Consider the following 72,089-nt stretch of genomic DNA (forward strand, 5'->3'; position numbering starts at 1 on the left):
GTTGAAAAAAGTGAAATTTTGTTTGTTATCGGGAGCAGTTATTTTTTGGGTTTCAGTTATTGGGCCATTAAGTATCTGACCTTGTTGTTGCAGGGGTTGACCTTGTTTTTAGATCTGTTAAAGTTGAAACATGTCCGCACTCTTCAAAAAAAAGTTGACATGGTGTTTATTTTTGGTGCTTCGGGGAATAATTCCCACGAAACAATGAACGATTTAAATGAAAACCATCCGAAAGACTGTTGCAGAACCTATTTAAGGCAGTTTAATAACAAAATTAAGAGATGGTAGCGTACTGAGCAAAACGTTCGGGCCCGCCCTCCTTTGGGGAAGAAGTTGATTTGAGGTTTTTGACAGTTAAAAATCCTAAAACCTCTTCGAGCAAATAGCAGAAAATATCGGGGTATCAAAACGCAAAGCAAAAATCCCCTAAGAAGCACAAATTTCATCCCTACAAAATTTGGTACATCACGCTTTAAAATGAAGATGCCCCGGGACAGAAGTTGAGTTTTGAAATATGGATAGAAATTTAGCAAATCCAACAACCGAAATAAATCTGCTTTAGTGATAAGTACATTTTACGAAAATGGTTTTTTGAATAGAACAAAACTCCCGTAGGGGATAATCTAATCCCCTGTTCAAGAGAACATCATACCCCCCCCCGAAAGTAAATGTTTGGGCGGTCTTTTTGGAAACCACGTGTTTGGACCACTGTTTATTTACAAAAATTTTTAATGGGGAAGTTATTTACTATGTCCAAAAAAAATATTCACCATTAATAGAAAATACAAATCGACTTGTTGGGGGGTTTAATCGAGAAAAAATAAGTTCCAGAGGACGGTGCTCCTCCACACTACGTGTTAATGTTCGTGGTTACCTTAATGTAATTTTCGTGGAATGGATAGGACGCGCGGGGCAATGAATGGCCCGGACGGTCCCTGACTTGAACCCACTGGATTTTTTTTGTGGGGACCTTGAAGTTGTGATTTATTTTACACCGTCGCATGTGTGGAAGATCTTCGGAACAGAATTACTGGGCCTGAGGAAGGTAACACCAGAAATCCCCAACCCCTGTAAGGAGGAATTTGTTAACAGACTATACTACTGTCAGGAAGAAAAGGCAATTTGTTTGGCATCTACTACAATAAAAAAGGGAAGTAACAACCTTAGTATCGGGAAACATACAATATTAGAACCGGAATCGCTGTTGAAATAAAAAAAAATGGGTCTAAAACCTTTGTAAGACAACAATTTTTAAATAAAATACTTACAAGGCGACACAACACAGATCGCCTTTTTTTTAAATCCTTTTGTTAAAATCCTAGATCTCGGGGCTTCCCGTGTCCCTTAAAATCATAAAAACAACAAAATAAAGTTTCTTTTAAAGAAAAAACCAATAGAAAAATTGTTTTAAATGAACTTTTAAAAAGTTTTCGCGATTTTAAAAAGCAGATAATAAACATTTTATTTTGTACATTTTAAAAACCCCGTAATTTTTCATTGGATGCCTTTTTAGGTCCCTTTGCGGCATTGTATTCTACTTCAGGCCTTTAATTTGATGTTTCTACACCCATGTTCTTTAAGAATCTCGGGTTACTCCTGTGGCCTCCCCATTGGAGGTGGAGAGTCAATGCCCTGAAAAACAAAAATTTTTAAAAAAAAAAAAAGGGCCCGGGGGTTTAAAAAAAATTTTTTTTTGGGGGGGGTTTTTCCCCCTTTTTTTTCCCCAATTTTTTTTTTTGGGAAAAAATTTTAAAGGGCCCGGGGGAAAAAGGGCCCCCCCCCCTTTTTTTTTTTGGGGGGGGGAACCCTTTGGTTTTAAAAATTTGGAAAGGGAAAAAATTTTTGGGGAAGGAACAAAAAAAAACCCTTTTTTAAAAAAATTTTTAAAAAAAGGGTTAAAAAATTTTTTTAAAAAAAAAAAAATTTTTTAAAAAAAAAAGGGGGGGTTTTTTTTTTAAAAATTTAAAATTTTGGTTTTTAAAAAAATTTAAAAAAAACCCCCCAAAAAAAAATTTTTTTAAAAAAAAAAAATTTAAAAAAAAAAGGCCCCTTTTTTTTTTAAAAAATTAAAAAACCCTTTTTCCCCTTTTAAAACCTTTAACCCCCAAAAATTTTTTTAAAAATTTAAACCTTTTTTTTTTTTAAAAAAAAATTTTTTTTAAAAAAAAAAAATTTTTTTTTTAAAAAAAAAAAACCCCTTTGGCCTTTTTTTGGGGGGGGGCCCAAAAAAAAAATTTTTTGGGGTTTTTAAATTTTTTTGGGAAAATTTTTTTTTTTTAAAAAAAGGGGGGGGAAAAAAAAAGGGGGGGGCCCGGGTTTTTTAAAAAAAATTTTTTGGGCCAATTTGCCTTTTTAACCCCCCCCAAAAATTTTTTTTTTTTTTTTTTTAAAAAAAAATTTAAAATTTTTTTTTTTTTTTTTTGGGTTTTTAAAAAAACCCCTTTCCCCGTGAAAAAAGGGGGGTTTTGGGGGGGCCCCAAATTTTTAAAAAGGTTTTTAATTTTTGGGGGGGGGGTTTTTTTGGGGGGGGTTTTTAAAAGGAAAAAGGAACCAATGAAAAATTTTTTTTTTTTTGGGAAATTTTTTGGGGGGGCTTTTTTTTTTTAAAAAAAGGGGGGGGAAAAAAAGGGGGGGTTTTTTTTTAAATTTTAAAAAAAAAATTTTTTTTTTTTAAATTTTTTATTTTTTTTAAAATTTTAAAAAAAATTTTTTTAACTTTTCCCTTTTCCAAAAAACCCCCAAAAGGGTTTTTTTCCAAGGAAAAAAAAATTTTTTTTTTTTTTTTTTAAAAACCGGGGAAAAAAATTTTTTTTTTCCCGGGTCCCCCCCCCCTTTTTAAAATTTTAAAAAAAAATTTGGGTTTTTTTTTTTTTCCCAAAAAAAAATTTTTTCCCCCAAAAAAAAAACCCGGGAAAAATTTTTAAAAAAACCCCAAAATTAAATTGGTTTTAATTTTTTTTTTTTAAAAAAAAAACCCCCCTTTTTTTAAAAAAAAAAAAAAAAAAATTTTTTTTAAAAAACCCCTTTTTTTTTAATTTTTTTTTTTTTGGCCCCAAAAAATTTTTTTTTGGGGGAATTTTAAATTTTTTTTTTTTTTTCCCCCCTTTTTTTTTAAAAAAAGGTTTTATTTTTAAAAAAAAAAAAAATTAACCCCTTTTTTTTTTTTTTTGGGGGGGCCCTTTTTAAAAGGGTTTTTTTTTTAAAAAAAAAAAATTTTTTTTTTTTGGGTTAAAAAAAAAAAAAAAAAAAAAAACCCCTTTTTTTTTTTTTAAAAAAAAATTTTTTAAATTTTTAAAAATTTTTTTTTTTTTAAAAAAAATTTAAAAAAAAAAAAATTTTTTTTTAAAATTTTTTAAAAATTTTTTAAAAATTTTTTTTAAAAATTTTTTTTTTTTTTAAATGGGAAAATTTTGGGAAAAAAAGGAAAAAAATTTTTTTTGGAAAAAAAAGGAAAAAAAAAATTTTTTTTTTTAAAAATTTTGTTTTTTTTTTTAAAAAAAGGGAAAAAAAATTTTAAAAATTTTAAAAAAAATTTAAAAAATTTTTTTTAAAAAATTTTTTTTTTAAAAAAAAAAAAAAAAAAAAAAAAAAAAACCAGGAAATTTTTAAAATTTTTAAAAAAAATTTTAAAAAAAAAAAAATTTTTTTTAAAACAAAAAAAAAAAAATTTTTCCCCCGGGAAAATTTTTTTAAAAAACCCAATTTTTTTTTTTTAAAAAAAAATTTTTAAAAAAAAAATTTAAAAAAAAATTTTTTTTTTGGTTTTTTTTTAAAAATTTTTTTAAAAATTTTTAAAAAAAATTTTTCCCTTTTTTTCATAAAAAAAAATTTTAAAAAAAAAAAATTTTTTTTTTCCCTTTTTTTTTTTAAGGGGAAATTTTTAAAAATTTTTAAAATTCCCCCCTTTTCCCCAAAAATTTTTTTTTAAAAAACCTTTTTTTTCCCCCCAAATTTTAAAATTTTTTTCCCTTTTTTTTAAAGGGTTTTTTTTTTAAAAAAAAAACCCCCCCTTTTTTTTTAAAAATGTTTTTTAAAAAACCCCGGGGTTTTAATTTAAGTTTTCCCCCTTTCCGGGGGGGGGGCCCAAAAAAAAACCCCGCCCCCAAAACTCCCGGGGGCCCGGCCCTTTTTTTGGAAAAAAAATTCCCAAAAAATAAAACCCCCTTTTTTTTTAAAAAAAAAAAACCCCCCAAAAAAACCCCCGGGGGTTTTGCCCCGGTTTTAAAAAAACAAAATAACCCCAAAAAACCCCCCCCAAACAAAAATTTGTTTGTTTTTTTAAAAATTTTCCAAACCTTTTTCCCCAGGGGGGGCCCCCCCAAACCCCCCCCCCCCCCTTTTTAAAAAATTATTGTTTTTTTTTTCCAAAAATTTTTAAAAGGGGGGGAAAAAAAAACCCCCGGGGCCCGGGGGGGAACCCGGGGTTTTTTTTTTAAAAATTTTAAAAAAAATTTCCCATAGGGGGGAATTTTTTTTTAAAATAAAAAAAAACCTTTTTTTTCCCAAAATTTTTTTTCCCCTTTTTTTTTAAAAAGGAAAAAAAACTTTTTTGGTTTTTTGGTTTTTTAACCCTTCAAAGGGGTTTTTAATTTTTTTTTAAAAAAATTGAAAATTTTTTTAAATTTTTTTAAAAAAATTTTTTTAAAAAATTTTTAAATTTAAAAACCCCTTTTTTTGGGGAAAAATTTTTTTTTTTCCCCCAAATTAAAAAATTTTTTTAAAAAAAAAATTTTTTGGGGCATAAAAATTTGGGGAACTTTTTTCCCTTTTAAAAAAATTTGGGGGAAAAAAAGGGTTTTTGGGGAAAATTTTTTTTTTTAAAAAAAAAACCCCCTTCCTAAAAAAAATTTTTTAAAAAATTTTTTTTTTTTAAAATTTTTTTTTTTCCAAAAAAAAATTTTTTTTAAATTTTTTTCAAAGGGGTTTTTTAAAAAAATTTTTTTTTTTTAAAAAAAAACCTTTTTTTTTTTTTAAAAAAAAAAAAGGAAAATTTTTTTTTTTCCCCTTCGGGGGGGGGTTTAAAAAAGGGGAAAAAAAAAAACCCCGGGGGAAAAAAGGAAACCCCAAAAAAAAATTTTAAAAAAAAAAAATTAAAAAAAATTTTAAATTTAAAAACCACCTTTTTTTTAAACCTTTTGAAAAAATTTTTTAAAAAAATTTTTAAAAAAAAAATTAGGGTAATAAAAAAACCTTTTTTTTTTTAAAAAAAAAATTTTTTTTAAAAATTAAAAAAAAAAAATTTTTTTAAAAAAAACCCAAAAAATTTTTTTTAAAATTTTTAATTTAAAAAAAAAAAAAAAAATTTTTAAAAATTTTTTTAAAGATTTTTTCCCCCCCCAAAAAAAAAAAACCCCCCCCAAAAATTTAATTTTTTTTTTTAAAAAAAAAAAAAAACCCCAAAAAAAAACCCTTTTTTTTAAAAAAAAAAAAAAAAATTTTTTTTAAATTTTTAAAAATTTTTTTAAAAAAATTTTTTTTAAAAAATTTTTTTCCCCCAAAAAACAAAAAAAAACCCAAAAAAAATTTTTTTTAAAAAAAATTTTTTCCCCTTTTTTTTTTTTTTTTTTTTTTTAAAAAAAATTTTTTAAAAAAGGGGGTTTAAAAAAATTTGAAAAAATTAAAGGAAAAATTAAAAAAAAAATTTTAAAAATTTCCCCCAAAAAAAAACCCCCCAAAAAAAAATTTAAAAAATTTTTAAATCAAAAAAATTTTTTAAACCCCCCCCAAAAAAAAAAAAACCCCCCCCCAAAAAAAAAACCCCCCCTTTTTTTCCCTAAACCCTTTTTTCCCCCAAAAACCCCCCCCCCCCCCTTTTTTTTCCCCCCCCCCCCCCCCCAAAAAAAAAAAAAAAAAACCAAATTTTCCCCCCTTTAAACCCCCCAAAACCCCCCAATTTTTTCCCTTTTTTTTCAAAAAACCCCACCCCCCCCCCCCTTTTTTCCCCCCTCCCCCCCCCCAAATTTTCCCCCCAAAAAAAAAAAAAAAATTTTAAAAAAAAAAAAAACCCCCAAAAAAAAACCCCAAAACCCCAAAAAACCCCCCCTTTTTAAAAAAAAAAAAATAAAAAAAATTTTTTTTTTTTAAAAAAACCCCCCCCCCCAAAACCCCAAAAAAAACCCCCCCCCCCAAAAAAAACAAAAAATTTTTTCCAAAAAAAAAAATTTTTTTTCCCCCTTTTTCCCAAAAAAAAAAAAAAATTTAAAAAAAAACCCTTTTAAATAAAAAAAATTTAAAAAAATTTTTTTTTCCCCCCCCTTTTTTTTTTTTTTTAAAAAATAAAAAAAAAAAAAAAAAAAAAATTCCCCAAAAAAAAATTTTTTAATTCCCCCCAACCCCCAATTTTTGGGGGTTTTCCCCCAAAAAAAATTTTTAAATCCCTTGCCAGATTCAACAATGTTACTGTTTGTTGGGTTCCTGGTCATGAGGGAATGTCTGAGAACGATAGGGCTGATGTCCTAACTGACTTTGGCTCAGCGTCTAATATGTTGGGACCTCAGCCATTTTGTGGCATTTCTAGGTGTGAACCCTTTGGGACTGTCTCGGAAAGGGTCCACACTGAACATGAGAGAAGGTGGAGGCTGCATCCGGGTCTAAGAATAATCAGAATGGTTCAACAGTCACCTTTCCCTAGGGTGGCGTCTGACCTTCTCTCACTAAGTATATCGGTGTCTTGTCAGATTGTAAAGTAAAGTAAAGTAGTCTTATTTTACAAGGCAAAGTTAGGGAGGGGTTAGGGGGGTTGTGGGTCTGATTATACGACATGGTCACCTGAGGAAGCATCTTCACACAGTCGTTATCCTTCGGGAGGATCCGCTCTGTAGAATGTGTGACGAGCAGGGGGAAACTGCTGAAAACCTGTTCTTTTACTGCCCTGCAATAACAAGGGAGCGGTACGCCATATATGGTAGTTTGGACAAGGGTGGCGAATTTCCCCAGGAAGTACTTGGTCAGTTGCTTTCGGCGTTTTGTGGAACTGCTAAAACCGTAGACTGGACGGCCACATGGTGTGCTTCCGGGGTGAGCAAAAGGCCCTTGATGTTTAAGTGCATGGCAATAGGCCGCCCCATAGAAGAAGAAGAGGGTCATCGACCTAGCTCATTATGTAGTGTGGAACCAAATTACGAAAAGCTCTTCTTTCCCAATTTTAAGCTCACTTAAAGAAAATGAAGCCTCCCATCATGGTAAGTCGTGTGTGAGACACACGAGTACCTCTCATACAGAGCGCACCCTATATGTCATGCAGAATTAAATGTCCTAAGTAAAGGCAGCAGAATAACTGTTTTCGGGTACGGCGACACGTGATCGAACATCGTCAAACAAAAAATAAAGCGAGCTGCTGAGTTTTGAAGGTTGTGGGTACGTCACATGTCCTCCATAAAAATAATAATGCCGAATACAAGATACGCAGTATTAAATACGTAAGGTATCGATTTCTGCATTAATAAAGTTTAGTGGTTACTAGTAATAGTCTTCTAATCCTATACACACCGCTCAACCTCTTCAAAGGACGCTGGAAGGCTTGTGTGACGTGTTCAATGAAGGTGAAATCACCATCAATCGCGACGCCGAGAGCTTGCCCTTGTCACTCACAGACAGATCCCCACCGTTGAGTGAGAAGTTCACCTAAAAATTTTACAGCAGCACGGAATTACGATATTTTTCTATAACTATATTCAACAGACACACACACACACACACACAATATATATATATATATATGCAAGTACGCAAGAATCCCAGAACATAGTCTCAATAGGGACCGAGGATATCCGTGTCTGTTTAAAAAAACATTGTAACCGTTTTGAAATCCAACTTTGGGAGAATATTTTATAACCTGAATGATGTTGCGTGTATATAATAAGAATTATATTGTTGCGTAAAAATGCGTTTGTATGACATATTAAGTGCCATAGTACACACTTAGTGCACTATATTGACTAACTTCTCAACGATGTAAAGTTTATTTACAGAATATAGACATTCATTAAATAAAATGGTTTTGATTAAACCTATTTTGGAAAAGATCCTATTGGTATGTAACAAGACATTAAACAACTTTGTGTCACAACATAGAAAACTATATTTCGTTAGTAATAGATCATACGTTAATATGCTATGAAATGTTTTAATTTATAAATGAACAGCTTTGTTTATTTGAATATTTTGTTGAAATTGTACAACTCTGATTGTGTTTGTTTTATGATAGTGTCTAGCTCAATTGTGTTTAATTAAACCTTAATTCAGGTAAACTCTTTGTTTTATATCTACTACAAATTCATTAAACACTATAAAATGGAACAACTCTTGAAGCCTGAAAACTAAATGTAGATTCAAATAGCCCCGCTGCTTTGAGATTGGGACCATTGGTATAAAACTTTTAAGAAGTTTTTGGAAGTATCAAAACTTGATGTAGGTAGTGAACTAAAGTTATTAACAAATCTTGTTACACCTTCAGTATATGTGCACATAAGTGAATGTTTAACTCTGAATGATGCTGTGACTAATCTACAAAAACTGTACTGTAAACCAGTTAATGAAGCGTTTGCTCGTCATAAACTGTTAACTCGGAAACAGCAGCCTGGGGAAAACATTGATAAGTTTTTGAAGAACTTAGAATACTGAGTAAAGGTTGTAATTTAAAATCTGTAACGGTTGAAACAAACAGAGACGACTGTATCCGAGACGCGTTTGTAAATGGACTCATATCGCCCCAAATAAGAAAAAGACTGGTGGAAAACTGTAATCTACCTCTAAAGGACGCTTATGAACAAGCGTGCTCCTTAGAAATAGCAAAGCATAATGCTAATATGTATCAGACGCCAGCCAGTTCAAAAAAGATATCTAATGAAAACAAGGAAAGTGGAGAAACTGATGAACTTTTCAGAACACACATATTGCTGCTGCTGCTCTCAGGTGCATGTTTTGCGGCTATGACAGACACCTGAGGAACATTTGTCCAGCCAGAAATGCCATATGCAAGGGTTGTGGTAAGAAAGGCCATTTCCTTAAGGTATGTCGAATGACTCCAAAAGTCGGATCCCTTCGTAAGTCTGCTGCTGCGTCTTGTGCTCTCAGTAATCGAACACAGAAGGGATATTTAGCTGCTATTCAAATTGCGTTGTCAAAAGAGACTGTTCGTGTAGTAATAAATCACATATGTGCTCGCGCTTTGATTGACACTGGGAGCTCGTTTAGCTGTATAAGCGATTCATTAGTAAAAAATTAAATGTAAAACTTACCCTTCTACTATTGCGTCTAACTCAATACGTAGAATACGGCTGAGTCTAACTCTCTCAGTTCTGAGACACTAGTTGACTGTTCAGTGCATTAAACTACTTGGTAATGATTATAATGATGCGTCTCCCTCTATTTTTCCAAGTTTATATACAGATGTAATTAGACTCTACATTTATATCCACAGAAATATCTAATCTATTAAAGGAGGATGTAATTGAACATAGTATGTCCCCATGGCGAGCACAAGCTCTCGTCACATCGTCCAGTAATCATAAACGTCGAATGGTGGTTGATTACTCTCTTACTCTAAATAATTGTATACCCCTTGATGTGTATCCACTTCCAAAGATTGAAGACATAGTTAACTAAGGAGTTAATTATTATATATTTTGTACAATTGCCTTGAAAAAATGCATATCATCAGATACCAATTAGAGAAGAAGATAGACATTATACGGCTTTTGAAGCATGTGTACAACTTTATCAATTCAAAAGAATCCTATTTGGTGTTACTAATGGTGTTGCTGCATTTCAGCGTGTTATAGAGGAAATAATTCAGTTTGAAAATCTTAACGATACATTGCTTATATAGATGACGTTATAATATGTGTCAATACTCATGAAGGCCACAATACAATTCTGGCACTGACTTATGCAAGATGTGACCAAATATGGTCTAACTGTTAACAAAACTAAAAGTTCTTTTTCAATTACCACAATTAATTTCCTGGGTTACACAATTAGTTGAATTATGGTTACACAGTGGAGTGATCTAACCAGACCTGGGCCGTCTTCTGTCCCTTAAGACTTCTTCTTCCTACAGATACAGCTTCTCTTAAAATAACAGTTGGCATGTTTTTTTTTAATTTCTCTAGATTCATACCCAAATTTTCAGAAAAGATCCAGCCGCTTACAAAGAATGGGTACCCCCTTGACACCAAGGCTATCGTGCTTTCAATTATCTAAGAAAGAGATTGAAAATTCATCTATATTCCCATTTGTCCTGATCAGCCATTTACTGTTGCAACTGATGCTTCTGATACTACAATAGCTGCAACCCTAACTCAAGACGGACGTCCAGTGGCTTTCTTTTCAAGACGTCTCAATTCAAGTGAATTGAAGCATAGTTATGTAGAAAAAGAAGCCTATGCTATCATAGAGGCTGTCCGGAAGTGGCGAAACTATTTACTCGCGAGGCTCTTTAAGTTGGTTACAGATCAGAAATCTGTTTCGTTTATGTTTCATTCAAAGTTGTCTGGTAAAATAAAAAATGAGAAGATCATGAGGTGGCGACTTGAACTTTCATGTTACAGCTATGACGTCGTTTATAGGCCTGGCCGAGAAGGTTTTGCTGCTGACACCTTAACACGTGCGGGAATTTATAGTTCTATAAATTAAAAACTTGATCAGCACTTATTGAAACTTGACCTTGAAGTTTCCATAATTCATACTACGCCATCCAGGCGAAACTCGAATGTATCACTTAGTCAGAAGTATGAATTTACCATACACCCTAGAATAAATCAGGAAATTAACATGATTTTGTAGAGTTTGTGCAGAAGTTAAACCTAGATTTTGCAGAAATGAAGGAAAACTAGTCAAATTGACAACTCCATTGGAACTGTTTAATGTTGACTTCAAAGGGCCCCTGGCAACACCTTCAAGAAACCGCTAGATTCTTATTATTTTAAACGATTATTTAGGATTTCCATTTGCTTTTTCCATGTCTAGATCTTTCACCAGAAACTGAAATATCAAAATTCAAGCACACCTGCATTCATTCATTCATACTGATCGAGGAACCGCATTTATGTTACGAGAAATATACGAGAGTACCTATTCGGCAACGGAATTGTCACTAGTCGCACCACTCCTTAACCCTTTCCGGGCCAGGCGGCAATATATTGCCGCCATAGATCGTGTCTGAAAAGTGCCAGGCGGCAATATATTGCAATATATTGACATACGCATATTGCCGCCTTGATATTCGTCGTTTTCTTAAATAAATACGACGTCAAATGATTAAAGTTTTATGTTTTTTTATTCCCTGGTATATTTGTAGATAGTTAATATGAATATAATTTTCATTTTGGAGGTCTATGCATTTTTATTTCGTAATTGTCACGTGACATTATCAGGTGACTCGATCTATTGTTGTTAATTCTTTATGCTTTAGTGTAATCGTACCATTGTATGCTGGATTCTTCTTCATTATTTTATTTTGTGGTTGTAAATATTAGTAGTGTTACCTGCTTAGCTATTGTGTGTAGTAGTTACAATGACTGACAATTTGCGATCTCACGGGAGTGAAATTGTAAGTAGCATATTTGTAAATAGAAAAAGTGTAAATAAATTTCAAATAAAATTGTGTAAATATTTCTTGGTAAATTGTGTTTTTAACTGTATTGAAACTGCTTATGGATCCTACAATCAACTGTTTACCGGTACATCCATAATGTGAATAGTTATTTTAAGTTTCTTGCAGTGTAAGAGTCAGTTGCTTTATCACTTGTTGCGAAGTACAATTATGCGTATTTATACAAAATGTGTCATAAAAAATTTATTTATGAGAGAAATAACACAAAATTTTGTATGGTTGTTCCTTTATAAATGTACAATATAATAACATAGCTTCCTACAGTAAAATTATTTTTACTTTTTTAGTTATTTACAAAAAAAATAAAAAAATAAATTTTTTTTTATGTAATCCATTAAAACATTATTTTTTTTAAATTTTAAATTACTTAAAACTACATCTATATATTTTTTTGTTGATAGTATATATCTATACGAGTAATTTGGTGCAACTTTTAGGTCATTCTCTAATTTTTATGAAAAGTTATAAATTTTAATCTAAGAGACTGCAAAATCGCCAATTTTAGCCTGGCACTTTTGACTAGTCACAAGGGGATATGATATGTGAAAAAATTTTGCAACATCTCATATTTGGTCCTGGCCCTGAAAGGGTTAAAACCGTGAAGGCAATGGGCAGGTGGATCGCTATAAGGAGATTGTGTGGAAAACTGTACAGTTGGCTCTCATAAATAAGAATTTAAATATTTATAAATGGGGATTAGTTTTGGATGAAGCTGTACACGCATTGAGATATTTCTTATGTACTGCCACAAGCTGCACCCCTCATGAGAGAATGTTGGACATCCTAGGCGATCTGGTGTCGGAGAGATAACACCAGCTTGGCTTATGAAATTCGGCCCAATTTTGATGAAGCGCCATATTCGTAACTCTAAATATGGACCTTTACAGGAAGATGTAACATTGATAAATGAAAATGCTGATAATGCTTACGTTCCTCTTCCTGACGGTCGAGAAACTGCAGTATTGACAAGACACTTCGCTACTGCAGATGTCAATAATTTATCAAAGGGCTCATATGCCAACTGCAGCAGTGGCGTAGCGAAGGGGGGGGGTCCGGGGGGTCCGGACCCCCCCCCCCGAAATATTGAGACTTATTGAAAAAATAAATTAAGCATGGAGCAGGGGAAAAAAAGGAGAGTTATCATTATTCTTGTCTACAAACATTAAACTGATTGATTTAATTGATTAAAGTGACCGTTGTTAAAAATATAATTGTTCTTTTGTTTAAATCATAAAGTATCAAACGATACGTTTGGGCTCGGTATTTGTATAGGGCGCGGTCACGTGACATCACAAACTAACCTGAACCGTAACACGGCGGACAGTTTACATTAGCGAACACTTCGTTCAAATTTGTCTTGAGGAGTTAAAATAAATGCTTAGAATTAGGTTACGACGTTGATTTTAGGTGTCATTAAACTGTAAACAAGTATATAATTATCGAAAAAATATAAAAAATCACTTTCGGTCGGAAAATACACCTGAAAAACTCTACTGATTAGAACTCCAACTACTCTGGACTTCAGTGATTGAGGTGAACGTGGTATTTCCGATTGAGAAAGATTGGACGACGATTTTTGTTATCATTACTGTACCATTGTATACTAGTATCTATTTAATTATCGAGAAAAAAAATATAAAAAATCACTTCCGGTAGGAAAATACCGAGGAAAAGACTGATTGAAGTTTTGACGATTTTGGATTTCACTGGTTGAGTCATTGAGATAAAAGTGGTACTTAGAATTATGTTAGGACGTTGATTTTAGGTATCAATTGAACGCCGACTAATACCTATATAATTATCGAAGAAACATTAAAAAAAATCACTGCCGGTCGGAAAATACAACGGAAAAACTCTACTGATAACAAGTTCCGACCACTATGGATTTCACTGACTGAGGTATTATTTCATTCTCCTCAGTATATTCCGATAGGAAGTGAATTTTGTTGTTTTTTTTCTCGATAATTATATAGGTACTCGTCTACAGTTCAATGATACCAAATCTCGACATTATAACTCATTCTTAAATACCTCAATCAGTGAAATCCAAAGTAGCCGAACTTCTAATCAGTAGAGTTTTCCGGTGCATTTTCTGACCGTTAGTTTCATAGTTACGGTTTAGTTCATAAAAGTACAAATTAAAATACAATGTATCCTTTTATTAATACTATTATATCTTCATGATCACTTCGGTGTAATATGGGCTGTCAACAATGTTTGTTCGCCGAGCTTAGAAAGGTAACCGCAAAAAGGTTTCAGTGACCGCGGCCTATAGCTGGCCGAGTTTCGACTGGGATTCCCATAGCAAGTTAAGTTCGCACGCCAGCCGCTAGTGGAAACACGTATTCATCGTTCCACCCTCTCAGGACTGCTTATTTTCCGCATTTGCATTACGATTACAGCTTGTATTTTGTTGAGGTAGTGACTTGTGTTGTGTCGTCAGCTTATTTGTACTTTGTAGTGACAGTGATGGGATAAGTGTTGTTCTTTGAGTTTTACGTGAAGGAGTCTAGATTTTACTGTATTTTTCACTACTGCTTCTTTTAAAATGAGTAAGAGAACCATTGACCAGTTTTTCAAACCAAAAACTTTAAAATTGGATTCTGAATAAAGTGACAAAGTTTCATTGTTGCCACGAGAGGTAGAAGACGCCACTGTTGATTCGATAGAAGAAGAAAGCAGTACGTTTATTTTAACTCCGAATTGTTCATCGTCTCGTGATCAATCCAGTACAAGTAGGCCTTCAGAATCGGAAGTAAGCATCATTGGCCTAACCTCTATAGATATTGGCGTGGTTTCAGACCAGTTATTTCACACCAAAACAGACTTTTCTAAAACTACTTGTTTGAAAAGTAAAGTGCTAAATGATACATTTTATCCAGATGAGAGTTTTATTTTTCCTGTAACCGTCATCAACAATAAAAAATTAAGGTTTCAGCTCACCTGGTTAAAAAGGTACAATTGGTTGACTTATTCTAAGGCTAAGGATGGAACTTATTGCAAGTTTTGTGTGTTATTTGCCAATGAGTTCACTGGTAAAGGCCAACACCAAAAATTGGGAGCCTTAGTAACTGTACCTTATAGAAAGTGGAAGGACGCAATAGAAAAATTCACCTCTCACAGCAACTCTGAGTACCACAAATTTTCTTGTTTAGCTGCGGAAAACTTTATGAAGGTCGATTCTGGCCGAGTAAATGACATCAAAGTGATGTTGGATTCGCAGAAGAAGAAAGAAAAAGAACAAAACAGAGCTTCACTCAAGCCTATAATTGACACAATTATATTCTGTGGAGAAAATGAAATACCCCTCCGGGGACATCGGGACAGTGGACCACTGACGGCCGAAAAACCTATAGAAAAGGAGGGCAAATTTCGAGCCTTGCTCAGGTACCGAGCCATCACCGATGAAAGTCTAAAAAATCAAATTTTTAATAGTGCACGAAACGCAACCTATATTAGTCCTGAAGTCCAGAATGAAATTATTGACATTTGTGGAAAACTTATACAGAAAAAAGTTGTTCAAACTGTAAACAGTGCAGATTGTTTTTCAATTTTAGGAGATGAAACGCTTGATGTGTCTGGAAAAGAGCAGTTTTCACTTTGTATTCGATACATTTCAAATGAAAACAAACCAATCCTGAAAGAAGACTTCATTGCTTTCACCCACATAACTGATTTGTCTGCTGAAAGCATTTATGGAACCATTTTAACCATTTGTGCAAGTGTAGGTCTAAACATGGATAAAGTCATTGGTCAAGGGTACGATGGCTGTTCAACTTTTAGTGGACATTTGTCTGGCGTTCATAAAAGATTTCGGGAATCATACCCCAAAGCTATTTACGTGCACTGTGTTGCCCATCGTCTAAATTTGGTTTTGAGTGACTCCTTAGACATCCCTTACATAAGGAATTGTTTGGGAACTATAAATGAAGTGGCCAATATGATGAGAAATAATCATAATAGCATAATAATAGCATAACAAGTGGAGATATGCTAAAAAAACATATTGAGAATCTTGTACCGGAAACTCAAAAAACACGCCTCCTTCGCCTGTGTGACACAAGATTCATCGAAAGACAAAATGCTGTCAATACATTTGTCGAAGTTTTTCCAGCCATCGTTGCTACTCTGCAAGAGTTATCCACTTCTAGTAGAGTGATATCGTCTTCAGCTGCCAATCTCCTAGCCTCTGTAGAAAAAGGAAGTTTCCTTGTTGCAATGGTGGTGTGTGAGTTCATATTCAGCACCACTCTTCCTCTTTCAAAGTACCTCCAAAAACCTGATAGTGACATATCGTCAGCCCTTAAATTTGCTGATGACACGGTTGAACGACTAAAGGATTTGCGTAGCCCGTCTGAAATTGAAGGTAGCAGTGATATCGAACAATTCACTTCTTTATTTGAAAAGGCTGAAAGAATATCTCAAGATAATTTTGGAACAGCAATTGTTGTGCCCCGGCAAGTGGGGAAGCAAACTAAAAGAGACAACCCTCCTTACTCGACTCCTGAGGAATATTATCGTCGGTCATTATTCATACCTAGCATCGATTCATTGATTATAAGTTTGGTTGACCGGTTCGGGAAAAACAGAGATGTATTGAAAACACTGAAACTGTTTTACGATAGTCAGTGGTCTGATTGTGAGGTCGAGGCAGAGTATATGCTGTGGTGTACAAAATGGAAAAATGGAAAAGAATCTGAAATTCCTAAGAAACTCATGTCAGTTCTAGACGCCTGCGACAAAAACTTCTACCCTGCTATCAACTATTTACTTCAGGTAACTATTTATTATTATAAAACTAAGTAGGCCTATTTAAAAATAATTAATAGTTGGTAGTTTTGTTTGTTTAAACGATACACATTTTTAACACGTTTTTATACACTATTGAAAAATATTTAATTCGAAACGATTTATAAATACAAGTAGTAAAAAGATACTTATCGAAAACAACACTTTCAAAAATTTAAACAATCCCTAATGATTTCTGGTCGAAACTAAAAGAAATCAAATAGAAATAACTACTACAAATTTTTTATTGCAGGTGCTTGCTACATTACCAGTTTCAACAGCAGAGGTAGAGAGATCATTCTCATCTCTCAAGAGAATTAAAAGCTACCTGAGGAATTCTATGAGTAATGAACGATTAAATGGGCTTGCTCTTTTGTCAATTCACTATCCAGCTCCAATCAACAGTGACGAAGTTATCGATGAGATGGTCAGAAGTGGAAATAGAAGATTAGTGCTGTAACTTATTATGTTGTTAATTATTCATTTACATAACGTTAAATGTTAAAAATATATTTTAAATAATGCTCTACACTGTTGATTTTCTAGCCTTACTCATCTCTTTGAAAGAGTTTGAAGCTCTGGATAAACTTCAACACTATATTTATGTTTATTTGGATAAAACACAATTACTTTGTTTCATCATAAAAGAAATGAAAATATTGAAAAATATTAATTTATAAAAGATTCCTTTGAAAGATGAAGTTTTTTTATTATTATGAAAAGTGTTAAAATTAATCTAAAACCCAATATTTAGTCCTCTGTTTTCGAAAATTTTCTCGGGGGATACCCTCAGCCGTTCAACCGTCTCATCGGCAAATTCAATTGCACACAATATGTCACCACTTTTAGGATTTTGGAGGTAATTAAAGAGGAAGAGTGATGCTAAATATGAAATCACACACCACCATTGCATTGCAACAAGGAAACTACCTTTTTTAACGGAGGCTAGGAGATTGGGAGCTTAATATGATATCACTCTACTTGAAGTAGATAACTGTTGCAGAGTAACGACGATGGCTGAAAAACTTCGACTAATGTATTAACAGAATCTTTTGTCACACAGGCGAAGGGAGCGTGTTTAGTGAGTTACTGGTACAAGATTCTCAATTTGTTTTTTTTTTAACATATCACCACTTGTAGTTTTATTTTTCATCATATTGGCCACTTCATTTATAGTTCCCAAACAATTCATTATGTAAGGGATGTCAAAGGAGTCACTCAAAACCAAATTCAGATGGTGTGCAGCACAGTGCTTGTCAATAGCTTTAGGGTGTGATTCCCGAAATCTTGAACGTTGAAGTTGAACAACCATCGTACCCTGACTTTATCCATGTTTAGACCTACACCTGCACAAATGTTTAAAATAGTATCGTAAATATATACCCACGTAAAAGTAATAATTCTTCAGGATCAGTTTGTTTTCATTTGGAATGTATCAAATGCAAAGTGAAAACTGCTCTTTTTAAGACAAGTGTTTCATTTCCTAAAAGGAAAAACAATCTGCACTGTTTACAGCTTGAAAAACCTTTTTCTGTATAAGTTTTCCTCAAATTTCAAAATTCCATTCTGGAATTCAGGACTAATAATACATTTCGTGCACTATTAAAGATATAGTTTTTAAACTTTCATCGGTGACTGATCTGTACCCAAGCAACGCTCGAAAATTGACCTCCTTTTCTAAAGGGTTTTCGGCCGTCAGTGGCTCAAGGTACTATCTCGAGGGATGTTTTTCTTTCGTTGACATCAGCGTGCTGCCGAAGCCCGCGCTGATGGCCGGAGGCACTCGCATTTTGGGTGGCGGAGTGTGATCAAGAATAAATAAGTTTTGAGTGTTTTTTTTTTCAATAAAGAGTTTAGTTTTTGTTTTGTAATGTATGTTTTTGTTGAAGTTTTGTGTTTGGAGAAATGTAGGGGTAAAACACGAAGTACAACAAAGCGACGCACCAGCTGAACGGGCGGCGAGACTCTGCAATCACGTTTCTACTAGACCGCTCGACTTTGGCCTCTGTCTGAGGATGGGGAGGGGTGTGCGATAAGACAATTCCTGTTTTATATTGATGAAATATTGTTCTACGCTAATCTAGTAATCAGTAGAAGCAAAATGTCAAATAACGATTCATGTCTGGATGTGGTCGGTATAATCACAAAGTACCAAGCTCCATATTTTTGGTATTTTCCTTTTACCAGTGAACTTATTGGCAAATAACACACAAAACGTCCTCCGAATCCCCCTGCTTTCGGACCCCCCCCCCCCCCGAACGAAATTTCTGGCTACGCTACTGAACTGCAGGGCATGTTGAAGAAGATATTACTGCAAAAAAGACCTTATTAGAGATCAACCAGGCCTACCATCAGAAGTCTCAGACCAGCCTACTCAACAACGGTATCAAAACTCTGTCAGTCATCAACTGCCTCTTCCTTGTGAGTGAAGGAGCTCTAGAGTCAGACGTCTTCCAGCCTATCTCTCGGATTATAACTTAAACTAAAAAATAGCTGTTGAGAATATAATAGATCATATGTTAAATTTATATCACGTGTTTTAATTTCTAAATGAACAGTTTTGTTTATTTGAATATTTAAGGTTGTTTTATAACAGGGCTTAGCTCAACTTATTGTGTTTATTTAAACTTAATTTCGGGCAATCCTTTTGTGTTATATCTATTACACCGTACTAGTATAAGAACACATTTTTGTGACTATATTAAACCTATTCCTAGTTTCACATGAATTAATTAATATCTATACAGTTCATCAACTTGAAATGAAATGAAATGAAATATTTCTTTATTTGAGGCGAAATTAGGGCCTCAATGGCCCTTTCTTACATTTAACCTCATATACAAACTAGAACAAAATATTTTCATTTCTAAAATAATAATAAAACTAAATATTGTATTGTAAACATTTTCAATATGAACAAAAAGTACAACTTTATTTAAGAATATAAAATAAAAAATGTATAACGATAAAAAGGTATATAAACATATTTATAATCACATACTCACACGCAAAATTAATAACATGTACTTGTATATAATGCATATAAGAAACACAACTCAAACCACTCACACATCTCCACACTCTACTCATGCCAGTGCAACCGCAGCGAAGAGACCTATGCCGACCCCGCCCCAACCATCCGCCCAGATAGTGCTCCCTCAGCGACGCCACGAACCGAGGACGACTCTCCAAGGATGGTTATACTACGAGGGAAGGGAATTCCACAGACAACATGCCGTTACTACAAAAGACTTGTCATATACAGCAGTTCTGTGCAACGGCATGCGGAGCACAGATTGAACCAGAGCGGAGTTCTATCCACACCACTTTGAGAGACAAATTGGAATCGTTTAAGAAATAATTTGGAAAGCCAGAATTTAAAATTGAATGGACCAATGTTAAGATTTTTATTGATCTGAGGTCATTCAACTTCAAAATCTTTGAATTAATATATAGGGTGTTATATGTTCATCTCTCCTGAGATCAAATGCATATCTCATACAATAATTTTGGGTTCTCTGGAGTTTTTCACCCAAAGCCACAGTCATGTCGTTCATTACACTGTTACAGTAAGAAAAGTGAGGCAGTATGAGTAATTTAACCAACAACAGTTTTATGTGAAGTGGCAAAAACCTCTGCAGCTTTTTCAGTGAATGCATTGATGCAAAAACTTTCTTACAGGTCTCTGTCACTGCATCAGTCCAGCTAAGAGTACAGTTTATTGTCAGCCCTAAGTTCCTAACTTTATCGTAATAAGGTAGTACAGTTCCATTCACAGTAACGTTACGTATAGATGTAAAATCGATCAAAGATCGAGAGCGGTATAATGAGATATCACAATTGGTTTAGTTTTGTCGCGGTTTAGTTTAAGTCCGTGTTTTACTAGTCCAGTCCAGTACATTTTTTATGTCAGAGTTGATCATGGTAATGCCATCATCGATTTGGTGTATGTTAACATGGAGATATATCTGGAGGTCATCGGCATACATGTGGGACTTTGCAGTTGTACCAGTACCGTGCTCAAGTCATTAACGTACAACACAAACAAGAGAGGGACCAAGTATGGAACCTTGAGGAACACCACACTCAACACTCAGCCAGTCAGATGTTATGTCACCTACTTGTACACACTGCCTTCTGCCAGACAGATAAGACCTCAGCCATTGCAGGACATTTTCTGAAAAAACCAATTATTCTCAATTTAGCCAATAGTAGTCTGTAGTTTACACAATCAAAAGCCTTTGAAAAATCAAAGAGTGTCAGTATTGTGCTTAGTTTTTGGTCCATTGCGAATCGTATATCGTCAGTGACTTTCAGTAAAGCAGTTTTCAGTACTATGTCCTGTTCGAAATCCGGATTGTAAATAATTTAGAACGTTATTTCGTTGTTAAATAATCAGTAATCTGGCAGTGCACAATTTTTTCAAGGCCCTTGGATAGAGCAGGCAGGATACTAATTGGTCTGAATTCTTGGCAAGATGTTGGAACTGAGGTCTTGTTCAATGGGCGGACAATAGCAGACTTCCAAAGTGAGGGAAAATACACCCTGTCTCAGTGACATGTTGAAAATGTATGTGATTATTGGAAGGGTTGCAAAAAGAATGTTTTTTATTAATTGAATTTTTATGCCGTCAGACCCTTCAGCATTACTGCCAATACGGCGAATGGCTTTCAAAACGTCTGATTGTATTACAGGTTTGAAAGTAAATTTGTCATATTCGTGCCGATTGATAGGCATATTTAGAAGTTCTTTAGCATAATCCGTAACTTGGTTTGTATTGACAGTCTGACAACAAGAAACAAAATAGTCATTAAGATCATTTAAGGGTAATTGGATCGGAGGAGAAGCGCGGTCTTTGCCCAAACCAAGTTTTCTAACATTGCGCCACAAATCGCTAGATGACTGTTTCTTTTCAAACAGTTTACGCGTGTATCTCAATCTGGAATTTCGTAGAAGTTAGAAGTTGTTTAACTCTATTTCTAATTTGTCGATATTGAACTATTAAAACGGGGTCACTAGCTCGACGAGCTCTCCTATACAGGGAATCACGTTGAGCCATCAAGCTAAGAATTTCACACGTGATCCAAGGGACTGGACGCCGCTTTGTTATGCGTTTGGTAACAACTGGTGCATGTTTATCGTATAGCCCCTGAATGGTGGTGTTAAAAGCTTCAACCATGTCATCGACAGATTGCAATGTCTGTAGATTCTGCCATGGGGTCGAATATAAACATCATACATAAAAGAGGCTTCGCCCATACTTTTAAAATCTCTGTATTTAATAAATTTTACTTTTGGCTTTGGAACTTTGACCTTGATAACACAGTACACAGATCGTGACGTGAAAACTGCTGGAATTGGAAGCTGCCTAGATGCGTCACGTCAGAGGGGTCAGTAACAACTAGAAGGTCCAGAAGGGTGTCTGACTCGGCAGTGTGATGTGTCGGGGCTAGTGGCAGTATAGTCATGTTAGTAGAGTCGTACATTGTTATCAGTTGCCTAGTATTATAATCTGTCTTTTTTAGTAAGTTTGTGTTAAAGTCACCCCATGATCAAGACTCGACTGTAGCCAGGCAGGTGGGGTAAGAGAGCATTTTCAAAGTCTATCAGATGACCTATTCTGGGAGGCCGATAGCACACACCGATCAATAGGACATCCGACACAGATAAAACCAATTTCAATGAACATGAACTCAGGCCTGGCCGAGTATTCAGAGGGAGATGCGGACAAAAGCCTACACCTCAGACCCTCTCTGAACATAAACCGCGACACCGCCACCAATCTTTAGAATTCTATCATTTCTTAGGCAGCATATAGCCAGAGAGGGCCACCTCACTTGACAAAACACTCGGTTTAAGCCATGATTCTGATACGCCAATAATGTCAAATGTTTGAGGCCGAAAAATTTCTCTGATTTCGTCTATATGTCCAGGCAGTGATTGAGCGTTAATATGAGCAGCTTTAAAAAGTTTGTGATAAGGAGACAATGTTGAGGACAGGAGTTGAGCTGTGGAGATCACGTTTTAAAAGGAAAGGGAAGAGAGTGCCGGCCCAGGACCGCAGTCGTCACCGCGCGAACCCGCTAAAATGGATCCGCTGGTAGCATCGGCGGGACACGGCCGACCAGGCAACCGCACACAAGCTGAACCGGCAGGAGCTCCTGTACACGCACACACTCACACTTACATTCATACAACATGTAATAAAAACAGATTCTAGAAATAGATATATACATAAGAAAAAACAAACAATTTTTTTATAACTAACGATCATAAACAATGATGATCTATAGCACTTTTAAGCTCTAAGCTCATTTGTGTAGAAGAAAGAAAATTATATTTAAAATTTCCAGGGGTTCAGAACATTATATAAATTTGATCAATTAGGTCAGTAAGTAATTGCAATTTAAATCAATGCAATATAAGTAAGTAGTAAAAATAAATTTAGAAATATAATGTAAGTATAATATAAACAGTAAAATTAGTACTAGCTATAACTTGTTATATAATTTAAAGAAATAAATAAATAAAAAATAATAAGAAAAATAAAAATTTTTCATCAATACCACATTACACTGACACATTACATTAAAAAAAATAAATGAAACAAACAATACAATTTAAATCAAATATATAAATATATGTGAGTTTTTTGGTATGGAGCTTCTAAGCTGAAGGAATATCATCCACAGACGTGGCAACTCTCTTTTGTCCATCCCTGTCAACCCAGAAAACCCTGCCATCAAGAGTCCAGACACTCCTAGGCCCAAATTTTTTCAGTGGCCCTCTTGAGCGTCTCCATCCTGGCAGCAGTGAGGTCCTCCCGTATTGTTATTCTTGTTCCTTTGAGTTTTTTTCTTGTTCGAGTACACCTCCTCCGCTGTCTGTAGCTGGTGAATTTTACTAAGATGGGACGCGGTTTCTTTTCTGCTTCGGCGCCTAAGTGTTGTACACGGCCAACCCTATGGGAACGGCAAATGTTCTGAAGTTCAATTTTGACCCCCAGCTTCTCACTGAAGACATCCAGAGCCAAAGCGTCCGTATCTTCCCCCGGAGACTCAGGTACACCGAAGAGCCTGAGGCTGTTACGCCGCTGGTACTGAGCAAGATCATCTAACGCTCGCTGCCTCTGTAGCGCTTCAATCTTCAATCTGCTCACCTCTGACATCAGTTGGTCGATGCGATTGTTAGCAGCGGTCAGCGCAGTTGTCAGGTTAGCGATGACGATCTCGGAGACTCTAGCCGAGATGTCAGCAACAAGTCGCTGGGATGAGATGGCTTTGTTTACTGCCAGCTCTATTGCCGCAGTAACCTGGGGCGAGATCTCATTGCCGATACCGGTATCAGATAAGGTACGCTTGAGCTCCTTATCAGTTGGCTCCTTATCTGTTGACTTGAGCGGGTCACTGCAGGTGATGCAACAGGGGATCGACTCATTGGCATAATTACACTGATAATGATAATTTCAGGTTGAAAAAATAAAAAAGGTGATAAACTGTTCTTACCCTCGTGTCCAAAAGGTACTTGAGCCACACTGTGCACGGTATTCACAAAAACATATAATAAAAAACCCACTGGAATTATGATAAAACACAGGAGCGATAGAGCCACGTGCACTCTTATCTGTCCATCAGCTACCTAGTCTCTACTTGTACAACTTGGGCATATTCTACTATACAAAACATTAAAGTCTGCAACAAATACAGGGATAAAATATTAGTTATAAGGTAATAAATAGTAGTCTATAGCGTGCTGATACAGGTAAACCGCACATTAAGCGTAACAGTTTTTCTGCAACAGGAAAGTTTATTTGGCAAATCCACAGTTACTAAAGGGTAATACCATAAGAAAGGTGACTTTGAATATAATAAATAAAATAAAGACTTTGTTATAATAAATAAAAAATAAGAGTATGAAATGTACATTTGACTTCAAGGATCGTAACATGAATAATCCCTCTAGTAGTAACATTATCCACATGAGTTAGCCCTTTCAAACTGACTATAGAAAGATTTCCAAGAACCGCAATGAGTGATACGAATAAAACTAACAAAAGTATGTTAGATCGATTAAAATAGATTTAGGAAAAGAAAAGCCTTCTTTATTTCAGTTTAAATAAATTTTAAATCGAGCTCACGACTCCGAAAATTGGTTAGCTACCGCTAATTAGCATTTCATAACTTTAAAAATTGCTAGTGTATTTTTTCAGATTTACTCAAGCAGTCTTAGTTAAAAATAAAACTGACAAGAAAACGACGGGAGGACAAATTTGGAATCTCGAGAAAGCATGTTGTACAGGTAACTTGACCATAAGAAAAATCTCCTTTGCCTAATAAAATATTATCTATCAGCAAGATTAGTGGGAAACGAGAAGAAAAATGACGGTTACTTCCCACAGGCTCCTATCAGATAGGCTACACTAGCATGTACCTTTGAAAATATGATATTGTAAATTCAGAAAATGATATGGAATTTACTGAAATCATATTTACTGCTACATCATAGAAAGTAGAATAAATACAACATATTTTTATTTAATGAATTCAAAACACCTACAATCAGTCTATCAGAATTTCAAACACGTTAATACAAGAGTTTAAAATTAATCAACTTGAAATTGAGAAGAAAGATTTAGATATAGTGTCCAATATGGTCAGGTTGATTTTCTATGTATCAATTTAATGAACCAAAATTCCGAATATATTATATATAATATGTACGTATTTATTATGTCCAGTAAATAAATTATTTACATAACTAGTTTCTTCAAAGTGTGTCCTTGTTCTATTGAAGTTAACATACCTCTGTCATGGCTAAGAAAATAGTGATCTGGTTTATGACTAGAGATATATCTAACGCTTATTTATATGAACTTGTTTAACAAAACCTAAGAATCCGGATTGTCAAATTTGTTTCTAGGGGTTAACAAAAACTAATAAAATCCTTACTCATACCGTTTTATAATAATTTATGTACATACTGTACTACGATTGGTTATGCAATCTTTTGAGACCTTCTTTTAAATGTGGCCTCCTAATGTGACCTTTATTGAAGGAAAAGCTAAGTGATATATTCTGAATATTATGCCTATTTAAGTTGAATGTATTGGCATTTCATCAGTCCTTAATTAAGCCATACCTATGTTTAACAACATGAGTGACAAAATTAAGAAACTTACATTTATCATATAGACCAACGTCATCTGCAAATTAAAAACGTCTTACACTTTGAGATTTTAAATTACTAAGCAAGTCATTCAAATACAGCATAAAAAGGATTAGGCCCAAAATAGAGCCATGTGACAAACTTTGCCGGACTAATAAAGTTTTGAACATTTTTTTTAAGTATACAGACTGATTTCTGCTATATAGATGCTAATGGAAAATTTATACAATAGCCTCATCAAAGTGACAGCTTGTCAAAACACTATTATCAACACTGTAATAGGCCTTACATATGTCATAAGACCCGAAATTTGTTACAAATATTGTATATATATATATATATATATATATATATATATATATATATATATATATATATATATATATATATATAAATATGAGATTTTATTCTTTACGTTGTCATGTGGCAACAATGATTGAACAAAGTGGGCAGACAAGCAAACCCTTGACGTCACGAACGAAGTCGACATCCTCAGAATAATGGCGGACATAGATCTAAACATTGACAGCTTGATTCAAAGACTATTGGAAGGTAATTCATAACTTTATTTGAGTTATTAGTACCATATTACGGATCATGTATTACTAGTTTCTTCGTAAAAGTTTAATTTCATAACTTACATGCATATTATAGACTTTCATTCAAACATATCTTACATGATTTTCAAGGTCTATAATTGTGATTATGTCGAGAGAATGTCTTGTTAAATGGAAAATGAAACGATTTCAACCCGAATATCAAGTAGCTATAATATAGATACCACAACATTTTGTTTTCTTGTGGCTTTAATTTTGTTATTTTATTGGATTAACATTGAAAGGGCAAGGCTATGCAAGTTGGTCTTTCAACCAATATAGATTTAAAATGTCATGGCTACCCCTAGGCCGTCTAATATGGGAATAAATAAGTTGCAAATTAAAAATGTCTTATATTTAATAAAAAAAATTTCATTTGATATTAAAATAAAAACAATATTAATTGTATTTTGACAATGTCATGTAGGCCTTATACTTTTCAGTCAATTGTATGTTATAACTTATTAAGTGTATAAGGCCATACAATTTGTGTACTTAATCTTAATGTTGTGTATTAGCTTATTTGGTTTTGAGACCTCTTCTTTGTGCTATAGTAGTCAGAACCCCTATTCTCAGATTACAAATTATAGATAGCTTACCCAGTTTTTAACATAACCACAAACTAAGCCTAGTAGAGCTAAAATGGGGTAACTTAAAATTCAGCTTGTTTATTTTGTGTTCATGCAATAAGTGAGGGGTAGACTTTAATAAGCGGCCTACACCCGTTTTTATCGAACAATTTAATATATTATCCAACTTTGATACGTAAAAATTGCACTAAATAAGGGTTATAATAAATTGCTATAACAAGAAGAATCTCGTACATTACAATTTTAGAAACATAAATTTTACAATAACATTAAAAAACAATAAAACTAACTATTGCCTAGACTTAGATATCAAAGACGCCTTATAGTATTTATAACTTGCCCAGCTTGATATCAATGAGTAACCGCTTTTGTAAAAAGAATTTCCCCATGGGTTAATAAGAAGCAAACCAACATGTTGAAACTACTTAAACAAATCTCATTACTTGTAAGAAATATCTCACATATTTTTCTCATATTAAACATTTTCAATCTCAAAATATTATTTACCTACTTCTTGCTGTTTATTGTTTACATTAAAATTACTATACAGTAAGTAATTAGTTGAAGTCAAATGGCAAGTTAAATAAATTGTATGTTGAATTATTCCTTTTGATAAAAACATGAAACCATTCGATAAAAACAACCAAATAATGATTGTAGGCTGCTTATGAAAGTCTATCCTAGGTGAGAATTTTTGTGTTCTCCCAAAAGGAGAATATCCCTCAAGGGTAGGGTGGTAAGCCCTCAGGTAGGGTGGATGGCTTAAATAATACCATAATTGATACCATGATTCAACAAATTAAATGACAATTAAATTGTGGTGTACTCGAAGGAAAATGTTTTGAAGCTATTACCACACCAATATGTGATAAGATATGTTGCTTGAAAAGTTATATAATCAAATTAAAGTTATGTAATATATTATTTTATTTTCTTGTTTGAATGTTACAGGCTATAATACAATTTTGCATTTATCAAGTTTTATGTCAAATATTATGTTATGATGATTAACGTATCCATTTAGTTTGAAACATGCCTCATCACACCACAAAATTAATTGCAAGAAATTTGGATACGCCTCTGAGCGGATAATTATTGTTTCAAAGAATTCCAATTGCCTATCAGAATAATCCTCGTGAAGCACTTGGAGTAAAGAAGGATGGTATGGCTTATATTTTAATTGGTTTAAAATTCATTGCACGCTTCTTGATATTTCTAGTTCATCAGATGCCTTACAAGTCGATTTAAAGGGACTGGCTAAAGAAACTTGAGCAACTGTCTGCAGGTTTTCTTTGTTGCAAATTAATCGTGGATGACCACACCTCAGGGCATTTAAAACACTTCCTGTGTTTTCAAATTTCTTATTTAACTTCCGCATATACTGTTGATTGGGTATCGCGACACCTGGATATTTACCACTAAATTCTTTAATTATTAAAGCAGTATTTTTATTATGCTTCCACCACAGCTGAAAGATATAAACTCGTTGTTAGGTTTTAACATTTTAAAACACACACAAAGAAATAACAGATGCAAAGAGCGTCACTTTACACTAGGTACTGGAAGAGACAACAATGAACTTACTCCATGTTGCTGCCAACTTAACATTGTTACCAACCTATTGAAACAAAATATCCCAATTTATGGGAAAACTTACCTATGCGCCACCCTGTATATAACTCTTCACATGAAATAATATTAAAAAATTGTTACTGCCGATTTTAAATTATATTTTTCTCCTGTTTCCAAATTTGATTGTATCATATGCAATAATACTTTGAAAGCATTAATAGTTCGAATGATAGATTGATTTTTAATCTACCTTCAATTGATAGATTGATTGTTGTTTTCCTTACATTGTTTCTAAAAGAATCAGATTTGCTTCAACATGTTCGTTCAATGTTCCAATCATTGTTATTGATCAGTACAGTGTTGTCACAACAAATTCACCCTTCTCCGTACAAGCAAGATTTTTAATCGTTGTCAAAGTTATGTTTAAAAAGTGTATTTCAAATGCCTAGTTACAATTTGTAATTCCACTCCATACCTTTGCTATGAATTTGCATACCTCACCTCACAAAAGTTACAGTTTAAAGAATAGGTCCTTTCCCATTAATTCATTAAGTGCTTAGCACCAATTAATCACAGTTTTAGTACTTTTGGTAATTAGATCAAGGCCATCCATAGCTTCAAAAATTGGCAATGCCTATTACATGAAACATAATAACGCATACTCCTACTATGTACATTAAGAAACAGCATATGAGATAGAATGGAGAAAGAGTTGTTCCAAGTATTGTTTATTTAATAGTAACAAAAATCCATATTTATATATAAAAGTAATTTTAAAAATTAAAATTATCATTAAAACACTGTATTTTTTTACTATTTAAACATGTGTACAAAATAGCACATAATCATATGTCAGTGTCAATGTTAAATATAAATAAACCATAATCAACTTCACAAAAAATTTTAATGTAACACAAAATAATTACAACTTTGCCAATCTCTTGGTTAAATTGGAACCTCTTACTTTTAATAAAATTCATGTTTTTTTCCAGTAAGGGGATGTCGTCCTGGCAAATCCGTACAGATGACTGAAGCAGAGGTGAGAGGCCTGTGCTTGAAGTCAAGAGAAATCTTTTTGCAACAACCAATCCTACTTGAACTGGAAGCACCATTGAAGATTTGCGGTATGTTTTTCTTATGTGTTATAGACCTAGGAGCTATTTTGGTATTTATTTACAATACCGTGACCATGGAAAATGGACTTTTTTCATGGGTTGGGCATTTATAGCCTAGTATTATTATCACAGATGCATATAAACTGGGGGGAAAGAATATTATTGTATTATATTGATGCCTTTCGGGCATTATTGCGTTAAGGAGCAGGGGCATCCCGACTTTTGCAAGCTCGAGTTAATTTTTTTTCTAAAAGAGCAAGCAGTGCGCAGCAGGCAGGCATCGTTGACAGGATTAACGTACTAGTCACTATCATTTCAGTAACTTATCACTTACCTTAATGTTCATTGTAGTACTTTCCACACCGAAAACTGAAGTCCCCAAATTCGTTTACGAGTTCGTTGCCACACTTCCTATTACCACAACGCCTAGTCCGGTTATAAGCCCCGCGGTTTACATAAAATTGCAAAACTCCATACTCGTCTTTACGAATTGCTTCCACGTCAGATAACGAACATCCAACACAAAGGTGTGCCATTACCACTATTGAACTAGGAGGTTAAGAATAGACACGGAGGAACAAAATAGTTCAAAATGGCGTCCCTTCTTTATTTGAGAGAGCCGCGGAGTTATACGAAACTGTACAATAAGGAGGTTAAGAATAGACACGGAGGAACAATATAGTTCAAAATGGCGTCCCTTCTTTAATTTAGAGAGCCGCGGAGGAATACCAAACTGTCAAATATGGATAGTGTTGCCAGAGGTACTGTCAAAAACAGAGTTTTCAGAGAATTTCAAAAAATCTTAACTCCTTTGATTTTCGTAGCCGACGAATTTTTTCTTCACTATTGTTTTCAGGAAAAATTGTAGTTTTCAGGAAAAAAAAATGAACATACCTTTCCATGGTCACGGTATTCTAAATTGATACCGCTATTTTATATTGTTTGTTAAAGATTTGGAGACTTCAGCAGTCTTGCAGTGCTTGACCATATCTAAACCCACCAACAGTCATCGTCATTTAGAATTTATGATATAGTTAATGTACTTTTATTGTTTAACCATTAAGCCATTGCAGATCACTGACGAACTGTGCTCGTCACGCAGTGGCCGTGCCTAACGGCACGATGACGAGCTCAGGTCGCAAAAGCGGTCTGCCTTTTAAGTTTCCCTCCAAATAGTTCTATTAATGTCTGATAGATCGGGCGATCGTCTTCACTTGTCAACTAAGAGTGTTTAACACGGTCTACGTTTAGAGTTTTCAAAAGTTTTATAAATATCCTACAGATCGCATGTTGACTCAACAATATGTCAAAGAAAGACACATATTACTGGTTCTGTAATTACTGTCCAAAAGTCGAACAACTGTAAGGCAAATGTAATAAATAATGTAATTAATATTATTATAGCGTCATGTAAGCTGAAACAAATATTCCACTATAAAATTCATGGTAGTATAACTATTTTTATTTGAGTTTATTTTTTAATTCTAATTGTTGGTGCAGTATCTAAATGTTATTTAATTACTAAAAAAGCAAAGAGACCTGACCACTATTATTTTTTGGAGATGTTTTATTCTGTATATTCGAAACACTTCCAATTACTTATGGGACTTGTGTTTTAAATTTATGATAACATGTATTTCATAAAAAGGAGCCTCCCAAGTGTTTATGACAACTAGCTCGTTCTTTGATTTAAAGACTTTTTGACAACTGTCATTAAAATTTTGTGCTATTCGTAACAGTTCTTATTTTATTTTTTAAATGTCAAATTTTTAATTACAGACTTAAACAAGTAGACCACAGAAAATTTCTAGGACTTAAAATAGATAAAAATTTAGCTTGGGATAAACATGTAGATCATGTTACTAATAAGATGTCTACTGGTCTATATGCATTTCGACAAATGACAAAAATTAGTAATTTAAATACACTTAAATTTATTTATTTATAATTGATCCACTCACATTTAACTTTAAAAATAAACATTTATGGAGTAACAAAAACATCTTTGAGAGTCATGATAAATTTAAGATATGGATTTTGTTAAACATATTTTTTGTGAGCTTGGAATTCTGACAGTATATGGTTTACACACATTTGAATCAATAATTTATGTAAAACAACTTTTTGATCTTATACTAAAAACTAATAAAATACATATAATACTCGTTTTAATAGACATATCGATCAACACAATCTCGAATTTTACAAAAAGAAAACCTATTGCAGAGGTAAAGTAAATGATTATTTAACTAATTTATCTCTATATTCTTTTGAGGAATATGTTAATACGAAAACGATACATTCATTTAAAAAAGAATTTAAGGTAAATTTTTAAGATGCAAGTTTTATCTAATGTGTTGTACTGATTGTACCCTTTTTTTATTTATATTTTTAAATTAATATATTTAGTTTATTGTAGTGAAGCTATTTTGTATCTTGTACATATTATACAATAAAGTGGTTTGACTATGGCTATGAGACTGACAGTTCTGGTTTCACTTTTTACAATTTCTTTGTACAAATATAAATTAATAGCCTATCTCTTGTTTCATGGAATAAGATAGAAAAAGGTGAGCAATATTATTTGAGTTTTTCAATCCTGTAATTTGTATATAGCCTGACAATTTAATATCTTCATGTGATTTTCATCCCGATTTGTTGAATTTTCAGGAGACATCCATGGACAATATACAGATCTGCTAAGATTGTTCGAGTATGGTGGATTCCCACCAGAAGCCAACTACCTATTCCTTGGCGACTATGTTGATAGAGGCAAACAATCTCTGGAAACAATCTGCTTGCTGTTGGCTTACAAGATCAAATACCCAGAGAACTTTTTTCTGCTGAGAGGGAACCACGAATGTGCCAGCATCAACAGGATTTATGGTTTCTATGATGAATGTAAGTGTGATCGGTAGTAATCACATTTACCAATCACTATACCGAAAGTGGCACCCACCACATATTTGGCGCATTTACATCATATAACATAACTTTTAAACAAATAAATATTATTTGATTGCCATAAAATTAATGTGGTTGCAAAAATAGAGAAAAAGTATAATCTTGCTTCTGAAATATCAAAAGTTTTTATTTTTACTTGTATTTACTCATTGTACAAATACTTGCTTGTATTTCAATATTAAGAAATTCTAAACATTTTGGGGTTCATAGGTGAACTCAGTCCAATGTCTGTTGCAACGTGAATATCTAAAAAACCATTATTCAGGCTCATATTTGATCAGTATAGCATCTCTGTAGATCTTGTGAAAGGGTTTTAAATAACCATCCACAAGTTACCTTCCTTTATGGTTTCACTTTCAGTATTACGATGCGTAACTGAAATCCTGCGTAATATTTATTTTCAGCCAACCAGAGACTTGTAGCATCTGCTGCTGTTTAGTTAAATATTTGTTTTGAAGTTGTTTGTTTAAGGAATAGATAAAGATTTACTATGTTTATTTAGTTGTCATCAAATAAATACGTAAAGTGAATTTTCATTTTCAACTGAAATGGCGTCAATGAGCGAAGGTTGCATTGATATAAATGTTTTGCACGATAGAAGACATTGAGAATGCATTTGATTTTGATAGTGACGATGATGATATTGCTATTTCTGAGGACGAAAGTGTAATAAGTGATCGTGATTTAGATGACAGCGAGACTGAACAACACCCTTCAGCACTAAGTAGGGTGTGCAAAAAAATGTGCAAATTAGGCCCATGCAAATCTGGGGCTCATATTTTCACAAGTATCCTACTACATAGAGGTGGCCTAAGCCTAAGCATAACGGTGAGGTGATGTGTATATTTTGAAAATAGGTTCAGACAGTAAATTTTCTTTATGTTGTTTTATTTATACAGTTGTAAATGTTGATACCATTTTTATAGAAACAACTTATTTATTTTTAGAGTTTTTTACTATTCTACTGATAAAATATTCAGTTTTGAAGTGAAAAAGAACCCAAGTAATTAATGTAGGCCTAAAACTATGTTTAAAGTAGACTACTTTATTCAAAAGAGCAAACCAACTAATCCACTTCTACAGTTTACCAATGTAATTAGTAAAACATAAACTAAAATGTAAATTTTTTCTGAATCAAATACAGTACGTTGTGTGTGTGTATATATATATATATATATATATATATATATATATATATATATATATATTATATATATATATATATATAATTCAATATACATTTTTATTTTCAAATGACATGTTTCCTAAGCCATGAACTTTATTATGTAGGTATTTAGAACATGATTAATCCTTATGATGGTTAATCATTATGACCTTCCTTACAGTTTTGACCCAGAAAGAAATAAAGTAGGTAAACAACCTGAACAAAAATTTAATTTTACTTTATTTTAAAAATTTAAAAAATGAATCAAATTAATTTGCATTACTTAAGTTTTTTCAACAATATTATGAGGTTCTTCCTTGAAAAAAAGCAAGGAAATTATTATTTATTGGTTTATAGTGAGTGACATTTACATGTAATATTGAAATATAGGCATTATTCGCATGAAATTAATTGGCCTTGGTGAGTAAACCCAGTGGGGAACAAAAGGTTATATCTCAAATTCTTATTTGTAAAAACACAAATTCATATGATGATATTTTTTTTGATTTCCCTAAATACAAAAAAATTACATTGACACATTTTTGTGGATTTGCATTTTTATATATATATATATATATATATATATATATATATATACAGGGTGTATATTATGTCTGGAAACACCCAAATATATCCTTCAATAATTTAAATATAAATTTGAAACCTCTTACAATCGTGATAGAGATTGGGCATCTACTTTTTGGAACAATGTTTTGTTATGTCACACCAACGTGGGACGTCCTGCCGAGGGTATCGTGAATATTCTTAATGGAAGCCTATACCTTGTAATACATAATTTTAAAAGGTAATAGCTTACTGAATTGAATGCCACAAACCGCATCTCAAAGGAATTATTCTATCAGAAAATAGAGCATTTTTAGTTTAGTATTGAAAATTTACTGATGTTCAACAATGTAATTTTAACATGGTTCTTGCCACAAAATGTGTTACACTAATTTTTTAGCATTTTTTAAATGTTCAATTAAAATAAAATAAACAATTTATTTTTAAGCTGGTTTCATTAGTACAAATTTACCAGTTTGGTATTACAATGAATAAAACTTATGAGTCACTTTCTCTGATTACTTATGAATCTGTACTTGGTGTTTTCCAGTCAGCAGGAAGGTTTAAAGAGACAAAGGTCACTAGCCTATGAGAAACATTATTGTGTTATTAATCATCTGGTCTACAGGTTTCAGTTTTGTTGAGCATGGAGCTTTCACTAGACAGGTCTAAGCTTGGGAATTACAAATGGACAAAGGTCATATCATTCCTGTCGAGTTAATCAGTGTCTCTGAAGCAATTGCTGTCAACAAGTTATCTAATTACAGTAGTTCAGTTTTTATTTGGCATTTTAATGGAATTGTCTGAAAGAGAACGAATTACTCTGTTGATGATGCGAGGATATGGCGATCGTCAAAGATCTTATCGGGAAGTTTGTAATTTGTTTAATGACACTTTTCCAGAAAGGAATCCCATAAGTGTTTCAACAATATCAAAAACTATTGAGCGTTTTGAAATGACAGGGAGTGTACGTAATCGGCCAAAGTCGGGTAGGATACAATCTGCAACAGATGAAGAAACATGCACTAGATGTTTTGCAAACATTTATTGAAGACCCACATACAATCGCTCAGAAAAGCTGCACAGCAACATGATATGCACCCTATGTCTGTGAGTAAGATTTTGAAAATTAATAAATACAAACCATTTAAAGTTCATTTAGTCCAACAGTTAAGTGAGGATGATTACGACAGAAGAGTTGAGTTTTGTGAACTTGTGATGCGCAAATGTGATGACAATAGAGATTTTCTGACCAACATACTATTTTTCTGATGAGGCAACTTTTTTCCTAAATGGCAATGTTAACAGGCACAATTGCCCGTTACTGGGCTAGTGAAAACCCACATTGGATTACTGAGTCCCATTCACAGCAACCACACAAAAACTGAACGTATGGTGTGGAATTTTAGGTAACAAAATTGTTGGACCCTTTTTCATCAATGGAAATTTAAATGCCGAACTTTACTACAATATGCTCCAAAATGAAATAATCCCAGCTATTCAAATTGCATCAGGAGAATACTTTGATAATGTATGGTTTCAGCAGAATGGTGCTCCACCCTATTATGGGAGACAGGTAAGAGAGTATTTGGATTTAAGGTTTCCTCATAAATGGATTTGGCCGAAGAGGAGAAATCGAATGGCCTCCAAGATCTCCGGATTTGTCACCAATCGATTATTTCCTATGGGGTCATTTAAAATCCAATGTTTATAGAAGAAAGCCTCATAATTTGGAAGACCTAAGAAACAGGATTATAGAGGAGATTGCTTTGATAACTGAAGAAATGTTAGGCAACTCTGTCGAATCATTTTACACAAGATTGGCTCATTGTCAAACCGTAGAAAGGAACACAGTTCGAACAATTGCTTTGACACCAAATGCAGGTAAAACGTTTGTTTGTAAGACTTTTTCTAACAGCATACATTATTTTTTATTTGTAATAAGAAATCAATAACATAAGTATTTCCATAATTGTACTGTAATAAAAAACTGGCAAATTTGTGCTAATAGAACCAGCTTTAAAATGAAATTTTTGTTTTATTTAATTGAACATTTAAAAAAATGCTAAAAAATTATTGTAACACATTTTGTGGCAAGAACCATGTTAAAATTACATTGTTGAACATCAGTAAATTTTCAATACTAAAAATGCTCTATTTTCTGATAGAATAATTCCTTTGAGATGCGGTTTTGTGGCATTCAATTCAGTAAGCTATTACCTTTAAAATTATGTATCACAAGGTATAGGCTTCCATTAAGAATATTCACGATACCCTCGGCAGGACGTCCCCCGTTGGTGTGACATAACAAAACATTGTTCCAAAAAGTAAGATGCCCAATCTCTATCACGATTGTAAGAGGTTTCAAATTTATATTTAAATTATTAAAAGGATAATATTTGGGTGTTTCCAGACATAATATACACCCTGTATATACAGGGTGATTCATGAAGTTCTCCCCCCACTTCTACAGCACATTGTACTAGTAAAAATAATGAAAAAATGTTATATAAACATAGGTCCGAAAACGCTTCGTTAGCGAGTTACAGCTAGCGAAAGATTTCGCCTGAATTCCTGGGTAAAGAATAAAATAAAGCCATACTGAACTTTTGGAAAGGTTAATTAAGTAAGAAATATCGTGGATTCTTATGTATTTTTACCTGATAAAGCTAATAAAATAGGTTTCAGAACTGTACCTGTAGTAGTTTTTGAGGGATTCCAGGGTTAAATGCAAAAAAAATTGGGGCACGAAACAATGTTTTTTTTAAGTTTGATGTGCAATAACTTTGTTAAAATTGGTAATAAATACATAAAATCAACAAACATTTAATTGTAGAGAATTTAAATTCTGAGGAAAATTGATATAATCAAAGTCTAAAATAAAACAGAAATAAGTACCAAAAAATCGATTTTATTCAGTATAATACATTACTAGTTTTAAGCAAAATTAATCAGGTTGGGCCAACCGTACGCACCTTTTTTATAATAGATCTGAGATGTAAAGGAACATTCTCTAACAGCTGCGGCAACTCTTCTTGAAGGAAATGCAAATAGAACTCAGCATTTAGGCGTCCAGGTAATATGAAAGGTCCAATCAGCCGATTGTGCAAAAGGCCACACCAGACATTGACGCTAAATCGGTGTTGAAAGTTCTGTTCCACTGCCTCATGTGGATTTTCTTCTACCCATGAGTGTTCATTGTGCAAGTTATTGACACCATCCCGAGTGAATTGTGCTTCATCCCGTAAACAAAATACGCTTGTAGAGTTGATTATTAATATTCAAAAAGTTTGCAAAACTCCAAGCGAAGCGGACCATCCCCTAGCTGTAGATGTTGAACCTTTTGTTTATGAAACGGATAAAATTTTTTTTCGATTAAGTGACCTCCACACCGTTGACTGCGAAACTCCTATCCGCCTAGAAATACGTTGTGTACTTACACCTGGACTGCGATGAACAGCATTAATAACAATATCATCATCAAGTTAGACAGCTCATTCATAATTGGTTCTAGTACTTGTTAGTGATCCTGTTTTCCCGAAGAGTACGAAAAGTTCCTGAAATTGTTTTGGTATCTGGAATCCTCCTATTAGGGTAACGTAGTTCATATTCTTCTACAGCAGCTCTAGCCATTACCATTACAGTAACCCAAAATAAAAACCATATCAGCGTATTCCTCTGATGTAAATAAGTAAGGCATTTTTTTCGCTGAATAAACAATCGAATTATAACTCACAGAAAAATTGCATTTAATAACACGATTCACAGAACCCGATCTCCTGCTGTAGCTTGCAAAACACCACTAATACACAGTTCTAACGTAACAGTACAGAATACCATTGTTGATCAGCTGTTATTCGTGCGTTACCAACTTAGAAATTAATAAAACAAAAAACTGCATTTCGATGATTAGTAACAAGAATGGGAAAATGTTTGCTTCATTTATTTTCGAACATTTGATTTTAAATTTTTATTAAAAAAAAATACAACGTAATAAAACATGATATTTTTATTTACAAACAAATTTATTTAACAGTTTAATCTTGTTTTCTCAATTTATCTCATCATTAAGGAACAAACATTTTGTTTTTGTTTTATTTTAACTAAATACCGTACCGTATTTCTTTACAGCTAGTAATGTATTATACTGAATAAAATCGATTTTTTGGTACTTATTTTCTGTTTTATTTTAGACTTTGATTTTATCAATTTTCTCAGAATTAAATTCTCTACAATTAATGTTTGTTGATTTTATGTATTTATTTACCAATTTAACAAAGTTATTGCACATCAAACTTAAAAAAAAACATTGTTTCGTGCCCCAATTTTTTGCATTTAACCCTGAATCCCTCAAAAACTACTACAGGTACAATTCCTGAAACCTATTTTATTAGCTTTATCAGGTAAAAATACATAAGAATCCACGATATTTCTTACTTAATTAACCTTTCCAAAAGTTCAGTATGGCTTTATTTTACTCTTTACCCAGGAATTCAGGCGAAATCTTTCGCTAGCTGTAACTCGCTAACGAAGCGTTTTCGGACCTATGTTTATATAACATTTTTTCATTATTTTTACTAGTACAATGTGCGTAGAAGTGGGGGGGAGAACTTCATGAATCACCTGTATATATATATATATATATATATATATAATTTTTTTAACTCATATAAACTTTCTAAAGTCAGTGTAAAATTAGAATGACAAATTGTTAGCAGTGTTCTTTCAGAAAATTTTTCAGAAAAAACCTTCTGAAGTTTTAATGAGTGTATCAAGATCAGAAATGTATGTAGAACACTGAAGAGGTTCCTATTCAACTGTGGTTTCTTTTTTTTTAGGAGGAAACCAAGGTTATTTTGTTAGTGGATTCAGTCTTATTAAAAACTAATGTAGAAATATATATTTAAAGCATGTTAAGAAATTGAGATTACGTATGGAATTTGTTATACAGTTATTGCTACAAAAGCAAGTTTATTACCAATTTAAAACTTACTACGGCATCTTGCATTTTGTAAATGCACGATCAATGGTAATACGTTAATATCGTTGTTGTTTTCAATTAAATTGATAACAACTACTGATAGGATGCATCCAGTTATGAGTATATTGGAAAATTCTTCTGATTTCTATAATAGTCAGCTAGGAATTTGTCACTAAAGTCACTTTGGAGACACTAATCAATAACTAAGTGACAGCTACATAGCAGTTGCCATAAAAACATAAGGTAGTTGGTTATTAATATCTACAAAAGTTGCTCACAGAATAATGTTTTCAAAATCAGTTTTATAATATAATGTATGAGACATTTAGATATCCATATACAGATATTGTATTTTATATTTTGTTAATACAGTTCAATATATTTTGAAACTAAAAATTTAAGTTGACATTTTATTTACATTCTAATTTAATAAGTTTAAAAACAAACACTTTTAAAGACACTCTAATGTTAAATGATCTTGTTGATTTTATAATAGTTCATCAGCCACAAAAACATTACTTCATTAAAAATTATATAATATTGTATGTAATAGGCAAATTGTTTTAGTATGTGTAGGACACTTTTCAGCCTTAGATAATGTTTTAATAAAACTTCCACTGTTCTGTAACAAATAAAATTTGAAAATGTTTTAGGTAAAAGGAGGTACAATATCAAGCTATGGAAAACATTCACAGACTGCTTCAACTGCTTGCCAATTGCAGCTATCATAGACGAGAAGATTTTCTGCTGCCACGGAGGGTTGAGTCCAGATCTGCAAGGGATGGAACAAATCAGACGCATCATGAGGCCCACTGACGTGCCAGATACAGGTCTTTATTGCTTTATTATTTTTAAAATTTTGTAAATTTTAGTTAGTTGTCTACATTAATTTGTAAATGTTAGTAAGGAGAACAAAAGCGAGAATTTACAAGAGATTTTTGGTTGGGTAGGAAAGACACATTCAATAATTGAAATCAAAATTTTTATTTGTCTGGCGTATTTGTAATTTAAGTCGTTAATACAGTGTGTACAATGTCATGAATTCTCATCATAATAATAGTTATAATATAATAACTATTATAGCTATTCTATCGAGGAATGAAGTAGCCTGTGTCCGGAAGCAGTCCTTAACACATTGAACCCTAAGCCTATAACAATGAATTTACTCAGCATACTGGCCGTTTTTTGTGATTAAAACAGATTTTTATTATGAAGACATTGTTTAAACCTAACATATTATATATCAAATTAAAGGGGAGAACACACAGTTTTAGAAAATGTGCCTTTTTTATGATAAAATAATTATTTGAACAAAATTATAAAAAAAAGTAAAATTTGAAAAATTGTAACTTTGCATAAACATTTTATTTTTCAACCCCCTAATGTTGTATAATCGTTTTTTTAACCACCTTGTGTTCTATAAATGTGTTTTTTATATACAATTAACATAGAAGAAAGAAAGTATTCATGTTAGTACTAATGGAAGGCCTATCATAATCACTCACGTCTTGATCATTAGGCCTAACCTCCAATTCTGGATCAGGATCATTGTCGTTGAGAAACTCACCCTACGATCCAGAATCATAAATTTGGCCCAAGATTCTTTCAAACTGAATCGCACATGATCTTTTATTTTCATTAAAAATACGATCATCCTTCTCCAAATCATGCTGAGAATCTGACATCATATCACGTATCATGCGCACCGTTATTTTGTCTATATGAATACTCATTTTACGCAATGATCAACAAAAATAAAACTTGTATCACTAAGAAACCAATCAAAATAAAATAAACCAACATTTATCAGCGAGTTGTTACTTCCATTTTCAGTAACAGTGGAACTTTGTTTATAAATAAAAGTCCTCGCATCACTGCGTCGTCAGTCGGTTACGTAACTAAGCAGTTGTGCAATAATTGAAAATGCTATTTTTACAGCTGCACAACTGTTACTTGTCATAAAAAGACGTATAAATATAAACAATATAACGTAGGAAATAGTCTGAAACAACTAAACCCGATTTTTTACCGAAAACCTAAACGTATTGAATTAAGTACTGGAGTCCGAGTATAGGTCAGGCTCTGTATAAATTCAAATTCAAATATCTTTAATGCCATAAAAACATATAAATGCATAGCAAACGTCTTGAACATATTTGATATACAATGGTATTGTGCAAACTTAGCAACTAAAATGTCTTATCTTTTATAAAATCGTCAACACAATAATAGTCTTTGTTTATTAAAATTTTCTTTAAAATATTTTTAAACTCATCTAGGCCTGCTTCTGATTTTAGGTTTGAAGTAAGTTTATTATTTATACAACGGCGTGCATGCTAGCCCGACCTATACTCGGGCTCCGTATTCAATGTGTTAAAGCTCCTGGTGATTCTAAACTGTAAATAACCTATAGTAATTGGTCTGTCACTTGCTACACTTGGGACCTCATAGCAGCTGATGTAAATCTGTTAGCTTAACTGGAGGGTATAAACAAGGTAACTGTGACTATCTGAGTAAATTACTACCAGGGAGAAATGTCCATGCTCTTGCATTCCAGGAAACTCATACAATTAATACTTTTTGTCTTTGTCTACGGTTTCAATATTTGTTTACCAGGACTGTATCATCAAAACTGGCAGAATTCAGTCTGCAATATTGGGCATGATTATCAGAGTGGGCATGATATATATTGGACATATAGTGCAGTGAAGCAATACTACAGCTGCAGTGAAAGTACAAGTAGTGATCTGGACTATGCGACCGGCAGGAGTTGATTGGCAGGCTGTGCCATGATCAGTGTGCTAAACAATCAAGTCTGCACCTTGGAACATGAAAAGATGAGTTGATAAGAGTTGTGATTATGTGTGGAGAGAAGAGTTCAAAGGCAGTGGTGTGAGGAGAACTGAGTGAAGAAGTTGTAAGAATTTTCTTTTATTGGCAGAGCATTCCTCTGAATTTTATTCTAAGTTTTCATTGCTGTTGTCTACCTATTTTGGATGTACATTATGTTCACCATGCAATGGTAATTTTAGGCACCAGATTATCTCAGTTTACATCTAACAGATAATTAATATAGATGGAAATATTTTAGCTCGTTCTATTCTTTATGGTTTTGTTTGATGGTTCTTCGGTTAATCAGATACATAAGGTTTCTCTGATAAACTTAATTGTGTAATATTTAATTTGTGGCAAAACTTCTTTTTGCCTCAATTTTTAGAATCAAGATACATTTTTAAGTAGTTACTTGTCTCACAAATTAAAACAACTAATAATGCTTATGATTTTAAAGGCCAATCTTTTATTCCAGGGTTGCTGTGTGATCTTCTGTGGTCTGACCCTGACAAAGATGTCCACGGCTGGGGAGAGAATGACCGTGGAGTCAGCTTCACCTTTGGAGCAGATGTTGTTAGCAAATTTTTAAACCGACACGACCTTGATCTCATCTGCAGAGCACATCAGGTACAAAACTGTATTCATTTCAAACGTCCGACATATAGCTAAATAAACTCAGCAAGTTGACTGAGTCCAAAAAAGATGTTATAGAAGAGTTTTATATATTTGAGAGTAATTGGCGTCACATTTTGTAATGAGAGACGTATAGACATAAAGAAGAATATACAACAGGTAACTTTTAATACCATTATGGCACAAGAACGTGAACAAAATTATTGTCATTAACCAATTAGTTGTTTTTCAATGTGCCCTGATACCTATTTTAACTTAAAGTAGACTTTTACCATATTTTGTTGATTTAAAACAACGTTTAATCCTATTTGTTCAAATGAAGTTTATTTATACAATATTTTTATGACCAAAAAGAGGAAAAAGCCAGACAGAATCTCTCCGTGGTTGACGAAGTCTGGCAAAGGTAGCCTGCTCTTCTTATTCTGTTGAAGCCCTCCATATGTACAGAGTGATAGTTATAGTTGTTTAAGGTTACTTAGGTCCCATAAGTTTATGTTTTTAAAAAGTATTTTTTACTTAAAGGAGGCATACTACCACATGTTGCACAAGGAACTAATAAATTGACTAAAATTAATTATTTGATGAGAAATTGAGAGCACTGCTTAGGGAATGTAGTAATGATAAGTAATACTTAAATTTGATCTTAAGATAATGATTAAAAAATGGACGAGAAAGCAAAACAAAGTAGCTAGCGAATAAAACAGCATTATTTTCACAAATGCATAGGGCATATGATTTTGTAAAATTTTGTGGTAATTACCTTATAAAATATAATGTTATTGATTACTTTTCTGACTCTGACATCCGTAATATACGGATGTCGTAACAATGGCGTGAACACCCAACATCCATATTGTGTGGACTGCACTTTTTATTATGGCCATGCTTTTAAATTCCACAGACATGTGTACAAAGAGGTATTTAATCAAAATATATTAGTTCCTAAAGCTTTGATTTGTATTTTGTCAGTCTGTGATTGAGAAATTGAAAGTCATCTCAGCTGACAGCTCATTGTTTGTTGTAGACAACTATGTTTTACTACGTTTTGAATATTCCACTTTGCTTCATGTTTGTAGGTTTAAGCAAAATAAATTACACAGTTAAATTTGAGTTAGTTTTAATTTGAAAATGATTAAAAGGAATCGTTCAAAGGCTCCTGCACGTGAAAATACACCAATTAGTAACTTAGTTGTGTTGCGTGGATGTGGGCAGTTACTATTTGAGTGATGGCTATCTTGAAATTTCGGAAAACAATTTCTAGTGATGTAAATATGAAATTGAAACGTTTTTAAATATATGCAGTTTTATTATCTTAACAGAAATATCTTTGGTTTTGTGTTAAGTACTAAGAATCTCAAAGCTCGTGTTACATTTACTTGCACAAAAATGGCAAAAAAAAATGACATGTGCTTACAAAAACTTGTTACCCAAGTTGTAAATAAAATAGCCCTATAATTTTTGTTTCATTAGATTAAGAATTTAATTTAACATAAAATGAGTAAATATTTGTGTGTCAAATGTTATTGTATTTGTATCAATTATTTGGTTGTCATCAACAAACTTGAAATTTAAAATTTTTTATTTTATATATATATATATATATATATATATATATATATATATATAATAAAAAAAATGTATATATATATATATTACAAATCAGAATTTTCAGGATATTTTTTCTGTAAACTTAATTTAATAAATATGAGTTTACACAACTCATACATTTTGTTTAAAATGGCTTGGAATTTTTGGTGTTATAATAGCCGGGGTTATAAGGGTTAATAAAAAACACAATATGGTGCCAACATTTCTCAAACATATTGCACATATTTTTCTTTTTACTGTCCTCTAATGATGTTATGTATTTATTATGGATTGTGTTTTAGGTTGTTGAAGATGGCTATGAATTCTTCGCTAAAAGACAGTTGGTTACCCTGTTCTCAGCACCCAACTATTGTGGTGAATTTGACAATGCAGGTGGCATGATGTCTGTTGATGAAACTCTCATGTGTTCCTTTCAGGTATAAATACTATTTCATAATACAGTAAAACATACTACACGTAATAGTACTGTTAGGTTGTTGGGTTATCAAGTTAAATGCAATTTGTATAAAGAAATATACTTGCACACATATCATATGTTATTAACATCAAAGCAACAGTAATTGCTATATTTTTATCATTGACCATCTCTGTTTGTTTTTATGATTTTTTCATCGACAATGGATGATTAACAGATAACAATTTTTTAATCCAGTGTTAGATATAAGTCTCTCAGGTCAGACTTAAACACCAGTTAGAATGAACCCTTCAGTAGTTTCTCAGCACCATTTCCACCACCACCAGCAGTGGAGGGTACAGACAGCCAGCGCTTGAGACAGCGGCTTGGCAACTGGCTAAAAGAACATCCATTCTACTCCTATTAAGTTTTTTGTTCTTGATTTATACCTTGCTATCACAATATAAAACTTTTATAAATGTTAATTTTGACGCTGATGTTAAAACTGAACTTGAAGAATGTGTTAATAAAAAAAATTCTCTGTTGTCTCATGACAGTCTCGCCGCACCACATTGCTTTATAAAACATGTTATTGTGTAAACAGTATTCATAAGCAATCTATCGGAAACAGTCAGGGCTATGTAAAGCTGTTATTTGTCTCATTAGGTAGCGGGCAAATCATCCTATCCTTTTATCATTATTAAAACGTTTTATTGATTTTATTTTATTGGGGTTTTTAATCAAGCAGTTTGTTTACATCATGTAATTGTTTGAATATTATGAAACTGTTTGCTGGCAGTATAGAATAGCATAAGTTGTTGTTTTTCATTACATTTTTAGTGTTAAAATATCACTGTTTATGGCATGTTTATCAATACAGTTTATGGCATGACTCAAAGGTAATTTTTAGTCTACAATAAGTACGAAATAATGTTTCCAAAGTTATTTCTTTAATTGTAATAAAATTTTAGGGTTTTATACAAATCTCAACATGTATTAAGTTCCAAATTTAACTTGCATACACATTATATTGACAAAAAATACTTTTTAACCGGTATAGATAAATAAAAAGATGTGACAAACTTCTATTTTGTATATCGTTCACTGGAATGTTCTTTTTTTTATTGGGATTAGAAACATTACAGTGTGTATTCTTATAAATTGCAAACCCATGTAATTGCCAGGTTCAGTGGTAGGTTAATTGGTAGTATAAGGTAATAAGACTACTCTATATCTTATTATCCAGGCATTAATTAATTGGGGGGAGTGAACATTCTGGATTTTTATGTAATTATTGTATTTGGAAATTTTCAGATTTTGAAACCATCCGAGAAGAAAGCCAAGTATCAGTATCAAGGTATCAACTCTGGTCGCCCATCGACTCCTCAACGTAACCCTATAAAGAAAAAATAAACCAGTAAGTATTTACAAAAATATTTTAGTACAAGCGATACAATTTTTTAGTATTTGTATTGGAACTTTTGCCAAAATATTATGAAATCGGAACTGGCTGTGCGATATATTGGTCATCAGTTAAGGTGAGACGGGGCTAAGATTAAGTACTACCGGCATAGCTCATGGAGGACAGATTTTCAAACTAATCAGATAATGTTAATAATGTTTTGCACTTGCTGAAAATTATCAGTAATTACAACTTAACCCTTAGTACAGTAAATTATAACTACCATTGTGCTTAATTTTATATTTTCTCCTAAAATTATTTTTAAAAGTTCACTTTTGTACTACATATATGTTGGTCAATTAATATATAAAAAAGTTGGTAAACAATATGTGCTCAACTGTTGTCTTTCATGAGTGTATTTACCCACTTCAAGCTTACATATGGAAAATTAATGTTGTGACTGGTGACAACCATTTTGATGCGTCACACTTCACCATCAACGTCACAATGGAAGACCAAACAAGCACTCTCGCGCATTCTGATAGAATTTCTTGGAACTGCAATGAATATAATGCATCGTTACGTGTTATTGTAAGGGGTGGCCTATTGCCATGTACATAAGCCTCAAGGGCCTTTTGCTCATCCCAGAAGTAGATCATGAGGCCAACCAGTTTACAGTTTTAGCATTTTTATAAACCGCCGAAAACAATTGATCAGGTCCTCCTGGGGAATTCACCACCCTTTTCCAAACTACCAAAGATGGTGTAGTGCTGCCTTGCTATTACAGAACAATCAAAGAGTAGGTGTTAAGCAGTTTCCTCATGCCTAGTATTCAATCTACAGTGCAGACTCTGTGTAGATGCTTCCTCAGGTTATTACGTTTAGCATGTTACAGGGAAATTGCGGCGAGAGATATATACGTATATATGAGTGAATGTATAACAAAAGACTTCACTTTCCAGCAATACTATTTTAAAACCGTACAAAAATTTAAATTATATATTTTATTTTGTTTTTTCAGAGTTTTGGAAACACTTGTTCACAGGGAAGTCATAGGAGGCAGTGACTCTTACCAGAAGAAAGTTTATTTTTACTTACTTTACAATTTTAAATGTTTTAAATAGTTTTTTATTTGTTTAAAATACACACCAACGTCATTTAACAAGTATTTTAGTTAATAAAATGAGGAAACTAGTTTAATGATTGTATTTTACTTCTTCCTATGTACGTTTATTACTTGCCTTATATCCAGTGCAGGAACTGAAATGTTTCTTCCTATCAATTCACATACAGTACTTTGTAGAATATTTAAAAAACAGATATCTATTTCCTGCTTAAATGCGTATAAAGATTTCATAGTATTTCTCTTATTAAAACTACCTTACTAGTAAATTTGAATCATTATAGTTCCTTGAAAAATTAAGGTTTATAAGGCAAGTAATAATAATGTTGTATACAAATAAACTTTAATAAATCACTTTAGAATGTTTTTGATGCCATTTTTCTTAAGTTCTGTTAGTTGGTCATAATTATTATCATAATATATTTCCTTCTGTATTGTACATTATTAATGTGTTTTTGTGATGTGTTAAGCAGTGTAACTACCAGTCCTAATCTGCTTAAAGTCCCTGTCTTAGGTGTTAACAAATTTTGTATATCTAAATTGAGCAAGTAGCCAAAGTGGGCACTTTCGGTGTATAGCCTTAGCCTGAACCATTATTTCATTGTACATACAGTAAAATATAGAATGTCTTATAGCAAAGACCAGAATTGTAAATTAGTGGTATATATATTTTTCTTATTAATAAATTATTATTTAAAAATCTTTATGATGTTTAATTAATATTAATCTATATTTTATTATGGAAGTGATCCCTCCATAGAATGCTACCATTCGACCGACCATAACTTTCCAATGTAACATGGTGTATGATCATTTTCTCTTTTGCCATTGACATTCCATACTACAACAGTTTTAAAATTGTCATTATTAAAATCTAATTATGCAACAATAAAAACATTTTACATTTCCTTTTAATCAGTAATATATAACCCAGAGGAGTTACATACATTTATGTATTAATATTTTTATTATTATAATTTAAATACCCTCTTTTTCCAGCTTGTTGTCACTAGTTTTAAAATACTGTTTTCATTATGTTCCAATTTTTTCTAAAGTACAGTAATTAGAATTTTACAATTTTCTATGATTATGGTAAAAGTTTTTAACTCAACACTGCTTTAATAAAAGTTTTGTTTGACCTTAATCGCATTATTTTTGCCTTCAATTTAATTCCTACATTGGTTTCAAAATTTGTCTCTCAGGTACAGTGTGTGCGATAATGTCTATTGTTTTACAAGATTTTTTTGAATTAATATATTGCTTTTGACCAAAAAAATATAATTTTATTGCTATTTATTCCACAAGTTCATCATTTTTAGTGATTAATTAATTGTGATTTTAAGAACGCATTTAATTAGTTTCACTAGTTGAGTGAGTATTGTTATAGTTCCCCTAAGTATAGTTAAATAACAATTATTGACAATAGGATAATTGTTTGCATTGCCCCTTTGGGCTGTGTTCACAAATTCCACTTGTTTTGATGCAATTTTAGTAAATTTATTTTTGTTTAAATAAATTTTGTTGCAGTATAAGTTTTTACAAAAAGTTGCAAAAGAGAGATGTGCATTTCTAAGTGCTATTTATCAATGGGAATAGTTTAGCATATTTTAATATGTAAAATTAACCTTTAAAATTCCATATATATCAAATCACAGTTTTAAAATAATTAAGAATTTCATTAATTTACGTTGCAAATGATATATCATATCCTGTCATAAGAAGACTGACAAATTATCCACTTCTCAGATACATCTAATCATCTTCATTTTATTTAATTTCCATTCATAACTATCATAAGATATTGTCAGTCCAAAATAGATGAAGAAAAATGTATTTTTTAATTTAATCTCACACTGTTATATGTTGTTAATAATATAGGTGTAAGTAGCTGTTAACTTTTTGTTTGCTATGAATAAAATGCCGACAATCGCAAATGTCTCAAACTATGGTTGTCTTTATTTTTCTGGATTTAAATGGTTGTTTATGTAAGTTGTAAATATTTATATTAAAACTCAAGAATTTAAGAAACTACACAGATTTTCTTTAATTGAATCCCTTTGAAAAACTTACTTATTATTATTTATAAAATTTGATCAAACAATTAATTAATTGCCACATTAAAATTTGATGTTAGGATTTTAACATATTTTAAGTAATTTTACAAGAATAGACTCGCCACCTCAGATTAAAAAATTAATCAAGTAAGAGTTTACCTACTAATCTGATTTCTTGAAGTTGTTTGGATGATTATATTGTTCATCGTATTATTTGTAGATTTGTTTTATTGCCTGTTATCAGGCAGCACTGGAAGTAAAGGTTCTTTAGCTGGTTCTCACTAGGGATGAGGAAATAATTAATTTTATATCAAATCCAATATCAGTGCTTTTAAACCATGATGGTTCAAGAAAACAAAATAATGTAAAAATCTTGTTAAAATTTTGGTGTAATAAAACAGAGAAACTATTATATTTGTCGCTTTAATTAGTTCATTAAGTCAGTTGAGTTTTATAGTGATTGCTGTGTTGTGTATATATAGTTTTTGAAATTCAATCACAACTACTCTGAATTAAAACATTTTTAAAATATGGTAAAATAATGGTTTATAACTTAATTTGTGTTGTCAAATTCAGTATTATTACATAATGAATGTTTCCATCCAAAATACTATTGAAGTAGAATTTAAAATAAAGTACATTAATTAATGTGTTAGTACAATATTCTAACACATTTTTCATTTATAATTTGTATTTCTAGTTAGTATTCAAACATTAAGAGCAATAATAAGTGGCCTCCAAGTTAAAACATATAAATTTGAAATAAGCTACATTTGGATAAATAGTGTGAAAAACAATACTGCTGTTGACTTTTATTAAGGTATTGACACATAATCAAGTCATTGTTATTAAATTATTTCATAATAGTTTCTAACTGTATAGAGAATGACTAACATCCAAACAGCCACTGTAATAATCTGAAATTATACTTTTGAGTAATGTTTACACATATAAACAAGTGAGTCGCCAAATGCCAAAACAAGCTAAATCCACTCTGCAAGTTTTTTAGATAAATGCCAAAAAACTGATTGCTTTTCTCACATCCATTACATTTTTATGATTTTTGTTTAAAAAAAAAGGTTTAAAAAATTAGTTATATTGTTTTAAAATTGCTAAAAAATGGTACAAAAGTTATAATTACTGCAGCCGATTAAATATATTGCATAGCTTGTTTTGGAACAGTAACTATGATTTAGCTGCTTTTGGAAACTTACTCTCCGCCATTTGCTTTTTAACTTTGGTTCCAAAACCAGTTTAAATTGCGTTTTACCATTCCAAAATAAGTTAAAAACAGAACCTTATATTATTAAATCCTTTTTTCTCAAAACATTGTAGCCTATATTGTTAGGTAAAGTTAGGTTAGGGATTAATGAACACAATCGTATTCATTTTCAATACAAAACCATGAATTTATTTATCTACAGAGTTTATAAAATAAATGTGTCGTTTATTAAAAATATTTTCACTCAATCATAGGCTCATCCTCTTCATTTATTTCAAAAATCATCATCATCATCTTCTTCGCCTTGATTGGGTGGTAGGTAGCTGGAATAAGTCCTTGAAAAACTTCAACTTTGGCTCCCGTTGCCAGTCATTTCCATAGTGGAGATTTAGCAAGCATTTCACATCATTGATTTTTACTTGTTTCACTGGGTGTCCTTCTTGTATCACTCTCAAAACTGCATTGTCAAAATTTTTCCCCCTTTTCATTACTGACTTACTCTCGCCGATTTCAAATACATAGTTTGCTTCTCCTTGTACCAGATGGAGTTTGGATTACTTTTACTTCTTGAAAAGATAAATTTCTTGGCTTTTGAAATTGAAAATGCCATTGTCCTGGTTTTTTTAGAACAGCATCGGTTTAGAGTTTTTCCAATCACTCACAGGGCAATCCGTCCCAAGTTTTCACAACAGTACAGTGCTTTTCAATTATTTCAGTGTACTCATTGGGATTGTTGATTACACTCAGATCTTGAAATTTCCTTTCAAGTACTCCAAACACTCTATCAGGGGGAATGAAAGAATGGCCGACTACCGGAAAGAGTAGTACAACTTTAGTAACATGTTTAGGTGCATCTTTCAGGAGCCAATGAGCAATCATACCGACAACAGTTTGTGTTCTTGTTTTGGCCACCACAGCCGTCAGAGAAAAGTTTGACTGTGGTGACATTTTCCATGTTAGCGCTTGTTAACCTGTGGTAAACAGCAGATGCAATTTGACTGGACCCTTTTGCATACTGGTTTTCAGTCCAGAGGTAAGAAAAGGTGTTTTCTGAATTCAAGAGGACTTTAGAATGTCCCTCACAAATCACAAAATTATATAGATATAGCTGGCGCTTTATAGTATGCGGCTTGGTCCGGTATTTTAGGAAGGACAAGATTTTCTGACAATCATAGCTCAGAATAAGCTCTTTATCATTATTTTCTTGCAAAAAGTTTGTAGAATTTGTCTGCACGGACTTTGTGGGCTTTTAGGTTTAGCTTTAGTGTTTCACGCTTGCCTGCATCTTTTTCTGTGGCTAGTTCACACTCAAGCCTTGTGCAGGTTGAACACTTATCAGTGTACGGAGCGTCAAAACCAATGTTTAAAGTTCTCAGAAAAAAACCAGCCTGAAAAAAGTTCATACTCACACTTTTAATACTTCAGTTGGATGCTGCTCAATATACATTTTCCACATTTTTGTAATGTTAAGCTCACTTGGAAGGTATTGCCTATGCTTGTTTTTCGCTCTGCAATAGTGTTTTTGTACTGGAATAAATGTTTTAATAAAAGATTTGATGCTGTCTTTCTTTATATTATATTTATCAACTTGGCGTGCTCCTCCACGAGTCTCCAAAGGTACGACGCTGTTTTCCAGGTACTTTTTGCAAATCAATTGCACTCGGTTTTTTACTCTCTTGCAAAATTGTAAGTAGTGCTGCCCAACATACTTTAACATTCTCAGTTTTGTTGTTCCTCATTTTAGGTAAGAAAAAGTCAATACTTACTTACATTTCTTTTTGATTTGATACCTTCTGGAAGACGAGTCCTTTTTGCTGAGGAAACAATGACGTGCTGAAGAATAAAATTCTTCTTTGATTGAAGGTCAGCGTCTTTATAGTATTGCTGATGTTATCTTTCTAACATCCTGCAGTGGAAAGTTCTGCGCAGCGGTACTTACTTTTGGCCGAATGTTTACAACTAGGCATCTGTGGAAATCCCTTCGGGCGGTGTCTAAAACAAATAGGTATTATTAGTTCTCCTATACCTTTAAAAAAATACTAACCTGTAATTAAAAAACAAATTATAGATCGCAAAACGTTGTCAAAAAACTGTTGTAGTTAAGTTAGGGCCTAAGCTGAATTACTTTAGGCTGGTTGAGATTAAGTAGTTTAGTTGCGGTTATAGGTTAGTTTAGTTGAGGTTAGGTTAGCTTAGTTGAGGTTAGGTTATTTTAGTTCAAAATGAGTGTTAAGATTAGGCTAGTTTAGTTTTCTTTACCAAATGTTGTTAACATTACCTAGCAACTTTTTGCAACAGTTTTCTTCCATGCTCTTTCGTTTTTTCTTCCTATTCTTTGCCAAAGGGCCAGGCATCTCTTTCTACCAACTCTACTTGTTCCACATTTTGTGGATGTTTCCACTGTTATGTCCATTATATTGACATTTTCTTGTTGCAACAATTACAACTTCAGCATTTATAATATCAATACCAACGCCTTCACTACCTTCTAAAATACCTCCTGTATGTTCAGCCTCCATGTTTATGACACACAACAAATCAGGAGCTTTTAAAATAATGTTAAATAATTGAGTGCTATTGCTTCTTATAACACTATTTTAGCCTTTGAAATTTAAAATTAGCCAACAAAATAAACAATTAATTCAGAAGGAAAATGATCAGCAGTTCCCTATAGGAAAAGTCTTATGGGATTTAACTTATTTTGACACAGAAACATGAAACATTGTAAGTTATTGTAGTTTGATATAGCTGGTTTTGGAACATTGTCATCTGTGCAGGATATGACTGTTTTTGGAACCGAATGGCTATAGGATATAACTGATTTTGGAACAACCTTCACTTTTAAATATTAATTTTAAACAGTTTTTAACTGGTTTTGGAACATTTTGAAGTGACAAATCTGTAGCCTAGGTAATACAGAACTCAATGTCATCAATATCTCAACTTTTTTAAATTTTGGATTTAGCCTGTTTTGGCATTTGGCGACTCAAGTACAAACTTAGACAATTGGCAGATATGAGTTGGATGTGCACTAGGTATTTGGTAAATTACTTGTTCATTGACAGTAAATTGAATTCAGCTCTTGAAGTGCCATAGTAAAATATGTTCCACACTGAATTCAGAGAACATTGATACTGCAATTTAGACATAAGTGTTGGTGTAACCAGTGAGATTCGTTAGAGCAGGCTGAGTCCTTAACATGTTTACTACTGGTCTGCTTGTATACTAAGTGATCGTGAATACTGTTAACCCTGCAAGCGCCTCTCAGCAATTCTAAAATGTGTGCTAAACTTAAATTTAGTGTACTATATATAAATTCTTATACATAATTTTTCTTGTCAAGAATGTAGAAATAAAGCTAACTACATCATTTTGAGAGAAAACGTACTTTTTTTTACAGAATTTATTATATGACATTAAAAAATACATAATATAAACGTATATACATAATAATGAAATATAATATACAAAAATCTAAATTGTAGGAATTTAGTTGTTAATACAAAAATATATAGTGTTGAGATTCAGAAAGAAAAGTTGTAATAGTTTTTAAATGTACATAGAACAGTGCAAAGTGACAAATATTTACCTGTTTCCAGTTGTTAAGCATCACATTGAAATAGCATAATAAAAATGGACTCATGAGTTTGAATGTGTTTTTCTCTTTTTATGATGGTTTAACAATTTATAAGTCAGTTTTAAAATTTCAAATTAACAAAATAAAAAAATACAACACTACTTCTACTTTAGACACAGCAAAATCAGTCACGTCAGATTCCGTTAGAATGTCACGAATATCACTTGATCTACAAGGATCACTCATTCTAAAGCATTATAATCAACCATGTACAACAAAAACTCAAAATAACTTCTAAACAAGATCAAAATTATTTGTTTTGATGCAAGAATCTACTGTGCATAAATTAACAACAAAATCACATATGAAAAAACTGTACAGATTGCCAACTGGAAACAGGATTTAAAAAAATTAAAGACCACTACACATTAAAAAGAACTCGTAGATTGATGTATAATTTAAGGGTCTGATAACTTTCAGTGTTAATTGCACTTTGGCAGTTACCGAATTAACACCAAATGGTTTGTTGACGTTTCCAGGGTTAACATGTGCAGTCATTGTTGCATCAACCGCAGTCAATGTGTTATAGTTTTAGATTCTCTTTATCATCTGACATGTTTTATTGGCTGATTGTTTGAACTGTTAAGTTTAGTCTAGTTTTTACAAAGAAGAAATGTGTGTTGTAGGCTATCTGAAGACTTACTTTTTAGTGCAATATAATTTATTGTTTGTAATTATGAATCAGAAAATCTTCTTAACACTTTAAGCCCTGTTAATCTCAGTATAGGCCTATTATACAGTGGTGACTATTTTTAGCTGTTTTTAAACATTTATAACTATTAATTAATAGTAAAAATATGTTACTTACTTTGTTTAATCAGCTGAAATTCTTTATAATGGTAAAAGACACAATTACACTATGGAAAAATGTTATTTTACATCTAAATTTAGTATAAAAAAAGTCTAAAACTAGTGTTTTTTTTTATGAATTAAACTATTTTCATGATTACTTTAAAGATGGGTACATGTTCTAACTTAGACTATTTTTTGTGTTAAACATTTTTTAAACAAGAATAATTACATAATGGAACTTTACAGGCACTAATAACTTGTGTGATGAAAAAACTCATTGGTTTCACAATCACCACTAATAGTGCTGTGAAAAAGTTATACTTTAATAGATTTGAAATATGTCTCACAGCGTATATAACAATGCTAAAACTACAATATCAACTATTAACACGGTTCACAATCCATTACAGCTTCGTCACTATCAAAAGACGGGATTCACACTCCCGTATTAAATTAAGTGTTAATTTAATACTCTATTGAATTTCAAGCATCACCCTCAATGTCCTACTCTAAAGAAACCACTTTTGTTTGTTGTACCACAATAGTGTACTATCACATATATATCTGCACACTTTACGTCACAACCTCTGTTTTTTGTATTCACAGGTCTATAATAGGTGGGTCAAAATTTTAAATATTACAATAGTACAGTTAATTGATACCAAGATTCATTGATATTTTGAGTATACTTATTTGACCTATTTAGGTACAAATAATCCAATTAGCTAAAGAATAGAAATAGTCTTATTAGATTAAAAACAACAAATTTAACACCAAACAAATATTTATTTAAGGGACTCAAGCAGTTACTGTGGTAGATTGTAAGGTTGTTGTAATTGGTTGGTTGTATCTTTTTTGTAATATATGCACAAATAAAATTATGATAGTAACCCAGCATAGAGATATGTTGATAGCTGTTCTTAGACTTTAAATTTACTAACATAATAAGAAGTAATTCATATAAATCCTTTAAAATATTGAACCGTAATAAAGATAATTAATTATCAGTATACACCCTCGGATGTTATGTCACACTGCAATATTTAAAATATTATATTTTCTTATAAACACAACTACTTTTGCTGTTCTTCCTTGATAATAATTTGACAGGTCTTTGGAATTCTGTAAGAATTGTGTATCCAGTTTTGTAGATGATAACAGCAACAGAACTGTTGTACCTAGCATTAATTTACAACCTTTATAATGTTACATTTATTTGGTTAGTTTGATATAAAAAATCTCAGCTTTGCAGTTGGGAATTAATTTCTTCACATGACCTGCTCCACATTGAGTCTTTGGACTTTGTACATCATAGGCAAAAAATGTGTTATAATTCAAAACCACGTAAAAAATTTGCTTCTACGTAACAAATACAGCTTTGACTTGTAGTTAAGCATAAACACAATACATCCTGGAAGGAAACATGTATGAAAGAAATGTATTAATTCAGTTGTAATTCTCACAATTAATTAACAATGGTACTTCTCAACAGTTGAAGTGCATGCCATGAAAGTATTGGTTACAACCTAAAAGCACAAAGATTTCAATAATGTACAATAGGTAAGTGGCTCTACTCATGAGTTAAGGATGTTTGGAAATTTATTTATGCAAGATCTGCCCAGGAATGATGGTGCATGTTGTAGGTGTCTTAGCCTGTAAAGACATACTGGGCGGTAAAAGTGCAGGTGCTGTAGCCAACACATGTTCAGAGAACCTTAATGAAGCTAAGTCATGTGTCAAATCTGTGTATAACAGTAACGCTCTGTAAAAAAAGTACTACAGGGATCACCCTGTAAATATTCAAAAAACATTGCAACTTTTTTTTCAAGAATTATTTATTAATCTATATGAATTTTGTGCTCTTCAAAGTAATGCCCATTAGATATTATACTCTTGCGCCAACGTTTATTCCAATCTAAGAAGCACTTCAAAAAGTTGTTTCTTGTGATCTCATTCAGCTTCTCCTTCGATACTGTCTTTATCATGTCAATCGTAGCATAACATCTTTCATGGGCCTCTTCAGTTTCGGAAACAAGAAAAAGTCACATGGGGCTGGATCTGGGAAATACAGTGGCTGCAACATCATTAGTGTGTTTGTTTTGGCTAAAAAGATCATGCATAAGTAACAATGTGTGAGCAGAGGTGTTATCGTGGTGTAAAAGCCAATTTTTGTTCTTCCACAAATCTGGGTGTTTCTGGTGGATTGCTTCCTGCAAATTTCACATAACATGCAGATAATATTCCTTATTAACAGTTCTACCCTATGGCAAGAACTCATGACACACCACGCTCCTGCAATCAAAAATAATTGTAATCAAAAATTTAACATTCATTCGAATTTGGCACGTTTTTTCAGTTTTGGCTTGTGAGCAGGTTCCATTGAAATTATTGAGCTTTGGTTTCTACGTCATAACCATAAACCTATGATTCATCACCGGTTATGACCCTCTGGAGTAAATGTCGGTCATCACAAACAGAGTCCAATCATTATCAATGGTAATATGCTGCTGTTTTTTGGTCGAAATTGAGCAATTTATAGTACGAATTTCACTGCGACCTGTCTCATGTCCAAATCATTAGTAAAATCGAATGGCACATATGTTCAGATCCTCAGAAACTTTTCTAATGGTATTTTGATGATTGGCCAATACTATTTTCTTCACTTCATCAATGTTTTTGTCTGTGATGTGCAGGGCCGCATTTACAAATTCGGCGCCCCTAGGCCTACAGACCAAAGAGCGCCCCCCCCCCCCAGGGGACTCTGATTACACTGACGTAGAAATCCAGTAAATTTCTTAATTATGTAATTTTGATGAACGATAATTACAATAGTATATATATATATATATATATATATATATATATATATGCATATATATATATATATAGGAGTGTTTTGAATAAATAAAAGCAATGAACCTATGAATGAGTCAACGTCGCACCCCGGACCTAGTTGACCTTGGCCACCCGCCCCGCCGAGCGCCAACACCACCCGCCGCCGCAACTTTTTTCTTTTGTGTACTTTAAAATTTATGCGCCCCCTAAAATTTTGCGCCCTAGGCCTGGGCCTAGTGGGCCTATAGGGAAAATGCGGCACTGGTGATGTGCTCGGCATCCCGCATGCTGTTCGTCATTAACATCTTCTCGGCCCTCAGAGAACGTTTGTACTACCAATAAATGTTGCTTTGGTCCAAGGTAGCTTTCCCAACAGCTACACATTCAGAATTTGTCTGCGAACCTACTTTCGTTTTCAACACAAAATTTGATACAGATTCTTTAATCCATTTTTTTGAATAGGCAAAAATCAAAGACGGGCCTTGACACGTGCAAGCAAATCAGCTGTCAACAATTAACTGAAAATTCAAAATGGTCGAGCTTGTTGGCATACGTCAGAGACATGTATACCAACATAATACCACACAAAAATTTAAAAACGAATATTACATAACCCACAGAAATTAAGGTCGTGAAATTTATTGAACAGCTCTCATAGACCTCTAGAAACAACAAATGTAATCTTTTCTCAAAAGAAGGGAGAAGTCTTCTTGACCTTGGTAGAGGGGTGGCAACTGGATACATTTTTTTTTTTTTTTAACAAATGAGATTGTAAGGCTCACTGTAGTTACACAGCAGAATTTACAACTTTTGAGTTAAACATCCTTTAGGGCCGCAATAACATCACTTGAAAAAGTTTAAATAGGAACTTGCCCATCTGGTGGCATCTCAAGTTGAAGTGTTTTATGAGAACAATATCAACAATATCAAAAATTTCCAAAGCTTTCTTTCAATTTTGCAAGAAACTATTAATGAATAGGGAATACTTCAAAATCTACAAAAGGATAATATCTCAGATCAAGTTTTGTGATACAAAAGTAAAAGTACCTGAGAAACCTATATTTTGACTGTCATATTAAAAAAGTTAAATTTTAAGTTACTTAAATTAGTTATTTTGCTAATAGTAGTAATTTTAAACATGTATTTACGTTAACAATTTTGATGATGTCTATTGCATTTACTGTTAAACATTTAACAAAAAATAAAAAAATCTAGAATCTTGCATTGGTTGTGTTGAAATTGTCCACTGACTACGCAGCCAAACAGCAATTTGCTTTATTTTTTCTGGGAATAAGGAATGCCCTAAATGGAATTATAACTCCTCAGGTACAAATTGTCTATTTGATAACACTTTTCCTATCAAAATAGTGTTTAGGTAGGAATCTTATAAGTCCTACATAACTTCATTAGATTTTAATTCCCTCCAGTGTGACAGCCTTTTCGGTCTGCCTTACCATATTGGCATAGTTTCATATTCGTTTGAAATTGCAAATGAGTTGAAGAAGGAAGTTAAACTTGTATAGTCAGCTGGAAAAAAGTGAAGTTATGTAACCAGAAGTGTGTAGAAATTGACATTCTGATGTAGAACCAGCCAGAGTCCAACAGTGAACTTCTAAGTTGTCCAAGTAATAATTAACATCATCATCTATCACTGTCAATTTTGGTATCTGATACCTGAAAATTTTTTGTGCTTTGTTCTATTATTTTTTCTAAATTAATGTTTTTTAGTCTAAAAATAGAAGGATCACCTAAACATATTTGAAAGTCTTTAAAAGATCGGATTTTGTCAGCAATACCAACTATTTAGTGTTAATGTAAAGTGCACTGACATTTTTAAAATTATAAATGTGTTAAGTGTTGTGATATATACTAAATTTATGTATGTCCGTTTTTTATATTTGAATCTTTATCGTTAAGTATATGATTTTTTGGACTTTAAAGTTTAATTACTTATTAAGTCTTAAGTTGATGTAAGCTATTTGCAATTTCAACAGGTTTTCACTGTGACTCATTTATCCCTCCACTTGCAAACACCAAATATATGTGTAATTTTAAAAACAGCAACATGGTAAACCGTATAGAATGTTGGTCTAAAGATTGTGTCATATTAGAATTGTTAATCTGTACACAGACAAGTTATATTTACTTTGATACTGAAAATATATTGGGTTGTATTCAAAAACTAACAACAACCGTATATAACTTACACTTTTCAGTGCTTAGAGCCATGTCAACTTCAGTAGCTAGATGGTATTTTGAACATGGCATGTTGAAGTAATGAGTAATATCTGTAGTAAAGTAGCAAAAGTCACTTGACTGCGTAACAATAGACTCTTGGTCTAGTTGTCAAAATATCTTAATGGGCAGGAATTAATTTGTGTTGTGATCAGTTTTATGTACAAGAAGCTTCTATTATGCATAATCCTATTATTCATTTTTTAAGGACTAAGGAATTTGAAGTAAAGTATATTCATTGATGAATGTAATCAAAAGAAACTAATGTTTTAAAACTTTTGTCGCATTAATTCAACATGAGAACTATTATAGTTTTATGTGTATTTTTAAAACCTATGGACTCAAATATTTACCGTACTAGGTTAAAAAGTGAAGTATGAAAAATTGTAGTAGAGGAGCAGTTGAATCCATATAGATAAGAGCCAGCCATCTTGATTTTAACCCCATAAGAACAATGTTAAACTTTAAACACTTTTATGGTGTTAGTTTTCTTCAAAATATTTATTGGTTATTTTCTAAAATTTGTTAATATTAAGAATTTACAAGGAAAACTGAGAAGCGTTTGGATGCCTATTATTCTTATGTTTGCAATAAGACATTTTCCATGAAACTGTGGTGAAAAAAATGGTGTTAAAAGTGTTCAAAGTATAATATTATTCTTGTGGGGTAGAACTCAAGGGCATTTCAGTATGTCTGTTCCCCCTGTACGACTGCTTTAGGCTGACATCTCATTTTGGTCCTTACTATTCTTCAACTGAGTGTCTGAAATGTAAATTTTTAAGCATCAGCTTCTTGTAAGTAATCATATAAGAATTATATTACACAACATTGTATATTTTAATACATAACAGTGTTTGAAATCATGATGAACCACTCCAAAAATTATTTTGGATCTGTAGATGGCAGTGGACTAGACACTGATAATTTTAAATTGATAGTAAGGTACCTCCCAATTTATTTCCTTGATGTTTTCCTTGATGTGTTGATATTTCATTAATTTTACAATATCGTGATTCCTCACACTCTGCTTCTAATACCCCCACTTTTATTGCAATATCTCCCTGTAATATTCTGGTCTCCTCCATAGTCTCATATTTCCTCTTGGCATTCCAATATCTCCCCTTGTACCCCAATATCTTCCCCCTGTCCCAGTACCTCCTCTTTATTCAGATGTTTTACAAACTACCCATTGAGACATTTGTAACTCTTTATCTGGAGAGATTTGTACAGGATTACATTAAATATTATTTACTTATTATCTATTTAAATCACTCCAGACCAGAATGATTGTGTAATTATGATAGACACAATAATACATTTGGCCTGGTATTGGAAGATGCAAATGTACACTTTACTATCAATGATGTTGACATGTTATTGTTCATTGTAAAGTGGCTGATATTGATTGTGAAGAACAATTGATCGTATTTTCAGATTTGTGAAACTAATTCTAAATAGAATCTCCTTTTAAATATAATCACGTATTTTAAAATACTTATTAGTATAAAGTGGTCTTTATGTTGGCAACACTGATTTTAATAACATTTCTATGTAGTAAATTTATTTATTTATTTAGTGTTAAAACATATAAAATAAAAAATATTTTTTAAATGTGTTTTTCTTTCCCTTGCTGTTTTAAGTAATTGTGCTTGTAAGTAATTATATTAAGCTCTACAAGAAATGGACACAACCACTAAATAAACGTACCCATTTCATGTCAACTTAAAACCAACCAAGGGAGTATCTCTGTGTTAAATTCATAGAGGTAATTATTATAAACCTGTAATACTGCAGTCCACTCAGTGGACCATCCATGCAAAACGTTTCTCTTGATATTCAATAGACAATACAAGGTTGATAACTGCATGTTACTTTTCAAAGTCTGCAATATTTCTACAGTTATGCTAGGAGAGTATTTTCCACTCCTTGGAATACAGTAGAATCGTTCAAAGAATTCAACAAAAATAGTTAGGATTCAGTGCCAAATAAAAAATTACCAAGCATCAAAATGTGGGGTGAAGCCTTTCACAGTTAAGATATCACAATACCTGTGTAATCAATGTTAATTTCAAACTTGTACTGATCTTAGTTTTGATCAGACACATATGATATTCGTATTATGGCAATCATTAAAGCAGTGTCTAGAAAATCCTGTGATTATTTTCCGTTCAAAATAACTAAAAAATTATCAACTGCAATATTAAAATAAATGTTTATAGGATATTTGGTAGGTATAATAATTGGTCATAAAGTATATTTTCATACCTCTAGGTGGGTTGCACTCCACTTAACGGCTTAACCCATTCTTATGAAATTTTCTGTGTATATTTGGTAGGAATGAGAATAGATTGTAAAGTACTCGTATATTTCATACTACTAGGTGATTAGGTGTTCCTAAAAGCTTGCTTGTAACCATTGCCACTGTGGCGTTATGTTGAAAAACTCCAGCTAAAAAAAAGTGTGTCCAAATGTTCAAGATCCAACCGCTGTCTCGAAACAATTGTTAGATATCAGCAATGGAATAATTGCTTTCCACAAAATACTGACGGCATAAATCGCCCACCAATTTCTGCACAATCGTTCAACTTATTGACCACATATTGCCCAATGTACTCACACAGTATCATACGGTCAGCAGAAAGAACCATTTTTACAGTAAAAAAAGGTGGTTGTCAATGATTTAAATTTCATGATACAGCAGTCGTTGCCAGGTGACTTGGTATTATACAAATCAATCAATACAGTTTATGAAGCCAACTCAGCTAAATGATCCAACTGAGTTTTTGAACTCACTGTATTTGCCAGGCCATACCCTCTATGACTGAAAGTTTGATCTCCAGTTATTTTACTTTGGAATTTGAACCCAGCACAGCTGTGAATTAGCTTGCGATTGGTCATTAAAGAATTGAGAAAAAACATTGACGCCACCATTTTGAATGGCCAATTCCAAAGTGAAAACATTTTGCTGCCACGCATTCCAATGATTCCCACAGATGTACCAACTGAATTAAGTGTGCTCAATTTCTTATTAGATCGGCATTCATAATGGACAATCTATATGTCGCAAGGCCAAATTATGTCTGGATGTGGCTTAGATTTTGGCACTCCATGTTTTATAAAATGGACAATTAATTATATGTGGCATGTTCTCGTGTGGGCAAACCATCACTTATTTTTGTTGGCTAAAGATGGACCTAAAAATACTGTATGTGCTATTAGGAGGAACATCATGGCCCCTCTACATATCATGACAACATAGCATAGAGAAAAAATATTAAAAGTGCCGTTATTGAAACAAAAGAACAAATAGATTTAATAATAAGTTAGTACATTGGAGTTATATAATTGCCAGTAGCCCTGAATGTGAGACGAATACATAACATTACTAGATTAATCAATAGGTCCTACCCAAAGGGGATGCAAACTTATAATATTTTTATTGCTCTATAAGTATATACTAATGAATTTGTCAACATTTGGTTATTAAAATCTATGTTTTCTTCAAGTTCATTAAAAAAATCATGCATTAAAATTCAAACTCCATTCTTATTGTTGTGTTTGTGAAGAAATGTTTTTGCTAAACTCACAGTAGAAATTACAGCCCGCTTACAGTAGGAAATTATATTAATCACTCTTTTGTTGAACTCCAGCCAATCATGTTATTATTTTTCCCTCTTGACCCACTGTGGATGTTTTATTTATAGTCCTGTTAGTTTGGTTTAAGAACTGTTGATTAAAAAAGGTTTTCAGTAAGGTCTAAATTTATCAAGATTATTGTTCGAAATAAAATTGTGTTATCAATTCCCCACAAAGAAAACTGCTTCAAATCACGAAATTACATTCAGCTTTATGGACTGTGCATTAATCACTGTGTGGTAACATTAACTCCTACAATTCATAGTATTGCCCTCATCACTCAACTGTGCATGTACGTTACTAAACCTGTCAGTTTGACTAAATATGTATTGACTAAAGATGGCTCCCCAGCCAGTGTTTCTTAGATTTTGAGCCATGGAAACAGCTTTAGATTCGAACACATTCACTAAAAGCACTATGAATGTCATACCAGTCATTGATTAGCTAAGCTCCAGCATGTCACAGTTCTAAATAATTGTGAGGTAGTATTAAATGTCACATTACTCAGTGATTAATTTAACTCTGGCCATTTATAATATTGCTTGCTCTTCTTCTTTCACCTTTCAATACATGATAATATATTACTGTAGTATGAGACATATCGGTGCAAGCCTGGGTTGTGGTGAGATATATCAATGCAAGCCTGGGTTGTGGCAAAAACATATCGATGCAAGCCTGGGTTGTGGCGAGATATATCGATGCAAGCCTGCCTGGGTTGTGCGAAACATATCGATGCAAGACTGGGTTGTGGTGGAATGTTGCCAGCTATAAAGGAAGAATAACTAGTAATGGGATAATCAAATGTTCAGTTGTTATTACTCATCCGTATTCCTGAGTCTTTTACTTCACAATGTAAATTACCGCATTAAATCACAATACAGAGGTGAGTTGTTTGACCTAGGAAGAGGCCTTCGTTTATATATATATATATATATATATATATATATATATATATATATATATATATATATATAATCAAGGTGGACAGGAGTTTAAAACATTTCTAACCTAGTGAAGTGAGACAGACTTTACCATTTTATATTTGTTTTTATTATGCAGTGACAAAAGTTAGATTTTCTTTTATATCTCATTGGCAAAATAAAATTCTTAGAACTATATTGAAGGACATGTTCCACACTTAGAAATACTATAGATAAGCTTTTGCTGGCATGGTTACATTGCACAGTTGATGATGCCGTTTAACATGTAAAAAATGAAAATGTTACCATCCATTACAACAGTTAAAAGCTTACATTTACAAATTCTTGGCCGTTTATTATTGTTTAGGGGTCAAATGTTATTAGTTTTTAACATTATTAAGCTTTAAAAACTTCAAAAGCCCGACAGTAGTATACTTTGGCCGTTTGCTGGGACAAAGCACCCGAGACCGGTTCTGGGACAAACCGTGTGAGACCGAATCTGGGACAGAAATTTTTTAGAGAGCGACTAAGAGTGTGAGTACGGGTAGTCAGAACCGCGCCGCGCGAATCACCACGCATGTCATCGCTGTCCCGCCACCGCGCAGACACCACGCGTTGTTACTGTAACGTGGGGGTTCACAGCACCTAATCTAATAGCACCTAATCTCACAGCACCTAAAATTTAACCGTCTAATAGCACCGATTCTCATAGCACCTAATATTATAGTACCTAATCTCACAGCACCTAAGGAAATGCCCGAGAGTCGCACGGCACCTAAAGATCGTGCTGGAAGTTTTATAGCACCTAATATCACACCACCTAAAAGGGAGTGGTGGGGATCGCCGGAGGGGTAGGCCGCCACCACTGTTTCGTGGCCAGTGGGCGAACCGTCCGTTGAGTCGCGAGGTTAGGGGAGAGCTCTGAGTTGGTTATTGACACGTGCTGTGCGGGTTGCATTAACGCGCTCTCCGGAAGAATTGAAGGCGGTGGACGTTTCGTTTAGGAATTTATATTATGACCTATTATATTATTTTTACCGGAATTCCGGCGACCTCTCTCACACACACTAAACATCTCACTTGAAATCATCAAACTGAAATATAAAATTGCAAACCCTAGAAAAATTATATTATTATTTTTCATCATCCCGCTATCCGCAAAAAGTTTAAATTTCACACACACACACACACACACACACACACACACACACACACACACACACACGCACGCACGCACGCACGCACGCACAGTTCTCGTCATATAAATTGATTATACAACGTATGTTAAAGAAGATAAACCTAGATTACTCGTTTTCATGGAAGTAGTACCCGCTATAAAAAACTACGTTTTGCTTTGTAAACTTCCCTTCCTTACTTCCTTGTAAACTTCCTTTGTAAACTCGGGGAGCCCATTGTCTTGATAATGTTTTTTTAGTCTGCCTAGATCAGGTTATTTCATTGCAACATCTTTATTTTTCTTTCTCGGATCGTAATGGGCTTATTTTAAATATTCAAAAGAATACTTTGTCTGAAACATCTAAAACCTTGCTAAATCCAAAAGTACAAGTGACACATTTTTATTTTAATTTTTCCAGAATCCTCTATTGATGATCTGACAAACCATGTGTTTTTTCAACATGATTGGAATGTCGTAACTTAGTAATGGAAGAGTATTCTCTACCCAAAAACTCGTTCATGCATATTTCTCCATTTCAGTTCATAAATAAACATTTTACTCTACAGTGAAAAAAACAACGTTCCACAGTTTAGTGAGATTAAAGGTCGAAATCAAAATTATTGGTATAGTGGGGAACTGGACCAAATGAAAGAAATTTTTGTTTTTGGAGAAATCGACAAAACTTTCTACTAGTGACAGGCTTCGTGTTAACTATTTAAATCTCTAGAAAATGTTATAAAAAGTCCCGTAGAAGATGCGAACTCACAATGTCGCAAAAATATAAAATAGCAGTAACCAATATAAGGCCTGGGGCGTTTTCGGTGCAGATAAACGAAAATACAACCATTTAGAATCTCAATCGACATTATCAATAAATATCACTCCAGGTAACTTAAACCATTTGTTTTATCAATTCGGTTAACACCAAATGAAGGGTAGTATCAAAAAGCCTCATGTTAATAGAATGAAACTTAATAAGAAATTACCATATTTTGAAAGAAAAACATTTATCTTTGTAGAAGTCTCAATTGATTGAGGTCATTAAAGCTGTTAAAAGAGTTAAAAACTCAGAAAGCAAAGACATATATAACAAATCTAACAATATATTTTAAACGAATTTACCATACGTTTTTTGAACCCATTAACTGTATGTATATCTGCCCGATTCTTAAGAAAGGGTCTAGGAGTTTCCCTGAGAGCTATTGCCCAGTATAAATTTTACCTGTCCTGTAATAATAGAAACTGTTTTACATGATGAACCTTTTTGCGTATCTGGAAAATAATATCAATCTAAATTTATTACAATAGAAGAGGTAAATACACCATTGATGCAGTTTATTCACTAATTAAGGAGGTCCTAAACACTTTTGAGATTAAAGCCTTTGCTCAGGTAACATATTTTGACTTGGTCAGAGCCTTAAAACTTAACTATTACGGTATTAATGGGAATCCGGCTTTAAAGAGTTCTTTAAAGACTATTTATCTAACCGCAGGCGAAAAGTTTGTTTCTATTAATGGAAATCGGTCCAACAATTTGGTGATCGGGATTGTTGTACCTAATGGTCAGTCCTGGGCCCTATTATGTTTTTATTATATATAAATTAATTTCCTACCGTTGTTAGGTTAAAATCTCTTTTATATGCTAACGACACAACTCTTTAGAATATCCATACAAACTTTGACAAACTACAAGTTCTTGTCATTGAATCAGTTTGAGAAAGCCTCAATGTGGTTTAGATCAAATGGATCTTTTACTAAATGAAGTCAAAACTCAAAACATTTGTTTATTTTAACGACAAACCCCTACAATTGACACACCAAATTATTTCTTTTCTTGTGCTAAATTTCTAGGAATATTTTGGTAGAGTAATTTTCTTACTTAGACGTATTATAAATTGTGTTACTGAAAAATATTTTAAATCTGCATACTATGCCTATTTTTAATCAATAGCAAGGTATGGCCTAATATTATTGGGTAATAGCGCTAAAATTAATGAAATCGTTATCTTGAAAAACAAAGCTATCAGAATAATAACAAAATCACAACCACTAGAATACTGTGAACCACTTTTTAATAAGCTTTGGTGGAAACTTTTATAAATTTATATATTTTTGACTCTGTATTGTATATTACAAAAAACATGTCATCATTAATTTTGACTAGCAACTTGCATAATTATAATAGCAGAAATAAATATAATATTGTTATTGAGCATTGCAGATTAAACAAAAAACAAAATAGGCATGTTATAATTACTCAGAAGACAAATTGCAATATTTGTTGTATTTTTCACGAGGCACTCCTGCTTGCGTGCCTCGTAACTGTGCAGTGTGCCTGATTCAAAGGTTTACACATGTGGTCTTTCCTTGTGCCTTGTGCCAGTGCACTGAGTGCTGAGACACACTGCATGGTTTGCCAGGTTAATCTCCAATTGCCCGTTTATGTAGGCAAGTGAGCCAGGCAACTAATTAGAGTTTATTTCTGATAATAATAATTTTTTATATACAATAAAAAACCGAGATTGAAAGCCTATTTTTGTTCTATATTATAAAATTTTATTTCTTTCCTATGTAATACATCCTGTATAAATAGATTACAATGAAATGGATATGTTATTAATAGTATCATATGGAACATTTTAAGAGGTAATTGAGATTGCGTCCTAAAAACAATTAATAACTTTTATCCTCAAAAATCAGGAAGATTAATTTTAACAACAATCAGTCTACAAGTAGACTGCGGCAAACTTCTTACTACGCAGTGGGAGGACTGAGAGTAGTCGATCTCACTCAGTATATACCAGCAACAAAAGATGTTAATATACGTTTTTGATGTTGTCGTCTTGCACTGTATGTCATGTTATATGGGTCTTCTGAAGCCTTACTGTATACTTGTTCTCAGTTTTTTTCAAGTAATGTTCTAATAGTCCTCATCCTCTTTTTAAGATTCACGACTTGTTTAACATCGGTCTCATACATTCATTTTTAATCTATGAATGTTCAGCTTTGACAATGTAATTTAAAAATTAATTTAAATTTGTTATGCAATCGTTACTAAGAGAGATATTCGCGCCAATACACCAAAATTCAGAGATAGCAGGCTGATTAATAATTTTTTATAAAGACTCATAACAAGTTGTTATTTTCTTTGAACAACCAAAACAAGACACGCTCTTATAAGTGCGTTACTGGCGCAATCTGTAATAAGATATAAATCCCACTAATATTATTAAATGCGAAAGTTTTGAATGTTTGGATATTTGGATGTTTGTATGTTTAGATGTTAAGATGTTTGTCCTCGAATCACGCTGAAACTGCTATACGGATTGTGCCTGAAATTTGGAACCGGTATAGCTTTTGGTCTGAAATTAACACTTAGAGTAGCTGTTAACACTTTCAGCTGAAGTTTATCAAAGAGGCAGAAACATGTGTTTACATTTAGATTTGAGTAAATATTGAATTATTGTAAAGTGCTTAATCAGTAGTGTAATGTAGATTGCAAATACGAAGTTATTTAATTTTAAATTTAGATTGCGCCAATGATCAATAATCCATCTAATACAATAGAAATGCTATTTATACGCTGTTATAACAACTACCTTATTGTATAAAGCTGTGAATGTTTGCACATAACGTAATCTAATCTGGTTAGTTCCTTTAACATTGTGTATGGCCTTTTTACTGTAGTTATTGAAAATCAAATGGAGATGAGATAATATTGCCCTAATACTTGAAGCATATACCCCTAATACATATTAGCGATCGGTAAAAATATCAAAATCACTTAATCATAAAAATTTAACCTAAGTTAGATTCCGAAACCAACGTATGAGACCATTGTTTTGGTTAGCGCAACAGCATAAACCAATTGTGGAACCTGTAAATAGATTAGACCGGGGGTGAATTTAAACGACCAGAACAGACCCATATTGACCGCAGCAATTTTTGAGTTGTACGATACACTTTCGTCATTGGGATAAAAAGGCTAACTCTTATTGTTACTGAAGCCATCGAAGAACGTCAATAAATTAACATGGAATGTGGGAGGGAAATACTAATCTTATAAAAACTGTTTCACTTTACGACTTCAGAATCCCAAATCTCTGCTCTTTTTAAACTTAAATCTAAATTGCATCAGGAGATTGGAATAACTTTGAGTGGCTATCGATTATCTCTAGACTGTTTATTATGTTATAGAAAAAGAATACATAGATATATTGTCCAGTTTTTTCAACAGAAAATTGCGTGCGAAGCCGCGGGTAACTGCTAGTAATATATATATATATATATATATATATATATATATAATATATATATATATATATTTAAGTATATATATAAAGAAATTTTGCTGTCTTCGTATCTACTGATCAAGCACCGTTCTGAAATTTAATTTGTATTAAAATGTTTCTGCCTGTTTCACGAACATGAACTGAGTATCACAGCTTTTAAATACTCAGAATAGTTTTCAAAATTGTAAAATATTCCAGGCAACTATTTTGATCCACCTCTTCTTATAAAATTTCTTAACATTTCAACGGATTACTAAAAATTTGTCGAAATAAGAATATGTTGTGATTCATTTTTATATGTAATATGTAGGTCTTATTTGTAATCCGTACTATGGATATTATTTCATATAAGCCCATAAGCCAGATTGAAAGAAATTTAGACATCTTCACCTTTTTAAAATGTATACTCATGCCATTGATAGACAACAATATGCACTTTTTAATAGAATATTAAAATAATATTCTTAAATCAATTTTTCAAGTTCAAGTTAAAGTTCAATCTTCTTTATTATCTAAATACATAATATAAAATAAAATTTACCTCCCAGTGCACCTCCAAGCCGCGCGTGCGGGAGTTCAGTTGAATCATAATTACAATTATCTTAGTGTTCATTGTCCAATTTATATTTCGATAACATTGTCTTCACTTAAACTAAATTCATAAACTATTCAAAAGCAGTGTAAATCTAATAAATGGTATACCACGAGATTATTATAATATTACTTAGAATAAAGCAGCATTAACAATATGTAAAAAAAATGTAATTATAAAGCATTACAAATTTATAAGCACTAATAAATAGAAAAAGATTTATGGGCTCCTTAAATTCACCCATTTGTTTCTTAAAGTAATATCATATTTTTGAAATTGAGCCTTAACGGTATCCTCCATTTTGAAAAAACTTCTTCTTGCAATTTGGCCAAAATGTCCTTAGTAATTGTTTATTTTTGCTATTTACTCTACCTGAGCAGCAGTTCTTACACTTCCATGATTCACGACGTACTTGTCCCATGCGATTCCACGTGCTTTCTAAAATATCAGCACAAACGAAGTGTAGAATTTGTTTTACATTGAGAATAAACAGGCACTCACATGAGGCAGAAGATCGTCGCAAACGGCACAATCACTCATCTTGATAACACGGAGAACACCATTGAGTTAAATATTAAAAACTAATATAATCCATTTTTGTACAGTTTTGATTTTTTTACTATAAAAAGCTCAGGTTTAGTTTCGTTATTTTATGGAATGAATTATAGAAATTGCAGTTTGACTTATAAGTTTATGTAGTAATTATAAAATAAATATATTTTTTAATGCAATGAAAGAACCACCTATTTATTAACGCTTTATGAAGAATCGAAAGGCTTTATTGAAATGGTTTGTTGTGCGTCCGTCTGTGCGATAACTCTTATTATAAAGGCCATAAGTGACTTCAAACTTGGTACATATGCTCTTTATTGGTCTAAATAAGAACTCTATTGATTTTAAGATAAAGAAGAATCGTCTGTACGCTACCACTTATGTTACACTCTGTCGAGTCTTTCAATGCTTCTAACATCGTTCGGGTTATTTAAGTAATCTCGTATTTGGTTCACAAAAACATCATATATGTATAGTAATTGTATTCATTATAAACACTTATCTAGCAGTTTGGCATGAAATAGCTAGATTTTTCGGCTGAAAGTACAAAACTCGTGAGTCAAATTTCACTGTTAGAGAACATTGGGAGGTTAAAAAGCTAAACTATAGTTCTTCTAATGGTTGAAATTCCCTATGGATGTTATATTTTAATCCAAATAAATTTGCTTTTTTGTAAGTCATGATACTTACGTGTATAAAATATTTACTTTGTCTGACGTAGGGAAATTGCAGAATAAGTGATGAATGATTTAAGGCTTTGCCTATTTTTATATAGATTTGAATGCAAATTATTACCGGTTTTTAGTGCACGGAATATACGATTTGAACACATTTAATTCCAATGAACGATAAAAACTTATATAAAAATGTAAAACACAATGAAATTAGATGAATAAATAATTTACATTATTGGATTATGTGCAAGATTTGCGGTTTGGCCTAAACATTCATTCAAGTTCAAGGTAAATAATTTTTGGTGCCATTATTAGTTGTAATCAACAACCGCCGCACGCCATGCGCACGGACCCTTCTCTTGTGC

At 32.6% G+C, this 72,089-nt stretch overlaps 1 protein-coding gene across 1 annotated transcript; it reads left to right on the forward strand.

Moving 5' to 3' along the window:
- The first annotated feature begins 25,991 nt into the window (after nucleotides 1-25,991).
- LOC124371755 (serine/threonine-protein phosphatase PP1-beta catalytic subunit) lies at nucleotides 25,992-49,137 on the forward strand. The gene is made up of 8 exons (XM_046830096.1): nucleotides 25,992-26,119; nucleotides 29,318-29,449; nucleotides 32,111-32,341; nucleotides 39,768-39,944; nucleotides 42,422-42,573; nucleotides 44,469-44,603; nucleotides 45,896-45,998; nucleotides 47,005-49,137. Exons 1-7 carry the CDS (start codon nucleotides 26,068-26,070, stop codon nucleotides 45,992-45,994), a joined length of 978 nt encoding a protein of 325 aa, XP_046686052.1. The 5' UTR covers nucleotides 25,992-26,067; the 3' UTR covers nucleotides 45,995-45,998; nucleotides 47,005-49,137.
- The last annotated feature ends 22,952 nt before the right edge of the window (nucleotides 49,138-72,089 follow it).

The sequence above is a fragment of the Homalodisca vitripennis genome, unplaced genomic scaffold, assembly GCF_021130785.1.
Source record: "Homalodisca vitripennis isolate AUS2020 unplaced genomic scaffold, UT_GWSS_2.1 ScUCBcl_1945;HRSCAF=6210, whole genome shotgun sequence".
Taxonomy (NCBI): domain Eukaryota; kingdom Metazoa; phylum Arthropoda; class Insecta; order Hemiptera; family Cicadellidae; genus Homalodisca; species Homalodisca vitripennis.

Bases quoted from the DNA above. Each gene is read 5' to 3' on its own strand.
- LOC124371755 (XM_046830096.1), top strand. From the start codon at position 26,068: ATGGCGGACATAGATCTAAACATTGACAGCTTGATTCAAAGACTATTG. The intron at 29,450-32,110 runs GTATGTTTTTCT...TTGAATTTTCAG, and splicing joins AGCACCATTGAAGATTTGCG to GAGACATCCATGGACAATAT. The intron at 42,574-44,468 runs GTACAAAACTGT...ATTGTGTTTTAG, and splicing joins TCATCTGCAGAGCACATCAG to GTTGTTGAAGATGGCTATGA.